Source organism: Mustela lutreola, chromosome 9 (genome assembly GCF_030435805.1).
Source record: "Mustela lutreola isolate mMusLut2 chromosome 9, mMusLut2.pri, whole genome shotgun sequence".
Taxonomy (NCBI): Eukaryota; Metazoa; Chordata; class Mammalia; order Carnivora; family Mustelidae; genus Mustela; species Mustela lutreola.
The window spans coordinates 42,683,756-42,752,154 of record NC_081298.1 but is presented as its reverse complement, the minus strand read 5'-3'; the positions used below and the strand labels follow the sequence as shown (position 1 = coordinate 42,752,154).

Below are 68,399 nucleotides of genomic sequence, written 5' to 3'. Positions count from 1 at the left end.
TGGGACCTGCTATTGACAGAAACTGTTTATTTATTTTTTTCTTTTTAAAGATTTTATTTATGTGGGGCAGCTGGGTGGCTCAGTGGGTTAAAGCTCTGCCTTCGGCTCAGGTCATGATCCCAGTGTCCTGGGATCGAGCCCCGCATCAGGCTCTCTGCTCAGTGGGGAGCCTGCTTCCTCCTCTTTCTCTGCCTGCCTCTCTGCCTACTTATGATCTGTCTGTCAAATAAATAAATAAAAATCTTTAAAAAGAAAAAAAATATTTTATTTATTTATTTGATAGACAAAGTTTGAGGCCCACATCAGGTGTAGAGATTACTTAAAAATAGAATCTTTAAAAAAAATGGCTTTAACAGAAAAGAGAATGTATTGGCTGACAAATCTAGGGTTGTTTCAGCTTCAGGGATGGCTGGATCTAGGTGCTTAAATCATGGTATCACTCATCTTTCTCTCTGTTTTACATCTGGTTTTCCCACAGGTGACTTCTTTCTCAGACAGGTTCAGGTGGGGGCCTCATGGCCACCACTGCTGGACTCCTGTCCCATAGTACAGCAGCTCTGCAGAAAAAGGGTCTGATTTGGGGCTGATGCTTCTTGTCTCTGAGTGGCCTGATTTGGCTCTTGGGTCCATCCCTGATCCCATCGCTGTGCTCTGAGAGATAAGGGGTATAGGCTTTGTTGGCCAGGCCTGAGCTGTATGCTCCTGCCTCCCCTGAAGCCAGGGTGGTGTGAACAGGTCACTGGCCTGGGAGTAGGAAAGTGGTTCCCAGCAGAAAAGTAGGTGCCATGACCAGAGAGGAAATGGGTGTTGGTGAGCTTTCCTGACTAGGACAAGGCACAGCTGTTCCAAAAAAATTCCCTCCAAATTCTGTGGGTTAAAGAAGAGAGAAGATAATTTCTTGCCAACAGTTCTGGATTGGTGGTGGCTGTCCTTATGTCATCACTCAGAGACCTGGACTACTTATTTTTTTTTTTTCTTAGAGACTTATTTATTGGCATGCCTGGGCAGCTCAGTTGGTTAACTGTCTGCCTTCAGCTCAGATCATGGTCGCAGCATCCTGAGAGTCCCGCATTGGGCTTGTCCCTTTCTCTCTGCCCCTCCCCCTTGCACACTCTCTCTGTCTCTCAAATAAATAAATAAAATCTTTTTATTTTTATTTTTTTAAATGATTATTTATTTATTTATTTGACAGAGAGAGAGATCTATGAGCATATTTTTTTTAAATATTTTATTTATTTATTTGACAGACAAGTAGGTCACAAGTAGACAGAGAGGTAGGTGGGGGGGGGGGAGCAGGCCCCCTGCTGAGCAGAGAGCCCGATGTAGAGCTTGATCCCAGGACCCTAAGATCATGACCTGAGCCAAAGGCAGAGGCCTAATCCACTGAGCCACCCAGGCGCCCCAAATAAACTCTTTTTTTTTTTTTTTTAAGATTTTATTTATTTATTTGACAGACAGAGGTCACAAGTAGGCAGAGAGGTAGGTAGAGAGAAGGGGGGGGAAGCAGGCTCCCTGCTGAGCAGAGAGCCCGATGCGGGGCTCGATCCCAGGACCTTGGGATCATGACCTGAGCCGAAGGCAGAGGCTTTAACCCACTGAGCCACCCAGGCGCCCCCCAAATAAAATCTTGTTAAAAAGCATTATTTATTTACTTATTTCAGAGAGAGAAAGAGTAAGCTGGATGGGGATGCAGAAGGAGAGAATCTCAAATGGACTCCAGGCTCAGTGCAGAGACCGATGTGGGGCTCAATCCCATGACCCTGAGATCACAACCCAAGCAGAAATCAAGAGGCAGATGTTCAACCAACTGAACCCCCCAGGTCCCCGAGGGACCTGGACTTATTTTCTTTGTTGCTCTACCATGCCCTAGGACACTTCTAACATACGCATGGTTGAAACTGGGTCTGTGTGGATTTTGGCTGACCTTGCTCTGGGTTTCTCCACAGGTTCTGAGGCAAGGGTTCAAGCTGAAGTCAGGAACCATCTGTAGTGGGAGTGGGGAAATGTGGTAGGAGAGAGCACACAGCCAATAAAGGGAATATAACCAAGGAAGTTCCTACTGTGGCAACTGAAGCTTGATCCTAGTGGGGATTTCTAGCAAATAGTATAGATGTGCCTCATTGTAACCCCCCTCGAGAGGGTAGGAAACCATTTGCCCACTAACTCCCCATCCCTGGGGATTTAGTTGAGGGTGCTGGCACTGGGGGCCTTCCAACTGCCCTGCCAAGCATGCTTCCTGTGCCAGGAAAAGCTCTCAGGTAGAGTTAAGGGGTTGGCCAAGGGCTAAGACCTGAGCAGGGTGGTGCGGGGTCTGGTACCAATGTGGAAGGGTCACATCCACTATCTGAAGCTGCCGCCCTGGACACTGCACACAGCCCTTCCACTCCCATTCCAGGGTGAGGATTTTGCCAGATTACCGCAGTGGCAGGAAAATGCAGCCTTCTCAGTCATAACACTCTTGTATGCCTGGACCAAGGAACGGATCGTGGCGGACGTCTCGAATCTCTGCTACAGCAGGCAAAGCCAGCTGACATTCACATGGGCCTTTGGCCCTCTCCTCCCAACCCTGTTTGCCTGTCTTCTCTCAGCCAATTGTCAGAATCCAGTGAAAGTGTCTGGGATCATGACTTCAGGGGAACTAGTTCTCAGGCTGGGAGTCTCGGGACCTTAAGTTCATGGGTGGTGGGCATAGAAATGAATGCATGCGTGAGCTATTGTCGATATTTTTTATCCCTCATTGGAAACCATGTATGAACTTGTACAAAGGCCAGCCAGCAGTATTTTTGCTTTTGGTTGGTATTAGGTCAGCACAGTGTGGAAACTCACACATGTGCTGGTCAGGGGACACCTGTGTGGCTCGGTCGATTAAGCCGCCTGGGATCAAGTCCTGCATCAGGCTTCTTGCCCAGCGGGGAGCCTGCCTCTCCCTCTACCTGCCGCTCCCCCTGCTTGTGCTCTCTCGCTCTGACAAATAAATAAAAATTTTTTTTTTTTTTAAAGATTTTATTTATCTGACAGAGCGAGACAGCACAGGCAGGGGGAGTAGCAGAGGGAGAAGCAGGCTCCCCACTGAGCAGGGAGCCCAATGCGGGGTTGATCCCAGAATCCCGGGATCATGACCTGAGCTGAACGGAGATGCTTAACTGACTGAGCCACCTAGGCAGCCCTAAATAAAATCATAAAATAAATAAATAAAAGTGCCTACCAGTGGTGCAGTTTGGAGAAAGGGATCTGTTAACAGTTCAGGTGGTTTATTTGGTTGATATATTAGGTTGAGTTTCTTTTTTTTGAAAGATTTTATTTATTTATTTGTCAGAGGGATGGAACACAAGCGGGGGAGCGGCTGGCAGAGGGAGAAGCAGGCTCTCCACTCGGACCCGATCCCAGGATGCTGGGATCATGACCTGAGCTGAAGGCAGTCACTAAACTGACTGAGCCACCCAGGTGTCCCTTAGGTTGAGTTTCTAGAAGCAGAGCTCAAGACAGGGATTCTGGGCAAAGTGATTTCTTGAGAGAGGCTCTCAGGAAAAACCAGTAAGGAGGAGATGGAAACAAGTTAGAACAGGAAGAAGCCAGGCAAAGATGTGGGCTCAGCTAGAGTCTAACCTCAGCTTGATCCCAGGGGAACTCTGGAGAGCGAATGGTACTATAGAGACTATCTTTCTTTGAGGCCTGGGAACCAGTCATTGGCTTTGGGTTATCCTGGTGAGGAGAGGGTAAAGGACATGATCACTGGGCTGTTGAGCTGCCAGTGCTCTAAGCAGCTAGGGGTTTAATCACAGGAATGGACTATTAGAGGTGAAAAAGCTTGAGGTCTGTAAGCTCCGGCTATTTCTCCATGGATTATTTACTTTTGGATAAGGGACCTCTTTCAGAGCTAAAGGAGTAAATCACTCACTGCAAAATTATGTCGTGTTTGGGGAGAAATAAAAAAAAATATATATTAAAATGCATGTCTTCCCTCCAAATCTGTTCCTCATCTGCCACGCATCTCTACCATTGTAGTCATCCACTGTTAGCTTCTTGTGTAACTTTCTTTTTTCGTTGTTGTTTTTATTTATTTTAGTAACTCTAACCCCAACTTGCGGCTTGAACTCACAACCCTCCAGATCAAGAGTCTTCCCCCTGAACCACCCAGGTGCCCCTTGTGTAACTTTCTTGAGTCTCTTTACTCATGTCTAAGCGAACAGGAATAGAAGTATTGTTGTTCTCCAGGTCGTTTTAAATTAGCAGATAGCATTATGCATACTGTTTGGAACCTTGCGTCTTCCTTTTTATAATGCATCTGTTAGCTCTTTCTATAATAGGACAACAAAGTTCTCTTTCTTCTTTAGCTCTCTAGTATTGTGTCACACGCAAGTACCATAATCTAGGGTATCGATCTGTACTGATGGATATTTATGCTGTTTCCCGTGTTTGGGCACTCTGAAACACGCTCAGTGGGTGATTTCATATATACGTTATTTCACATATATGCCAACCGATCTGTGGGATAAATTCCCCCAAATTCCCAATAAATGTCACTGTTAGGGCTAAGGGTACTTGGCTGTCCCACCAGCGACTCGTGAGAACAGCCCTCTCCCCGCTGCCCTGCCAATGTCGTTTACCATGGTTTGGGATTTGGGCCAATCTGATAGGCGAGAAGTAGTTTCTCAGTGTAATTTTACTTTACACTTCTCTCATCACGTGTGAGAGAAAGATGCTGAGCATTTTCTCAGGTGACGAAGGGCCCTTTCTGCGAATTGCCTTGAATGGCCACGTTTCTACTGAGTTGTTGGCCTCTTTTTCTGTCCAACTTCTAGGAGTCTGTTTGTTTGTTTAAAGATACCAGGAAGTTTAACTCTTTGTGGTAGGAGCTACTGGATTTCCTCCCAGGTTGTCATTTATCTTTCGATTTTGCTCATACTGCTTTTTCTCGGTCAAACAGAAGTTTTGTGATTTTTATGTGGTTTGAATTGATCCATCTTCTCTTATGGCTGTGAGAGATTGAGTCGTCGTTAGAAAGGCCTTCCCACTCCAAGGTTATATCGGAATTCTGTCGTGCCTTTTTCTAGGATTTTAATGGTTTCGTTTTATCACGTATAAATCTTTGATCCGTTTGGACTGTTTCCTGGCGTATAGTGGGAGGTATAGATCCAACTTTATCATTTTCCAGATGGCTGACAAGAGATATTTTTTAACAGGGAGCTGGTCCAAAACACACCAGAGAACGCTTTCTTCAGGAAAAGGTCGCGTGCCTCAGCAGAAGGTGTTGCAATTATAGTACGGAGCAGTTTTCTTTAATTAGCAAAGACTCGTTTGTTCAACAAGTATTTACCAAGTGCCCACTGGGTGCCAAGTACTTATCTAGATACTGAGGCTCGGGGGAGAATAGATACAAGTCCCTGCCCTCCAGGTGTTCCCATTCTTTTTCCGGGAGACACAAGAAATAAGCAAAACTGTATACGGTGGTAGCTCATAGAAAAATGAAGTTTGATATTTCAGTTACTATGACCACGTAGCCAACAGTGCCAAAACTTAGGAGTTCTGTGGGTTGGGGCTTTGGACAGGGCACAGAACAGGGCAAGAAGGGGGCTTTTCTCTGCTTTCTGATGTCCAGAACCTGAGCTAGAAGAATTGAAGCCCAGGGCCCAAGAACCCCCAGAATGTTTACTCACTCCTGGTTAATGGTGGTTAATGGTGGCTGTGCGGCCTTGGTTCCTCCCCATCTGGTCTCTCTGGGCGGGCTGGTTTGGGCTTCTTCTGGTGCAGTGGGTTTCCAGGAAGGAGGTCCTGAGAGACAGAGTCAGGAGGACATATGGTGTAAGAAGAGGCCACCTCCGGAGCCCTGTAGTGTCACTTTGCCACATCTTATCTGTTAAAAGTGAGTTCCTAAGGCGGGTCCATATTGAGGGGGAGGGGGAATTAAACTCCCTTTTGATGGGAGGAGTGGTTCTAGAAGAGTCTGTGGGACCATACAAATTGCTCTGGCCATTTTTAGAAAATGCAATCTCTTGCATCAGGTGAGGAAGGCTGGGGTGGGGCTGCACAGGTGATGGTGGTGGAGATTATTGGTGTTTTATGTTGGGACCGGGATGCGTGCCTGGAAGAAGTGTGGGAGCATGCGCTGGGGTTCCCCAGCGATGTTCCGGGCACAGGGAACAGCAAAGGCAAAGCTCTGGGAAAGACTGAGGGTTTTCCTCTGAATGAACTGGGAAACCATTGAGAACTTTGAGCAGAGGAGTAACGTGATCTCACTTAGATTTTAGTGGGCTTGCTGTGGCTGCTGTGAGAACAGATTTGGAGGTGGGAGGCACGGATGGAAGTGGGGAGCCCAGTTAGAAGGCCACTGCAAAAATCAAGATGGGACAGGATGAGTGCTTGGGGCAGGGCTGTAGTGCAGGAGATGGGAAGAACTTAAAGATAGAGCCAGCTGGATTTCCTGATGAACCGGATGTGGGTTAATGGCCAGCCCACACATCCTGGCTTGTCTCGGACACTTCTAGTTTGTGTCATGAAAGGCATGCACTGTAGTTATGAGAAGAAAGTGCAGAGTCAGGAACGGCTTTCAAGTTTTTGGCCCGAGTGTCTGGAAACATCGTGGTGCCATTTACTGAGATGGAGTGACTGCGCATCGCTTGCTGGTGGGGAGGAATCAGAGATGGCCTCAGGTCTCGTGGGCACGAGGACAAGGTGAGTAGATTGATGGTGGGGTATCTGGGGTGGAGGTGGAATGTGAGTGTTGCTTGACCAGAGCAAGATGAGTAAAGGTGAATCCAGGAGGTTGGCCACGATCATCTGTGGCCGTGAGAAGAGCCCTGGGCAAGCAAGCCAGTGCAGAAGCTGGGGCATGAAGAAGAAACGCCCCCGCCCAGTGAAGAAGAAAAAGGAGTTGCTTAGGAAAGGGGGATGCGGCGAGAGGTGGTGGAGGTGCTTGGAATAGAAATCTTTCTCAGGTGACCTCCTCACCTTAAGCAGAGCCCAGAGTGAGCACAGTCTGACCTTTTGGAAGTGACTTAGCTGTCATTCCACAGGTGGCCTGTCATCAGACCACATTGGGGGGCGTGGCCTCCGTGGGCCACGGGCCCACATTGGGGCTGCTGGGCTCCACACCTGCTCGGTGCATTTGGAGTTTTCTGCCTCCCCTTGCTGGCAGGTGTCGCTTTCCCTCTTGCCCTGGCAGAGGCCCTCTCTCTTCAAACCGGATCTTTCCGGGCCACACTTGCTCAATAACCGGCTTATCAAGCTCACTAGAATCGTAAAATGAGGGGCTGTCCTGTGACCTTTAGTCGCTACTGAAGCTGCTCTGAAGGCTTTTTCCCTTTCTTCTTCTTTTTCCCTGGATAACTGCTTACTGGAAGGTAACTTCTAGATAAGCGCAGTCCAGCTCTAAAAGTTAGTTGGTCGCCAAATCAATCCAGTTGCTCAGTATTTATCAGATTAACGGTCTCCCCAGGGGGCAGGGGGTAGATTCACTGATTATCCTTCCTGTAGCAAATATGAGCAGCCGGCCCGCAGATAGAATGGACAAAAACCCCAGCGTGTTTCGAGTGTACGTGCTAGGAGGGAGAGGGGGACAGTAGCTAAGAGAAATGAGTCTAAGTCCCGGGTGAAGATGTGCTGAGTGCAGGGAGACAATCACCGGGACAGAGAAGTGGCAGGGAAGGGGGCCACAGTTCAATAGTGTGATCCCAGAAGGCCAAAGTGAGAAGCTGGGGGGAAGCCTTGACCCAGTCAGGACCGCCGTGGCCTCACATCGCGCACTTTCCGTCATACTACAGCTGCTCCCAAGTCCCCTTGTAGGGCCTGTGCCATGGAGGTGGTCTGGCCTCCAGTTGCCTGTGGGCCCCACAGTTCACTGCCCTGCTTCTCACATGGTGGACTCTACTCTCCTCACACACCCCAAGCCCGCTCCTGACTCAGGGCCTTTGTGTGGCGGCAGATCGCTGACTGTCTCACTCGTCCCCTCTGTTCTGGGGTCTGCTCCCGTGTGCCCCGGCCACCGAGCCCTGCCTCCCAGTGCCCACCGCCCCTGTGCAGCCCCCTGCACATACACACTGAATTTATGTCAGCGTGTGGCCCACTGTAACCTACAGAATGTGCAAGAAGGGAGGCCGTGCCAACTTGGGGCCTGAGCCTTAAGATGGCCTGGCACCTGCTTTTGAATTTGGAGAGCCCTGGGATGCTGTGGGAGAAGTCTGGCTACTCTGCTGGCAAGGCCAGGTGGAAGGGCCATCTGGACAGGCCACCCAGGCAGGGAAAGGCCTGAGACTACCTGGAGACAGGGGCCCGGCTGTGCTGACATCCTAGCGGGGCCCACCCTTCTTGCCATCCCTGCGGAGACACCAGACATGTGAGTGAGTCGTCTTGGACGTTCCCACTGGGAGAGACCTCAGAAGACAACACCCCCAGCAAAAATCTGTGGTGAACAGAGGAACCACCCAGCTGGACCCAGTTAGTCAACAGCATCTCAGGAGATGAGGCAAAGATTGTTGTTTGAAGCACTTCGATTTGAGGTGGTTTGTCCTGCAGCAGTAGACACCCGGAACATTCCCTGACCGCCCAGCTCAAGCCCTGATCTCTGTCCCTTCCCTGCCTCTGCTTTTTTTTACTCCCCTTCCCAGTTCCTGACGTTAGTATGGGCATTCTTTACTGCCGGCTCTCCCTCCCCTCCACCATGATCTCCACGGGGTGGGACATCTTCTTCCTTAGGCTCCCGGCTTTATTCCTGGAGCTCAAGATGGTGCCTCGCTAGTCTCAGGCGCTCCATGAATGAATAACTCGTGAATGAACAAATAACAATGAATGAACGTGTTGAATGAACCGTAATAAGTATCCACTTTTCTGAGATCAGAACAGTCTTGGTTTCAGAAGGGCCCTTTTCCTTTGAGGAAGAGCAGCCCCTCCCCAGCACAGGGGGGCACAAACTGTCCCACGAGGTACCTCCTGCCATTGACCCGGCATGAAATCAACACATTTTTGTTGAACTCTTTTGACAGGAAACGCCGATTGGAAGACTAAAATGAACATTTAAAAATAAGCAGCAACTTTCAACAACTCCAGTTCTGTGTTTGGGGACCCCCCCTCCCCATGTCCCCAGAGAGGGGGCAAGAAGCAGGAGCTGACACAAAGCCAGGCTTAGGAAGGGGCGAAGAGCACCCAGGGGCCAGGTGGGAGGGTTGAGGGGAGGGCCCCGCCCCTGCTCCTCATGACTCCCAGGGCCCACCCTCCCCACCCCACCACGCTCCCTCCACTGGGTGCCAATCTCCCGGGAGGGGCCTCTGGGCTCGGGGACTCCTTCCTCCCAGGCGAAGGGGCAGATTGGTGTGGTCCCCACAGTCCGTACAGTTGCTATTTCAATTCTCTCCTCTGTTCCATCGGCCTGACATTTTCTCAACTGATTCCAAGCCCAGTGCACCATTTTAGCTGACGTGGGTGAGCATTTCGTGGGGACAGCAGATGGATGGGATGACAAATAGCAGGATGGTGGGGACAGCTGCGAAGGGCTTTTTCCTGTGCCAGAGCTGTTGGCTGTGCACGTGCTCCAGCGTAGTCTAGACACTGCGGAAGCCGCAGCATGTGCTCAGGGACAGCGGGTGAGCTGGATTCCATTTCTTTCTTTGCGGCTGAGCGTCCCCCTCTACCTAGTCAGCCAGCTCCCCCACTGTCCCAGAAGCAGACCCCAAGACTGTGGTTCATTTGACCCCAGGGGGTGTGACCAGGTGGCACAGAAGTGAACCAGGGGAGAGGAGAAAGTCTACACAGGGTGTGGTGTGGCCACCAGAGCAGGTGACCGCTGTGGGCATCTGGGCACGGTGCGCCCGAGAGCTGTCTCATCCGAGGGGCGAGGAACCTGGGTGGTTCATCCACCAACTCCTGTTTCTCCTGTTGGCTAAGGGGTTTGCCTAGAGGCCCTCAGTCCACAGAACTTAGGCCTGCCCTGCAGCTAGACCAAACTTTCAGGCAGTTCTCAGGTTTCCAGAAGCCCTCTGAGTCTGGGCTGCTGGAACAATGCACTATAGACCAGGGAGCTTGTAAACAGTGGGAATTTCTGTGTCACCGTTCTGGGGGCTGGAGGGCTGAGATCAGGGTGCTTCCATGGTTGGATTCTAGCGAGCACCCACTTCTGGGTTGCAGGCTACTGTCAACTTCTCATATTCTGGTGGAAAGAGGGCAAGCCAGCTCTCTGGCTTCTTCCGGGAAGGGCAGTAATAATTCTACTCACGGGGCTCCACCCTCGTGACCTAACACCTCCAAAGTCCCCCTGCTTCTCAATCCCATCACATTGGGATTAAGGGTTCTACACATGAATTTGTGGGCAGGGGACACCAACATCCAGCTCATGGCGCTGATCACATACAGTAAGCACTGAGGTGGCACAGGCAGGACCAGATGGCGTTTGCTGTCCCCCAAGCAGCACTGCCTATCGCCTGCCCCAGTCAGGTGTTGTGCATATGAAACTGGACCCTTGCTCATAGGCTAGTGGGGAACATGGTTACAAAGTGGATTGATGAACACAGATGCAAAGGCTTGTGCTGAAAGCTGTGGGGGGCAGGTCACCACTGAGGATACTGGAACATTTGCTGAGCAGGGAACAGCAGTGGAGTCTTGAGAACCAGATATGAATTTGGGGTTACATATTGTACTACCGCACTCGTATGATGGTGACTGCTTCTGGAGGTGTTGGACGGCTGGAATTCCACGCCATGAACTGTGCCGGGTCTTCAGCACAGAAGGCTACACTGGAAGAGGGCTGAGGCTGCTCAGTCAATGCTGCGGTTACTCCTGAGGTGCCAGGCTAGAAGGGAGAACTGGCTGATGGCCTTGGTGACATCAGAAAATCCCGGAGTTGGAAAGTGGTTGGGAGGCCCCTGGCCCCCTCTCCCCACCTGGGCTCTGCGACTGGTTGGTTCCTTGATTTTCAGACCACATGGGAGGGCAGTGTGACAACACTTCATCATCTGCCCTGTGCCCAGTGGCTGACAAGCCTCCTCTCCCTTCCTCCACGGCCCAGGGGCCCATCTCCTCGTGCCCACCTCTTCATGCCTAGTCTCAGCTAATTATCTGCTCTGTTTAGATAGTACTTTATAGATGGAGAAGCACTGTGACAAACAGGCTCATGATTGTCTTTACAGCAACTCTGTGAGGTAGGTAGGATGTTCCTGACTACAGCTGAGGAAACCATGGTCCCCCGAATGTCAATGAGTTGGGCCAAGGTTAAATGGCTGGAAAGTGGCAGGTCCATGAGGCACCCCTGGGTCTTTGCCCCAGGTCCTGTGTGTCTCCCTTGTCTTCCTACCCTTCGGAGGCCCACTGGGCCTTCATGAGGGTGGGAAGCAGGTCTCTCCTTGTCTCTGTCTGCCCTGGTGTTTCCTAAATGACTTCAGACCCATTTCTGTACCGCACATTTTATGTGCCGCCCTGGAGAGAACAGCAGAAGAATCATCCATCCTGCTGGTTGTACGGGAAGGAAACCTCTGCAGATTTTCTTTGGCACCTTTTTCCTTGGAAACCCCCCACCCTTTTTTTTTCTTAAGTAGTGAGGACAGAGGGAGAGAGGGAAAGAGAGAATCCCAAGTAGACACCACTAAGCCCAGACCCTGACAAGGGGCCTGATCCCACAACCCTGTAACCCTGACCTGAGCCGAAATCAGAGAATCGGCTTCTTAACTAACCAAGCTACGCAGGTGTCCCTTGAACATGATCTTTAACAAAGAGATAGCAGGCCTCAGATTTGGCCTTTGGAAAGCAAGAGAACTGCTGAGTTAGGGTTAATAGCACTGCTTCATTTTCACTGTATTTATTTTGCAGTTGCCTTCAATTTATGGCAAGCACAGCCTGCTTTTATTGTGGTTTGCCTTTGAAATACAATTCTTTTTTAAAGATTTTATTTGAGAGAGAAAGACAGCGAGAGAGAGAGAGCATGGAAGGGTGTAGAGAGGGAAAGGCAGACTCCCCGCTGAGCAGGAGCCCGATGCAGGACTTGATCCCAGAACTCTGGGATCACGACTTGAGCTGAAGGCAGATGCTTAACCAACTAGGCCACCCAGGTGCCCCCGAAATAAAATTCTTTAAATAAAAGGAGTGAACTTGTTTAAAGAAAAATATTGTGTAAATAAGAGTCTAAGTGGTCCTCAAAGACAGCAAAAATCCTGGTAGTGGCTGCAAGGGACTTAAGTTTAGGAAATATTAGTACCCAATAGGAATTAAACTTGATCATTGTTCATTATCACAATAAAATAGCTACTATCGGGGTATCTATTCTATGCCAGGGCTTCAAATTTGTTACTTCTAAAGATTTTATTTATTTATTTGACACAGAGAGAGAGATCACAAGTAAGCAGAGAGGCAGGCAGAGGGGGAGGGGGAAGCAGGGTCCCTGCTGAGCAGAGAGCCTGATGCCGGGCTCAATTTCCCAGGACCCTGAGATCATGACCTGAGCTGAAGGCAGAGGCTTAACCCACTGAGCCACCCAGGCGCCCCTAAATTTGTTATTTCTAATCCCTATAACAATTCTATGAAGTTGTTGTTGTGTTGTCCATTTACTGATGAGAAAACCAAAGCTCAAAGACTTCCTGTAACTTGCCTGAGTCACCCGGTCAGCTTGGTGGATTGTAAAAATGCACCCAGGTCTTCCCTTCTTTCATGGATCCACACCCTCTTTGCAATGTGACTTTTTGGCTTCTCTCATGGAGAGGTGATAAGGGTAATTAACAGCTCCCCTGCTCATCACTCCACGCCCCTCTTGGCTTGGTCACATGACTTGCTTTGGGCATTGGGGGATCGGGGAACACAGCCCAGACAGGCTTGGAAAGTACAGTGCACTGGAGCATAATCTTTTGCGGCTACTGGGAACCCTTCTACCACTGCCTTCTGAGTGAGCCAGGCTGCTGGAGGACAGGAGATTCAGGGCCAGGCATCTCCATGGCCCCAGCTGGTCCTGAGCTAACCATGGGCCATCCTAGCTGGTCCTGCCCCCAGGGGAGTCCCTATACCAGATCCTGTCCTTGACTCATGAGAAATAAGTTTTAAGCCACTAATGTCAGGGTGATTCTTAACACAGCAGAGCTAGCTCATGGTGCTGGCAATGGGGGAAGAGCTAGGATTTCACCTGGTTTGTTCTCTCACTCTCATCTTTCCCATTCCAGCAAATAACACCCACCTGCTCCAGCCCCGAAGCAAGGAGCTACCTTTATACCTCCTCCTCAACCCTACTCATCCCAGGGGCCAGGCAAGCCTCCCAAAGTACATCTCAAATCTGGCCGTTAGCCAGCATCTCTCGCCACCTCTCTTGCCCCAGCCACCATCAGTTCTCGTCCAGACCAGGAGTCAGCCAACTTCTGTACAGGTCCAGATCGCAAACATTTTAGGCTTTGCGGGTCATACAGCCTTCTCTGCACATACTTAACTCTGCAGCCCTAGACAACATGTAAATAAGTGGGGGTCGCTGTGTTCCAAAAATGCTTTATTTTTAGACACTGAAATTAGAATTTTTATCATTTTCTTGTGTCATTGAGTCCACTTTTGATTTTTTTTCAACCGTTTCAAAATGTGAGCAACAATTGTTAGCTCACAGCCTGCACAGAAACAGGCAGCAGGCCAGTTTCGATGTCTGCCTGATTCTGAGACTTGTGCTTTCTATACTACTTTGTCTCCTCCCCTGTAGCGTTAGTGAGACTTAAGGGGAGAGAGGGGGTCAGGCCCAAGCACTTTGAAGATGAAGATCTGGCTGAACAGAGGAAGGGAAGTTATTTCAGGCAAAGGTATCCACACGAATAACAGCTTAGAAATGGGCAGGAGCCTGGTGCTGAGGGACAGTCTAGATCAGCCCAAGTGGGTGTTTCTAATCACAACTGACCTTTGTTGTTGTCGAGACTGTTTTCTTTCTTCAACTTGTAATATCCCATTATTTTAGTAACGGTACTTAATTAAATACATGTTGCATAAATTTTTCAGTGACATTGCTTTATTTATACCTTTATCTTTCATGGAACATTTTTGTACAGAGTTTTAAAAATGTACCTATGTGGGATGCCTGGCTGCTTCAGTCAATTAAGCCAGCTCAGGTCTGGGATCAAGCCCCGCATAGGGCTCTCTGCTCAGTGGGGAGCCTGCTTCTCCCTTTTCCTCTGCCTTTCCCCCAACTTGTACTCTCTCTCAAATATATAAAATCTTTAAAAAAATAAATAAGAAGTGTCTATGTCTTTGATGATTAACCTCTAACATTGCCATGCACTTTTAAATCTTTGTAGACGATGATTTGAAAAGCCTTCACAGCAGACAGTCCAAGTCCTGGGTTTGGAAGGATGGTCACTGGGACCCTGCTCAGCCCCCTGAGGGAATGAGGCTGATGCAGGCACTTGACCACCTCTCCATTGGGGAGTCAGGATCGCTCAAGGAAAGCCCGCCCTGCTAGGAGCCACAGTCTCCTGCCAGTTTGTAAATAGTCTCGTTCCTAATTTATCTCGTTCCTCTTTTCTGAGCCAGTGACCCAGATTCCTTGGGCTGTGAGGCCGCATGCACAGGGTTGTGCAGACGGGTCTCCATGTTGCTGTACTGGAAAAAATGAGGAGAAAATCACGAGCTCCTTAAAAAACTAGGGGAAGATAATAGAACCCTCACACAGTGGAATTAAAGCAGCTAGACCCGCCGTAGTGACAAAGTACCCCAAGCTACAGTAGGTCCACCCGGATTTGGCTTGTGCCATATAAGTGCAGTTTACCTTTCCCACCACTAGATGGCAGTCCCGTTTTAAAGCAGGTTTTTTTTCACGCAATCCTGCTCAAGATAAAAAGTAACCGTTTTCACCCCATGATGTTGGCAAAAAAAGAGGGATAAAAAGTCTTAAAATTCTTGTTAGTGACTATGTGGGAAAGTGATGAATGTCAGCAAGCGCTGGTTGAAGCATAAGTGGATAGTACTATGCTGGAGGAATTTGAGAGTCACTTTCATGCTGCACACACCATGTGACCCAACCCCGACACGTCTGGATTTGATCATAGATTTGATCTGGATTTGAGGATGATGATGGCTAATGTTTATTTTGACCTGACTGTGTGCCCTGCAGGACCTGTCTTAAGCGCTTACATCATCCAGTCCTCCCAACTCCATGTGGGCAGACACGGTTATTTCCCTCTCCCTTTGCACAGGGGACATCCAGGCACCCAAAGTTCAGGCACCTTGACTCAGGTTAGAGAGCTAGTAAGTGGCAGAGCTCCAAAGCTCGCCCTGTTTCCAGTACAGGGCATGTGGCTCGTGTACACCAGGAAACACACACACACGCACATGCTAGGGTGTTCACTGCCGCAATGTCTGCTAGCCTAACCCTGTTGATGAGACAAGAAAGCCCGAGGGAATACTGGAGAGCAGGTAACACCACACACTAGACCTACAAGTGGTCAACCTGGCAAAAACAAATGTGGAGATAAAGCAAGCAACTATCAAAAAGACAGAAGCAAATCTGCATATTATGGGGACCAGCATGGAGATTCAAACTGTTAAAGGATACACTGGAAAGATGCATACCAAATTTATAATGGTGTGTCAGGGTTGAGGAGGGAAACAAAAGACAAGGACTTCTAAGCTTATCTGTAATGTGTTAGTATTTTCTCTTTCCTTTTGTATCCTGAGCAAAAAGGGTGAAGCTCAAACCCTACTCTAATCCAGAGTATCTTTTTTTTTTTTTTAAGGTTTTGTTTATTGGGCACCTGGGTGGCTCAGCTGTCAAGCATCTGCCTTCAGCTCAGGTTATGATCCCAGGGTCCTGGGTTCGAGCCCCACATCAGGCTCCCTGCCCTCTGGGAGGCCTGCTTCTTCCTCTCCCACTACCTCTGCTTGTGTTCCTGGTGTGTCTATCTCTCTGTCAAATAAATAAATAAAATCTTTAAAAAAAAAAAGATTTTATTTATTTATTTATTTATTTATTTTTTTTTTAAGATTTTATTTATTTATTTGACAGAGAGAAATCACAAGTAGGTAGAGAGGCAGGCAGAGAGAGAGAGGAGGAAGCAGGCTCCCTGCCGAGCAGAGAGCCCGATGCGGGACTCGATCCCAGGACCCTGAGATCATGACCTGAGCCGAAGGCAGCGGCTTAACCACTGAGCCACCCAGGCGCCCCTAGATTTTATTTATTTATTTGACACAGAGAGAGACAAAGAGATCACAAGTAGGCAGAAAGGCAGGAAGAGAGAGTGGGGGGGAAGCAGGCTCCCCGCTGAGATCACGACCCAAGCTGAAGGCAGAGGCCTAATCCACTGAGCCACCCAGGCACCCAGAACATCATTTTATGATTGGATCCTCACAAATGCGTTCCTCAAACCTGACAACTGTTATTGTCAAGCAACCATACAAACCTTTTGCTCCATCAGGGGCATCTCTGATGGATGGAAGGCCTCTGAGGTTGGAAAGAAGGGAAGGAGGAGGGGGCAGGGAGCGTTCTGTCTTGTGCTTAGTGACTGATTTAAGACAGTGGTTCTCTTTAGGGCACCAGCTCCAAACCACTGAAGTGTTTCTTTTTTTTTTTAGATTTTATTTTTATTTATTTGACAGAGAGAGATCACAAGTAGGCAGAGAGGCAGGCAGAGAGAGAGGAGGAAGCAGCCTCCCCGCCGAGCAGAGAGCACGATGCGGGACTCGATCCCAGGACCCTGAGATCATGACCCGAGCCGAAGGCAGTGGCCCAACCCACTGAGCCACCCAGGCTCCCCTGAAGTGTTTCTTTTTAAGTAAAGTTGCAACTTTACTTGTGGTGTGTGTGTTCGTGTGTGGCGGGGGGGCCGGGGGGTGGTGGTGGAGAGGAAGGCATGTTATAATCAAGTATTTAATTGCTCAGGTGGAAAGACACAGTGACTCAAACAAATTACCCCTCTCTAACTACATTTAAAGCCGGTAGGCAAATTGGTTACCTAGAAACACAATGACTTACAACTAACCCTCTTCCTGTATTTACCAGAGTCAACACATAAGAAATCACAGGTCATATGGTGACAAGTTTTCCTAGAACTGTAATAGGTTTACAGAGGTTAATGCTCTCCAATTAAAAGGGAATAATGACTCTGAGCAAGAGATCAGGTCTGGGGGGTGGAGGGTGGACGGGAAGAGGGAAGATAAAACTTTTTTGTATAAAATTGAAAATTGGTTTTTAGTGCCAGCCAGCATGGAGCTTTTGTCAGTGGCTGAATGCACTAAGAATGTGTAGAACTGCAGAGGAAAAGGGTATGTGGATAGCTCTGAACCAAATGGATTGTCTCAAAGCCCCAGACTGTAATACTATATCCTATGCTATGAGGAAGCCTCTTCACAAAAAATATTTTAGGGGCACCTGGGTGGCTCAGTCTGCCTGGGCTCAGGTCTTGATCCCTGGGGTCCTGGGATCAAGCCCCACACTGGGCTCCCTGCTCACTTGAGGAATATTCTCCCTCTCCGTCTGGCCTCCCCGCCCTCCTCCCTTGTGTTCTTGCTCTTTTTAAAGGTTTTTATTTGTCAGAGAGACAGATGTGTGTTGCGCGCACACAACAGGGAGAGTGGCACGCAAAAGCAGCAGGCTCTTGCTGAGCCAGGAGCCTGACGGATGCAGGACTCATCCCAGGACTTGGATCATGACCTGAGCGGAAGGCAGATGTTTATCTGACTAAGCCACCCAGGCGGCCCTTGAATATATAAACATTTTTAAAAAATATATTTTTAATTATCCTCATTTAGAGAATCCCTCATCACAAATCGTGTTTCATTTCACTAGATTTTATTTTATTTTAAGATTTTATTTATCCATTTGACAGAGATCACAAGGAGGCAGAGAGGCAGGCAGAGGGGGAAGCAGGCTCCCTGACGAGCAGGGAGCAGATGTAGGGCTCAATCCCAGGATCCCGGGATCATGACATGAGCCACCCAGTGGGTTATCTGCCCCTTCACTGGATTTTAATATGCCACATCACTTAGGGGAACAGGTGGTATCCACAACTTAGTGATATACCCGGTAATTCTTAAGAAGTTGTCTCATTTAGAAACTCAGATTTGGCTTTCTCCTCCTATGACTTAGCCGGGAAAATAATTTTTCATTGACATTTCCCTCTCAAGAGGATTGAGACTTCTTAAATGGGTGAGATCTGAGGACTACCAGGATTGTAGTGAGACACTGGTTTCTTAGGTCTTTCTGGGAAGTCTGCCCAGGGATTAACTTTGGTTGTTCTCATACAACCTTGTCTGCCTGGTCAGACTCTGAGGGTCTTCCATGGGACTCTTAATGCCATTAGCTTGGGAGATTTGGTGTAAAGCGCCAGGTCCAAGGTGCATTTCTGTGAACCCTAGGAAACAAGTAAAATGCTGTCTTGGGTGCCTGGGTAGCTCAGTGGGTTAAAGCCTCTGCCTCTGGCTCAGGTCATGATCTCAGGGTCCTGGGATCAAGCCCTGCATTGGGCTCTCTGCTCAGCAGGGAGCCTGCTTCCCCTTGCCTCTCTGCCTACTTGTGATCTCTCCCTGTGCCAAATAAAATCTTAAAAAAAAAAAAAAGGCTGTCTTGCTGAGCCTAATCTCCTCAATTCTGGAGGGAGGCTTATTAAAGCAGTGTAGGAAAAATCTGCTCTTACAACTTTTATTTTTTTGACAGACACAGATCATAAGTGGTCAGGGAGGCAGGCAGAGAGAGAGAGGAGGAAGCTGACTCCCTGCTGAGCAGAGAGCCCCACATGGGGCTCCATCCCAGGATCCTGGGATCATGACCCGAGCCGAAGGTAGAGGCTTTTAACCCACTGAGCCACCCAGGCGCCCCATGCTCTTACAACTTTTAATGATCTCACTTGACTTTTGACTTTGGAAATGACAGGCTACGTGAATGTCTGCTGCTTGAAGAGAATGCAGAGATGTGTATGAGTGAAAGTTCCCCTGCAATCCTCCTTCCTCGTATCTGAAGCTTACTTTCCTTGCCAGGTGGCCATCGCAGAGGATGCCTCCTTCCTGTATGTACTTACACAGAATTCACACCAAAGCTACTAGGCCCGTGGCAAAGCTGAATTCTGAACTTCTAAATACAAAATCTAAACAATTTCCAGGTTTATGAAATTACTCTATAAACACACTAATCTAAGTAAACAGAAACTGAAACAAGAGCCTCATTACTTTACTCGTTATATTTTATTTCTTATAATTAATGGCCAATTAAAGAAAAAACTATAGCACCCTACTATTTTAAGACCACAAATATAACTTAAATGCTATCCCATTCCATAAAACAGGGACCCTTCCCCCAAAGCTATAGTGGGCATTTATTTATTAAGTTTCCCGATCCCAGTGACAACTAATACTTTTTATTACTTATCAAACACACAAAAATTACTGTTCTCCATAGCTGAAGAATCTCACAAATGATACTTTTTCTTTATGTACATGGTTCATCGACTCAAACCAGAACAGAGCTACTAAAATATCCATAATTACAAAGCTCAGACTGGGGTCTGGCTACTCCTAAGGGTTATTCACTGGTATGTTAAGTGGGATTGTCAACCATGTGAAAAATGCTCCATCTTTCCAGAGAGCAATGTTTTACCTGAGGCTAAGGAATCACATTTATATGAAAAAAAATAAATTTTTTTGAAAAATGTTAAATGGAAGTTTTTTTCCCCCAAGTGAAATATACAGAAAACCTCAATATATAAAACTAGTTTTAGGAACTCACATTAGCAGTAGGAGTGGGCCGATGCGATTTCTCCCTCCACACATAGCTGGGCGCTTGTGACCCTTTTCCTCCTGGGGTACCTGGGGAACTTCTTGCATGCCAAGCCTCAAGCCCTCCAATCTCAATTCAAGGACTGGACATCCTTCTCAGGAACAGGTTATAGAGAGGAGTCCAAGAGCCACCAACATGGTGAGAATCCTGCTTTGCTTTTCTAGGTAAATGATAGACCATGCTTACTTGTGCTTCTTTTATGTGCTCAAGTCCAACCCTTAACATCTAAATTTCTCTGTTTTTTTGATCTTTTTGGTTGTTATAGATTTCAACAAATACTTCCACTTTCAGATCCTGTGGCATCTCTACCTTAAGCGGCAATAGATCTTCCCAGATTGTGAGGAACCACTGAATGTTCCCAGACATCATTCTGTCCCTTAATCTGGTTTCTGAACATTCTGGTTCTTTTCCTTCTTTGTATATTCTTCTAGTCGAAGAAGCCACTTGGCCCAGTACTGCGAACAGAGCTCAGTGTCCATGAAATGTGGATGAGCAGGGGATCCATCTTTGTAGGCCACCACGATTAAGCCACACTGAACCTAGGAAGAAACACAGGGCAGTTCCAACATTTATACAGTAGGACCAGAGTTGAGGTTCATTTCCTTTTTGCTCTAGGGCAAACTCAGAATAAAACAATCTACAGTAATAACTCCTGTTTCTAAGAGGGTTTGGTGAAAGATTATGCCAGGATACATAAGAACACAAAGATGACAAGTAAGATATTGAGGAATGGACTGTAAGCACTAAAGCACTATTAACAATGACAGAAAGCTCAGAACAGGGGACGTGCTTTTTAAGGTGGTAGAAGGACAAGGAACAAAGTGAACAATGGGACACAAACAGAATAAAAATCACGAGGAGTTAAGTAGCCATGGGTAAGCATCGAGCAAGGCTTCATGTAAGTACAGGCTCAGTGTCCCAACCTGAAAGCTATAGTTGGCATCATTATTTATGGCACCAACATAGGCCACAACCTGCAGCGGGTTGTCAAATGTATTTCGAATGTAAGGTTTCGGTTTCTCCGATGTCTTCCAATCAATCACACACAGCTTGCCCCTAAAGAGAAAGAAAAGGAAGTCTTCGTAAGTAATAGTTCAAACTGAGAAACCTTATGCCTCTTCTTAGGTATGGTTTACTAATTACCACTCAATGACTCTTGCTTCTATTCTCCACTTTCCAAAAAGACAGCTAGCTCCTCTGAGCTTTACTCCTGAGGATTAGAGAAGTGTGATGTTCTCTTTCCTGAGTCCTATATTCAGGTCAGTAATGGGCCTGTCAGGGATATGATGGGAAATGCTTCCGGAAGCACACCAGCAAGAATTATAGGTGCAGATCCATGCAGGAGTGCTGGGGAACTTTCCCATAGTTCCAGTTTCTAAACTGTCTCAAAAGTCCTTTGGACCTCCATGGCCTTGTTTAACAGTTGACATGGGAACTGAAACTATGTCTATCACTATCTTAGTTGGATCTTAATTCAAGTATTTATCAGGATGAACCACAAGAGATCAGTAGCAATCCCCATCATAAAGGACAAAAGCATCATGGTGCTTCAGAAATTCTCTTGCTAGGAACCAAAGCTGGAGTTCAAATCCATAAGCATTTAATAGGCACTGATTATATGTGGAAATACAAATAAGAAAACTTGGTCCCTGCCTTGAAAGTTTACATATAGGGTAGGGTGTCTTACTATTAGGGGTATTGGGAAAGATAAAAAAATTCTTGCCACTTTAAAATAAAGTCAAATAACCAGTATATTCCTCCCCATTACCCCTCTCCCAGTGGGGTTTATATTTGCCTAGTGCGGATATCAGAAGGATCACAGGGTGAGCAGACTGATAACTGGTGACTATCTGTTCATTCTATCTTTCATGAACTTCAGTTTCAAAACCAGCAGTTTAGAGGGAGTTTTTGTACAAAGTATGCATGTTACCCACCTGCCACCATAGTTCTAGAACTTATGCAAGGTATTTATAAAGTCAGCCTAGAGTAGCACTGTCTAAAAGATATAAAATGCAAGCTATATATGTTATTTCAAATTTTCTAGTAACCACATCAAAAAAGAAAACAGGTGAAATGTTAATATTTTATTTAACCCAACATACTCAAAATATTATCATTTCATTATGTAATGTTAAGAAGTTATTAATGGGATACATCACATTCTTTTCTGTAGTATATCACTGAAGTTTATTTTATATATTCACAGCATACCTCATTTTAGATTGGCCACACTCAAGTATCTAATTGTTGTATGTGCCAGTGGGTAGTCTTTTGGACAGTGCAGGGCTAGAGGTAGCTTTACTGTCTCTGCAATATTACAAAACCAATATAATCTATGAAAATGAAGAGAGGGCCCCAGTATCCCCAGGGGGCTTCACAGCTCTCAACCTGGAATAAATCAAAATACCTAAAATAAAGATTTTTGATATGGACCACCATTTCTTGCAACATACTATAATTTACAGAACTAAATAATGTGTAAAAGGGATTTTTAGTAGTATAAACCCAAATTAAAATTGCACTAAGACAGTTACAGTTCACAACAAATGAAAAGATGCTCAGCCTAAGTTAAGTGAAATACTGACTGAAACCACGAGAGACAATGTTGATAAACAGCACCTAATATGGTGTCATTGAAGGTGTATACAGATAAGCACACTCACACCTGGGACAACTGAAAATGCTTGTTCCCTTTAATCCAGCAACTGTCCTTTTCAGTATGCACTGGAGAGCAATAGGTTGATATCCCAGGTGCAAGTGACAAGAGTCTGGAAAATATAAGTATTCATATCCAGGCCTACTTCAGATCAACTGAATTTATCCAAACTGTACATAAGATCCACCGAACCAACAAGTGAACCTCACAGCCATATACAAGGAGATATGTACACTGCTGCAGTTTGTAATTGTGGAAAACCAGAAATAACCTGAATGTTCCCCAGAGGGAAATAGATATGGTTCATTAATACAAAGGAATACCAAATAACAGTTAAAGAGAGAAGATCAAAATCACCAGACTAACATCTATCCAGTAGTTTGCATTTTAAGTACTATACAGAGAATATCTCATTTAATCTCTTTAAGAACTCTATGAGGTAAGTCCTTTTATTTGTCTTATTTTAGAGATGAACAAACAGTACAGAAAGGCTAACTAGCTTAAGGTTAAGATGAAAAGCTAGAAACCAGACTTAGCCAGCCTGGCTCCAGAGCCAAATATCTTCCCAGCTTTGTGATACTATGCATGTAGAAATTTCTATATACTGTGACTCTTATAGACATGTAGGTAACAATACATGGTATTCTGTATATGTATCCTATACAGTGCTGTGTATGTATGTGGAAAGTAGACTGGCAGTGTCTTACACATGCATTAAACGGTGTTAGTCTTGTGGGTGTGTTAAGTAGTATAGGAAGTAGCCTAGGACATAGTGATTGTCTTTGGCAAGGGGACTGTGAGAGGAGGGAAGATGTGGTTATAGGTGATGTGAGCTTAGTTTATGGTATATTAAAAAAAATCGGAAGCAGATGTGACTATGTTAAATTAATTTTGAGTGGTGGAAAATTATTAAAAGAGAAAAGGATGTTGCAGATCTACATAAACTAATAAGGAAAGATCTCTAAAATAGTTTCAAAATGAAATAAAGCAGGGTTTGGCACTTTGTGTTAATAAGTGGGAGTGGAGACAAATGATTGTAACATATAGTCATAAAGTACTTCAAGACCATAAGAACTTTATTTTTAGGGAAGGAGGGAGGGAGGGAGTGGAAAGGAAGAGAGAGAGAGGGAGAGAACCGAACAGGCTTGATCTCACTACCCTGAGATGAAGACCTGAGCCAAAATCAAGAGTTCAGTGCCTAACAGACTGAGCCATCCAGGTGCCCCAAGATCACAAGAACTTAAAATCAGAGTAGGGGTGGAGGATTCTGGGAAAATGGAAGAGTAGGAAGCACCTGAAATATGTAGGCCCACCTAGACAACAACTGCAATGGCAGAATCTGCTTGATATAATTATTGGAAATCTAGAGTCTACTGAAGCCTTGGATGGTAAACTCTGGTTAATTTTGGTCAATTTCAGCTCTTAACAACTACCCATTCCTCCCACCCCTTCTCAAGGGGCAGGCAGCTGTGCACATGATCCTGGAGGAGCACATACACAGCTTGTGGGAATAAGAGCAGACAAAAAGGGCCTCATCCTCCAAATGTCAGGGATCTGTGCTCTCATCACTGACTGCTGCTCCAGTTCAGAGGTATAGATGAACAGGATGGCCATTGTTACTGCACCTCCCCCCACTGCTACAAGCCCCTCTTCCTCTAGCCAAATTACTTACAGAGGACTTAAAGGGCCAACGCCCACTTTTCCCAACCTTTCATTTTTCTCTTTTTCCCTTATTTGGGAATTAAGATACTAAAGACTACAGCACTGACAAGAAAAAGAAAGTGACTGTGTATGTCCAGGGAAGGGCACAGGCCCAGAAAGGCTTGAGAAGACCTTGAGTTTATACTTCCGGCTGATCTTAACACAGAGATAGCCTATGAGAACAATAACAAAACCCCAAACAAAAACAATGAATATGGGTGTCTGGGTGGCTCAGTCAGTTAAGTGTCTGCCTAGGGCTCAGGTCATGATCTCAGGGTCCTGGGATCGAGTGCCACATCCGGCTTCCTGGTTCTCAGGGAGTTTGCTTCTTCCTCTGCCTGCTGCTCCCCCTGCTCGCTCCTCCTGTTTGTTCTCTGTCAAATAAATAAAAACTTAAAAAAGAAAAAAAGTAAGCACTCTTGTAACAATGATTTGTAACTCCACTTTTTGTTTTTTTGTTTTCTACAGTTTTTTTTAAACCTTGAAACAAGCAGAAAAAAATATTGCTCTTAGGTTGATTGATCATACAAATCTTGATCAATGTTTTGTGAAACATCAGATAGCACTGGTTCATCATGTTCTTTCACTCTGCTCAAGTGAGCTGCCCTATACAGAGCACTGATTTCAACTAGTGTTTTGCCTAAGACTGCTGCTGTATCCTCCTGATGGGAATTATCTTACTGTTATTTTCTTTCTCTTTTTTTTTTTAAGATTTTATTTATTTATTTGACAGATAGAGATGACAAGTAGGCAGAGAGGCAGGCAGAGAGAGAGGAGGAAGCAGGCTCCCTGAAGAGCAGAGAGCCCGATGCGGGTCTGGATCCCAGGACCCTGGGATCATGACCTGAGCCAAAGGCAGAGGCTTTAACCCACCAAGCCACCCAGGTGCCCCTTCACTGTTATTTTCTACTCATTCTCATCTCCTTTCTTTCTTTCTTTTTTTCTAAAAGATTTTATTTATTTGAGACAGAGAGAGCGTGAGCATGAGCATGGGGGGGTGGGACAGAGGGAGAGGGAGCAGCAGACTCCCCTGAGAAGCAGGGAGGTTGATGTGGGGCTCAATCCTAGGACCCTGATATCATGACCTGAGTTGAATGTGGATACTTAACAAACTGATCCATCTAGGCGCTCCACTCATCTCCTTCTCTAGTTGTTCTTGAGCTCTCTGCAGTTCTCCTAATCTCCTGTCTTTTTCTTGCATTTCCAACTCCAGCTAGAATATTAGCTGTTGCTGCTGAAACATGAGCTCCTCTGACTTGAGTCTCTCCATCATTTCTTGCCCCATCAGAGCTGGTTTTTATTCATGCTCCACGTTGGCCATTTCCTTTTGTCTCAGTTACTCCAGCCACATCTCCTTATACTTGTAAATCCACAATACTACCCACTCTATTGGATTCAGTAAATTCTTGCTATTTCTGTAAAACCCTGAGTTAGACATAGTCCAAGATACTTTTGAAACTATGCTGACTGCCTTTCTAACCCTTACCCTTAACCTGTCAGTAGTATCAGTAGTATCCTGTTGCTGCCAATGAGCCATGCACCTCAGGTGCCAGAGACTGCATGCAGCAAAGAGGGAGAGCCCCATGGATAGGTGAGTGGGTTTTTTTCTACATAATTAAAGAGATGAATAAACCTAAAAAAATTATTAGTTTATGTTTTGGGGCACATAATATATAAAGACAATTTTATGACAACAACTAAAAGGGAAAAGTAGGGACAGAGTTGTTTAAAGGAATAGTTTCTATATGTCATTGAGGACGGTACAAATTTAAATTAGAGTGTTATAACTGGGATGTTAAAGGCAATCCCCATGGTAAGCACAAGGACAATAGCTATAGATATACACAAAAGGGAATAAAAAAAGAATTGAAATGTTTCACTACAAAAAAGAAACCAGAGGGGCGCCTGGGTGGCTCAGTTGGTTAAGCAACTGCCTTCGGCTCAGTTCATGGTCCCAGAGCCCTAGGATCGAATCCCACATCGGGCTCCCAGCTCCATGGGGAGTCTGCTTCTCCCTCTGACCTTCTCTCTCACTCTGTCTCTCTCTCAAAATAAACTAAAAAAAAAAAAAAAAAAAAAAAAAAGAACACAAAAGACAGAAACATACAGGAAATGAGACAAAAAAGATATCATGCCTATAGAAAATAGGTAACAAAATGACAAAAGTCTCTCCTTATCAGTAACTAGTTTAAATGTAAATGGATTAAATTCTCTAATCAAAAGACAGAGATTGGCAGGATGGCTGAAACACAGGATTCAACTATATGCTATCTACAAGAGACTCACTATAGACCCCAAGACACAAATAGGCTGAATGTGAAAAGACAGAGAAGATATTCCATGCAAATAAAAACCAAAAGAGAGCAAAGGTGGCTCTAACAGAAGAAATAATCTTTAAATTGAAAAAAATGAGACAAAGAAAGACATTATATATTAATAAAAGGTTCAATACATCAAGAAGTATAACAATTATATACATTTACACACCTAGTAACAGGTTAGCAAAATAACATAAAGCAAAACCTGACAAAATTGAAGGGAGAAATACAGTTCTTTTTTAACTTTTATTTATTTACGTAATCCCTATACCCAATATGAGGGTCTGACCCAGAGATAAAAAGTCACATGCTCTTCCAAGAAAGCCAGCCAGGTGCCCCAGAAATTCACTTCAATAATAATAGTAGGAGAACTTCGATACCAATTTTCAATAATGGATAGAACCAGACAGTAGGAAGTAAGAAAATAAAGGACTTATAACAACACAATAAACCAACTAGATCTAACAGATATACAGTAGTCTCTACCCAACAACAGAATACACACCTTTTCAACCACAATCCATATACTAGGCCATAAATTAAGTCTCAACATATTTAAACAGATAGATGTCACACAAAGCATCTTCTCCAATTACAAGATGAAGTTAGAAATCAGTAAAAGAAGTAGAACTTGAGTAAAAAATCATAAATTTGTGGAAATTAACATAACCAACCAAAGAAGTCACAGGGGAAATCAGAAGATACTTAGAGGTGAATATAAATGAGAACACAGCATACCAAAACTTATTGGACACAGTGAAAACAGTGTTAGGGAAGCTATACAACAATAAGTACTTATATTAATAAACAATGAGGGGCGCCTGGGTGGCTCAATGGATTAAAGCCTCTGCCTTCAGCTCAGATCATGGTCTCAAGGTCCTGAGTTGGGCTCTCTGCTTCCTCCTCTCTCTGCCTGCCCCTCTGCCTACTTGTGATCTCTGTCAAATAAATAAATAAAATTTAAAAAATCTAAGAAAAAAAAGAAACAACGAAGAATCAAATCAACATCCTAACCTTACAACTTAAGGAACCAAAAAAACAAAGTAAACCCAAAACTTATAGAAGAAAATAAAAGAGATTAAAGACAAATGAATTTCAGAATAGAAAATCAATAGGAAAAAAAATCAGTGAAAATAAACACAAAACCTATGAGGACTATATCATGAAGAAATAGAATAAATGAACAGCTCTATAATTAGAAAGGAGATTTTATCAGTAATCAAAAATCTCCTGGCAACTAACAGCTCTAGACCTGATGATTTCATATGGATGAATCCCATCAAACATTTACATAACTAATACCAACGCTAAAACTTTCCCAAATAAATTGTAAAGTAGGGAACTTTGTAATTCACTCTATGAATACAGTATTACCCTGATACCAAAGCCAGACAAAGGCACTACAAGAAAACTACAGAATAATCCTTACGAACAAAGTTGTAAAAATCCTCTACAAAATAGTAGCAAATAAAATTCAGCACTTATTAAAAGAATCATACAGCATCACAAAGTGGGCTTTATTCCTGGAATGCAAGAATGGTTAAACACAAAAATCCACCAATGTTATATGCCTTATTAATAGAATGAAGGAAACCATTTGATCATCTTAACTGATGAAGAAAAACCATCTGACAAAATGAAATACCCTTTATGAAAAAAATACTCAAAATGCTAGGGATAGAAAAAAACTACCTCAATATAATAAAAGCCATATACATATGAAAAGCCCACAGCATACTCAATGGTGAAAGACTGTAAGGTTTTCCTCTAAGATCAGGAACAAGGCAAGGCTGCCTGCTTTCATCACTTCTATTTAACAGATCTGGATGTTCTAGCCAGGGCAATTAGGTAAAACAAAGAAATAAAAAAGCAACCAAGCTGGAAAGGAAGAAGTAAAATTATCCCTGTTTACAGATGAATGATCTTTTATGTTAAAAATTCTAAAGAATAGGGGCGCCTGGGTGGCTCAGTGGGTTAAAGCCTCTGCCTTCAGCTCAGGTCATGATCCCAGAGTCCTGGGATCGAGCCCCACATTCGGCTCTCTGCCCCACATCAGGGAGCCTGCTTCCTCCTCTCTCTCTGCCTGCCTCTCTGCCTACTTGTGATCTCTGTCAAATAAATAAATAAAAAATCTTAAAAAAAAAATTCTAAAGAATACACACAAAAACTGGTAGGACTATATAAATAAATTCACCAAAGTAGCAGGATACAAAGTCAACACACAAGTCCAGTGCATTTCTATACATAAACAATGAACAATATGGAAAGGAAATTACAAAAACAATTCCATATAACATCAAAATGAACAAAATACTTGGGGATTAACCAAGGAGACTTTAGACTTGCACAATGAAAACTGCAAATCACTGTTGAAAAAAATGAAAAATTTAAAAAAACTTAAAAGACCTAAATGAAAACATGCCCCATATTCACAGATTAGATGTAATATTTTTAAGATGTTCATATTACCCCAAGTGATCTGCGTATTTAATACAATCTATAAAAATCTCAATGATGATTTTGCACAAATTGAAACCAATCTTAAAATCCACATGGAATCTAAAAGGGACTCTGAAAAGCCAAAATAACCCTGAAAAAACAAAAACAAAAAAACAAAAAAAACAAAAAACCAAGCAAACCTGGAGGACTCTCACTTGTTAATTTCAAAGCTTACTACAAAGCTATAGTAATTAAAATAGTATGGTACTTGTATAAAGACAGATGCATAGACTGATGGAAATGAATAGAAAGCCCAGAAACCCTCACATACACCATCACAAGATTTTTGACAAAGGCACCACATCTATTCAATGAGGAAAGGACCGTCTTTTTAACAAATGGTACTGGGGAAACTGGACATCCACACACAAAAGAATAAAGTTGGACTCTTACCTAACACCATATAAAAATTTTAACTCAAAATGGATCCCTGACTTAAAGGGAATACTTAAAACTACATAAAACTCAGAAGAAAACATAGGACCCAAGCTTAATGACACTGGATTTGGTGGTGATTTTACTGAATGTGATACCAAAGGCACAGGCAACAACAACAAAATACACCAATTGGCTTACAGGAAAAGCTCTAAAAATTGTGCATCAAAGCACAAGGATAAAGATTAGTCAGTCAAAGAAAGACAAATACTTTGATTTTACTCACATGAGGTACCAAAGAGTAGTTAAATTTACAGAGACCGAAAGTAGAATGGTGGTTGCCAGGGGCTGAAAGCAGGGGAGAGTATAGTAATCACTGTTTAATGGGCACAGAATTTCAGTTTTATAAGATGACATGTCCTGGAGATGGATGGTATTGACGGTTGTACAACATCTTGCATGTATTTAATGGTAATAAATATTTTACCACATTAAAACCTTTTTAAAAGAAAAAGTGGAAATGGGAGACTTACTTTTAGTAGCGTGGGTTAACTACATATATTACCTATTAAAAATGTTTTAAAAATTTTTGAAACCTTAATTTCCAAAAATATTCAATGGACATATTCTCAATGTTGATCCTTTCCACTTGAAGAGCAGAAAACAATCATCAGTACTGTGGACAGCACTGTGAAGTGTCTGGTGTTAGGAACTTCTTTTTTTTATTTTGTTGTGGGTTTTTTTTGGTTTTTGTTTTAAAGATTTTATTTATCTAAGAGAGAGAGAGAGAAAGCACAAGTGAGGGGATGGTCAGAGGGAGAAGCAGATTCCCTGCTAAGCAGGGAGCCCAACTCAGGACTTGATCAGGGGCTCTGGGATCATGACCTGAGCTGAAGGCAGACACCCAAGCAACTGAGCCACCCAGGCTCCCTCAGTGTCAGGAACTTCTTGAAAGCCTTAGGTAGAACTGCCTATGGCTACCTTGGTTAATCTAAAAGGCAACAAAAAATAGCCTATTAAATTTCTAGGCACACAGGGTTCTTCTCAGATACAAGGCAGTTATGGCATAAAACTGTTAGGTGCCCTGAACAATTTCCAGACTAATGAATATTCTGTCAATTTTTTTAAAATTTAAATTTTGACTAGAGTTCCAAGAGTTACACTCACAGATTTTTACCTATCCTGGTGTATAGCCCATATATATATATTTTTTTTTGGAATAGGGTATCTGCAGGTTACATCTCCCCTTGGAATCTGGAATTAGTGGGAAAAACAGTAATATAGCAACAATGTAAAAACCACAGAAAGCTTTAGTAAGTTCAGAGTCCCTACCCATGTCAACTACCACCTGGAAGCCAGGAAAAGAAATGATTTTCAGGGCTAACAGATCAAGGTGCTATTTTTAGGGAAAAGGGAAAGAAAATGCAGGAATCAAACTGGATCTTTTTTTTTAAGCTATTTATTTTAGAGAGAGAGAAAGAGTAAGAGAGCATGTGCATGAGTTGCAGGGGGATGGGTGGGAGCAGAGAGAGAGGAAGAAAAGTCTTAAGCTGACTCCACACTCAGCACACACCCAACCCAGTGCTCAATCTCATGACCCTGAGATAAGAGTCAAAATCAAGAGTTGGACGCTTAATAGACTGAGCCCACCACTTGGGTGCCCCATCAAATTGGATCTAGTGGTCAGCAGCTTGCTTGGGGGTAGGGAAGGAGGAACATGCTGGATATGGAAAAATTTTACCTTTTTTCTACCAAACACTGATTCTGGAACACAAATTTACAAGAATTATGAGGCTCTTCCCCATGTGTCTCTTATCTCCTGCCCCATTCCCAATTCTTTTATGTATCATAGAGGTTTTTAACTTCACAGGGCTGTACCTTGAAACAGGAGTTCAAAGGAAAAAATAGTGTTTGACAGGCATCATCTGTTCCACCCTGCATTACTTTATCTCCACACTTTGATAGAAAAAAAATCTAATACTTACTGATATTCAGCCACACAGTCCAGTAGACCTACATACTTTAGGGTCTCATGTTGAACAGCGCTTTCAAGAGCTCGCACTCCACTGACATCTTTCAAGATATGCTGGACACTTTCAATATATCCAGATTTGAGATTTTCTTCTCTTTCCTTCAAGTCCCCCTCAGGTGCAAGTATGCTTTCCAAGGCTTTATGGAACCGTTTCCCTTGTAAAAATATGTCTGAAAAGAAAATTGGGGGAAAAAACAAACAAGAACAAAGTCTAAAAAACAAATACTTAAAAACCTCTGAACAATAAAATTAGAAATTATATGAATTACCTTTAAGTGACAACTGCTAAGATACCACATTTTAGCCTCTTCTGAAATCTAAGAATGTACTTTGAAAAGTAAAGGGACTTAAGAGGCGTCTGGGTGGCTCAGTGGGTTGGGTCTCTGGCTTCAGCTCAGGTCCTGATCTCAGGGTCCTGGGATCAAGCCCCACATCAGGCTCTCTGCTCGGCGGGGAGCCTGCTTCCCCCTCTCTCTCTGCCTGCCTGTCTGCCTACTTGTGATCTCTGTCAAATAAATAAATAAAATCTTAAAAAAAGAGTAAAGGGACTTAAAATAGTTTGAACAATAAAGAGAATCAAAATAATTCCTAGTAGAATTAGGCCAAAGCTACAGTTGAAGATCTAGGGCAACATCTAGTTTATCATATTATGAATTTAAGCATCCGTTTTAGTAACTTAACTGATTATGAGAAATAATTATTAGAAAGTTAAGGAACTGTGCTTCTGTTCACAGTTCTTTTTACAACCAACACCAAATTAATGAACATAGTGGGGGAATCCTTTCACTAACAGGCCTAATGAATGGCAAGGAATAAAAATCAAGTCACATACAAATTAAAAACAAACTGCACGTTTTGGGGCTTGGGGGTAAGAGGATATATGTAACACTCTTCTGCACTTTTTGGGGGGACTAAAACAGGTTAAGACAGTTGCTCTATCCTGAAATTTTTCCTCATATGCTTAAGAAAAATTAGATATGTAATTGACATATAAGGCTGTATTCATTTCAGGCATTCAACATAATGATTTGGTATCTGTATATCCTCATACATTTTTAAGTTAAGAAAATACAAATAAATCCAAGAAATTGTACATATTCACTTCATCCTTGACAAGAGAAGGAAACAAAGGGAAGGCATTGTGCTAAGAAGTGACCCTGGTGCTTTAAAAATATTATTTAACTTTCAAACACAACAACCCAGCAAGGTAACAATCATGACTCCCAGTTTAATGAATGAGGCTTACACAATGCTTTGCCCCAAAGCAAAAAGGCAGACTAGCAGCCTGGCACCAGAGTCCATGTTCAATTCCAGTCCATCATACAACAGAATAAGGAAGGCAAAATTAGGGATTAGAGTAGGAAATATATATGCATGGAGACAGACCCATAGAAAATTAGGAAAATCTGATCTAGTAAGGTAATTTCAATGCAGGGGGGAAAGAATTTACCAATACCGTGTTTTAAAAAACTCCTTCTCCTGACCCATTAATCAATTTAGTGGGCTATGACATGCTTTTTCTTTCTTTTCTTCCCTTCTTTATAGGTAGGGGGGAGCATGGCCCTAATCCTCATGTGATTGCCCCTTATGAAAAAAAAGTGATTCTGCCTGTTTCTTAAAATTGATCCTGAGAAACTCGTCAGAGTAATAGATCAACAAAGTGAATTATATGGAAAACAACCATTGTTTTACTTCTGCTTGGGATAGTGAAGCACCTTCACATTCCCAACAGAAATTCCTTTCCTTTATCAAGGCCTCCAGAGTACTTTTTTACTTTGTGCCAAGGGCTACAAAGTCCTAGGTTCCCAAACTCCTAGCAGCTTTCTGCCTTTACTTATCTGTGATTTCAGCATCCCCACAAACTATGATATTCCAGGTTCAAGGAAAATCAAAAACAACTTCCCATGAGGAAACAATGTCAAGTCTAAATCCTAGTAGTACAAAATATGAAAATTAAGATGACATTAGATTTCATTTTATGCTGCTTGCTTAGAAAGCAAAAAATAGATAGTGATTGTTACTTATTACCTAAAGGCAGTTAGCTCCTGCATATATTCCTCCCCCACCAGAGCTGAGGAATGTTCTAAAGGATGAGGACCTTGACCATTTTTTGACATATGCAGGTGCTGTCTATATACTTAACGTATGCGGCATATTTAATGTGTTACCCACACAGTTTTTTCTAAGGTGCCACAAAATTAGTGCATTACTCTCGAAATTAAAAGTGCTCTCTACCAGCCACAAGGGGTATACGTACTGCTTTCAGGGAAGCATGGGCTAAGGAATGATCAACCAAAAAAACCTAGCTTTAATAAAAGACAACTATATCACTCTGATGGGACCAGCTAATTCACCTGTGCCAATGGGCTTTCACCTTTCTTTCGAATGAAACCTGTTTTAAGGAAGCTATTCTCCTCACCCAAGAAGTTAGTATTAGGAGCTGAAAGCTTAAGTTTATTTGTTCTCAGTTACTAAACAAGAGCATCAGATTATTTCAGTTTACCAAAATCTAAACACAAATCGTGTGCTCCGGTTTCCTCCCTGTCTTTAAATTTACACGTCAATGAGGATAAGTAGAGCCAGGGGCAGTCACCGCATTCTGAAGAGACTGCCTAGCAAACAAGTAGAATTCCATTATCAGGTGACTGTTTTCCTTAATCAAAGAAAACAGGCAACTTTAATACTTAAGTTCGTAGCTTATAAAAGAATTTTCTAAATCATTTAGTCAAACTACTTGCTCTCTGTGCTTCAGTTTCATTTCATCTGAAATGAGAATAATAGTATATATTCTGCATAGGGTTGTTAATGATTGAGTTAATTCAGATTAAGTGCTATTTAATGCTACTTATCATTTGAAAGCAGCACCTCACTAGTTCAGGTCAAAAACACCCTCACTCTTTCGACACTGGTGCTCTATAGTCTAGAAAACACAGTAACCATACAGAACCAGGATTGAGAAAATTACTTGAAGAATATTCTGCAAAGCCATCCTCTCCCAGTTCCAGAATCATCCGCTGTTTCCACCTCTCCAAGTAGAAAAGTTGTTCTGATGTCATGGTCTGCTGAAGGATCTTGGTCACACTACGTGCTGTATTTCTTTGCAAAGGGATTTTCAAAGGAACTGTAGAAGTACTTGTTGCATTTGGTTTTATGCTTTTCTCTGGATTGAAGAGAGGACACCAGTTTCGTGGAACTCTTGCTTCTTCATCTTGCTTAGGGGGCTTACACTTACTCACAGGTCCATAAAGTAAATTATCTTCCTCAAACAATGATTCTGGAGTCTGAGCAAGGCCTCTGGATGACAAGACAGATTGTACTAAATCAGAGTACTTTCCTTGGTCCACTTCTTTATAAGGGTTCACTTTTTTCTTCCGGCTGCATGAGTAAGAGGAAGTGGAGAAATCCACATGGGCGGTTGGTTCTAGAGAAAACCTCTTTGAACTTCTAAGCTGCCTGCAGATGGTTTGAAACGCCTTCATCTTTAGATGCTTTCTCACTTCCCTCTAGTCTACTGGCAATGTTGAGGGCCTTTTATCTTTGCACTCCTATTAAAGAGAAAAGTGGAGTTAGATATCACATGCATTAAATATTTGAACGGCTAAAATGGAAACTGCATCAGTACGGTAAGGCACGTTAACCTGCATTCCATTAAGCTTTTCCGACATGTCTGGACAATGCTATTTCCAAAGAAAGACTCTCGTTAATAGGCAGAACGACCAGTACTTGTTACATGTGAAATAGTACAGCTTGGGGGCAAGACGTCGCTAATATTCAATCCGAAGAATCGGGACACCTAAGAAGGGAGGCCTGTGAGACATAGAGAAAAAGAGAATGCTACAGCCCGTCCGTCCCATAGCGGCCACGACGGTCAAGGTGAACCGCTGATCCCTAGATACCAGGCTCCCTGCTTGCTAAGTATTCCAGGAGAAGACTTCTCACTAAACTCTCGCACGCTTTAAGGTGGTTACTTCTGCGACACGGTTTTACAGACTCGGAAATTGAGCTTCTGAACGGTCCCACCAGGAAAGCGCGGGTAAGCAGTGGTCAGCGGGGCCCATCATCGTGATCCCAAGACTGGGGCCTTCCGCTCCGCCCTACATTTGGAACCACGCCCTGCATGTGGAACCAGGGTCCTACATGTGGACCGGACGGCTGGGGCCTCTGCTGTGGGAATCAGGATTAGGGAAAAAACAGCTTAAACAGTAACCAGCTCTCGGCCAGGAAAGGTACCTCAGAAGCACCAGACTTCACTCAACTTCCAACGCGCCCACAACCTCTCCAGACCCGTACTTTCCCCGGTCCCGCGCTCAGAGATCGAGTTAGGCCCCGCCTAAGGGGCGGCGGTCCCCGCCTGCCCCGCGGCGCTGACGCCTTGCCGCTAGCCTCTCCTTCACCGCCGTAGACACTCCCGCGATCCTTGAGGAGTCCCTCCCCTCCGGAGTTAGCGCGCGTTCTGTCAAATCGCGCCTTACGCTCTCACGATATCTTGTGTACGTCACAGCCCGTCGCCATCTTGAACTCTGGCTGAGTAATAAATTGCCCCGCGCGAGAGCGCGGGCTTTCTTGAGACGCGCATTGCTGAGAGCGTTCACGTTGCTCCGAGTCCTTGTCGCGGCCCTGCGGTTGGCGGTTTCCGCGTGGCCCGGAGCGAGGGTAGGCCACGCGTAGCTTTTTTGCCCGGCTCCAAGATGGACGGCAGCGGGGACGGGGGAGGCCGCCCTGGGGGAGCACGTGTCGCGCTGCTGGCCTTCCCCGGGGCTGCTGGGATGGTGGCGGAATCTGGAGGCCTCCAGCCGCCGTCGGGCAGGGAGGCTGGCGGAGGCGGGGCCGCGGCCGCCCCTGAGAGGCGCCCCGGAGGCGGCGGCGGCCCAGCTTCTTCTTTCCTCGCACAGCCAGGCGGCCCCCGCTCGAGGCCCGCGTCGCCATGGCCGCGGTTCCCGAGTTGCTGCAGCAGCAGGAGGAGGACCGCAGCAAGGTGAGGCCCTCCTCGCCCTCATGCTCCAGGACGGGAGGCCACGCCGACCTCCTGGAGCCCTACATTCCTTCCCTTACCCCTTGAGGGCTGCTCATGCAGCCCTTTTTCTCCACGAAGGCCACCCCCTACCGCCACTCGGAGGCCCGTGCCGCACCCCGCGATGCCCTTGGCTCCTTCCTCTTTGAGGACTGCGGACCCGAGGCGAGAGCCGGGGTCGCGGGACCGGTCCCTGCTAGCACACGCCCGGGTGTCGGGTACGGAAGGCGCGTGGCGGGTCTTTGGAGCTCCTCTCTGGAGACACGAGAAAGTACTCTCACGTAAAAAGTTAGGGAAGCTTCTGGCTTTGTACGGATTCGACGGTGAACGTGAAATGCACTTGACGTGCAGTAAATGGCATATTTTGGTTCGGTTGCCTTCGAACTGCCAGTCTCTCCCCGACCCCGCTCCCTTCCCCCTCTGTGGGAAAGCTTTTTGGCCCAATTACTGGGGAAATTCCATCAAATTAAATCTGAAGCGTGTTCTTTAGAACGCCAGATGCGTCACTGCGGGAATTTCGTCATTTTTAGTAGGTACTGAAATACTTGTTAAACTTAGTTTTCCTTTTAAAAACTTGAGTTTGTGTAAGCTAGCCCCATGCCCCTTAAATCTTGAGTCCTAAAAGATAATGCAATAAGTTCGGGTTACTATGGCCAATTAAAGATTGAGAGAGGTCTCTCATTACACTTGCTAATTTCGTAATTAATAAAGGTGGGTACGAGACGCATTACGTGCGGAATCATGAAAGTTTTTATGACAGAAAATGGGGGGAAAAAACCCCTAAGAATACAAGGTATTGTCAAGTGTAAGTAACCTGGAAGGCATTTTAATAGCGTTACATCTACTCAGAAGTCCGAGGCAACCTTTGATCGACGCAGCACGTGGGGAGAGACTGTTTTCCAACTAGGAAGTAGCCAGGTGAAACACAGCTAGCTGGGTTCTTCCGGCAGGGGTGTCATTGCCGCGTTAGTTACTGAAATGCAACTTGGTGTGTGAGGGTAGGGTCTTGATGGGGGTACTTTTTTATTTCTGAGAGTTGAAGCAAAGTGTTCTTGTTTAACCGAAAGTGGGAGCTTGAGATTATGATTCTTTCTAGAATACTATAGCCGTAGTTTTCTTTATAGGAGTTCAGATGCTTGAATAGGAATGTTGACAGTAGTTTTTGCCCCCCCCCCCCAATCTGGTACCTCATCTCTTGATCCAGAATCTGTTTTATACAGCTATTTAAAAGGACTTAACTCCTTCAACTGACCTCCCTGTGTTTATATTGTAGCTGGATTTTAAAGTAATTTTCCCACCACTCATGCTCCGACAGAACTGGGGGTTATAAAGGCAATTTCCTGCCTGTTTTAGTGGATACAGGAAAGGATTATACAGCATTATTATTAAGTTACAGAAATCAGGAAATAAAAAAGCCTAATAATACCACTCTAACTCTTGGCTTCGTCTTGCTTCTTTTCTTTTTTTTCTTTTTCTTTTTCTTTTTTTAAGATTTTATTTATTTGAAATACAGCCACACATAGTGGAGAGGGGCGGAGGGAAAAGGTGAAGGGACTTCTCCTGAGCAGTGAGCTGGACCCTGGGATCAGGACTTGAGCTGGAGGCAGATGCTTAACCAACTGAGCCTCAAAAGGAGGCTCCCTTATTTTGCTTGCTTAATCTGTGATCCACAGCCAGCCCTGTGCTGCAGATCAAGTATAAGTGTTTTTCACTATTCAGGAAAAGGGAGTTTGGGAAAAATGAGAACAGGAAGTCAGATCTTGGGCAAACTGTTTTCTTGCCATAATACAGTTTTGTTAGCCAAGTGAAGTATTTTACGTTTTTACAGCAAATGTCTTAAATGTGAACTTCTCACTTTGGAATTTACATGAGGATAAGGATGGGGTTTAGATCACTAGTAAAGTAGGGAACATAATTGACTTGAGGATTTTGAATGCTCATGCAGTTAAGTACTCTTTTCAGCTTGTTCAGCAAAACCAAAAGGGGTATTGGTTTGTATCTGGTAGCCTTCTGCTTAGTTACATCCGTTAGTTGGGGGTGTTAGGATTTGTCTCCTTTCCCAGAAAGCAGTTGAGGAAAAGAGATACATGATAAATTTTGTTTTTTTAAACTCATCCTCTACTGATAGGAAAGATTGTATTTTGATTTTTAGAAAAGTAAGGTTTTACCAGGTCGCTTTTTTTTTTTTTAAGATTTTATTTATTTATTGACCCAGAGATCACAAGTATGTAGAGAGACAGGCAGAGAGAGAGGGAAGCAGGCTCCCTGCCGAGCAGAGAGCCCCATGCGGGCCTCGATCCCAGGACCCTGAGATCATGACCCGAGCGGAAGGCAGAGGCTAAACCCACTGAGCCGCCCAGGCGCCCACTAAGTCGCTCTTGAAAAGGTTAAAGCGTTGACAGCATTTTAGGCGTTATCATCATGATAAACTAGTACTGAGATACCCCATTCTTCCAGAGTTCTGTAGTGTCTTGTAGTGTCTTGGAGTTTTTTGTGGGTAGGAGAAAAAAATTGGAGTTTTATGCAGAACCTTGTTCCTGCAAAAATAGTTATCCTGGTCTTCGGTCATTCTGTATTTTTTTAGGCTTTCTGGGCCTTCCCTTTGTAAAAAAGTCATTAAAATAGGTGGGCAGTATGTGTGAGTTTCTGCTTAGTGAGTCAGTGTCTATCTTTTTAAGTTGATGAGTCTCATTCCTGTAGTCTAGCAAACCTATGGTAAGTTGAATGTGGATCCTGATTGCCTGTTGGACTTTTTTTTTTTTTTTTTTAAGAATTTACTTTTATTTATTTGACAGATCACGAGTAGGCAGAGAGAGGAGGAAGCAGGCTCTCCGCAGAGAGCCTGATTGCTGTGGGGCTCGATCCTAGGACCCCGGGATCATGACCTGAGCCAAAGGCAGAGGCTTTAACCCACTGAGCCACCCATGCGCCCCTGGACCTTTTTTTAAATAATAAATTGCTACCAGAGTCCAGTTAAGTTTTAACACATAAGGAAAGCTGTGAGGTGATACTCTTCTCTGTGTACAGCTATTACAGCTTGGCCCTTCAGTAGTTGGTTTTGTGAATTTTGGTTGAGTGGTGTCTCCTCCGCCCGTCATTAATGTTTATAGTGCTACTCAGGTTTGCAGCTAGTTGTTTTTATTTTATTTAAAGTTTTATTTATTTATCTGAGAGACATCATGAATAGGAGGGGCAGAGCGGGAGGAGAGAGAGAATTGTTAAGTGAGCTTGGAGCCTGACTGCAGGGTGCAATCCCGGGACCCTGAGATCATGACCTGAGCTGAAACCGAGTCAGATGCTTAACAGACTGCTACCCAGGTGTCCTATGCATAAAGATTTTATTTGACAAAAAAACACAAGCAGGGGAAGCAGCAGGGAGAGGAAGAAACAGACTCCCCTCTGAGCAGAGAGCCCTATGTGGGGCTCAATCCCAGATGCTTAATCCTGCCCTGTGTCTTTTTAAACTGGTGTGGAAGTTGTAGGGACACTGTTCTCTTCAGCTTGGGTGAGGAGTGACCTACAGTTTGTTATAGGAACAATACTGAACTTTTAAAAATACTATAGCAAGTCCAAATTTACTAATTTTTGTGGACTGAAGTTTATACCAAATGCCTGACTTCATTTTTCTCTTAGTTTACTGCACGCCAGAAGTATGACTTAATTGGAGCTGCCCACACCTTAGTTCTGGATCAGTAACTTGTACAGTGTGTCTTGGGATCCTTATTTGTGACTACTACTTTAGAAGTCATAATCTCTCCTTTTTTTGGCTGTGAGGAGAAATGGTCAAGGGAGAATTTTCTGTATCGAGATTCTCCTTTGATGAAACCTAAACATCTAATACAGAGTTTTTTTTTTTTTAAATTCATTTTGAGACAGAGGGAGGGAGCATAAGTAGGGGAGAGGGAGAAGCAGACTCCTCACTGAGCCAGGAGCCTGATGTGGCACTGAGTCCCAGGACCCTGGGATCATGACCTAAGTCAGATGCTTAACCAAGTGCCCCAGACCTTTGGTTTAAAGCAGGACTTCTCAGCCTAAATACTGTGCACCTTTTTTGCTTGATAATTTTTTGTTGTGGTAAACTGTACTGTGCATTGTAGGGGTTCAGTATCCCTGGCCTCTATTGGGTGATGATTCCCTTCCCTCCAGTAGTGAGAGTAAAATTATGAATTGTCAAATGTCCCTTTAGAATCACTTTCTCCCTAAGATGGTATGAGATGTGTGGGTCAGGTTGTGTTAAGACCAATACTTAGTAAGTCCATTTCAAATTTTGTTAGATCTAGGATTGATAAATTCTAAGAAAATAATAATGCTGTATAAAAATGTAAGCATTGTTGACCAACTTTGGAAATAGCTTTCTCACCAGTATTGAGGAATCTATCAAAAGATGGAAAAAGGGGCGCCTGGGTGGCTCAGTGGGTTAAAGCCTCTGCCTTTGGCTCGGGTCATGATCTCAGGGTCCTGGGATTGAGCCCCACATCGGGCTCTCTGCTTGCCTTTCTGCCTCCTTGTGATCTCTGTCTGTCAAATAAGTAAAATCTTAAAAAAAAAAAAATGGAAAAAGGTGGATTTCTTCAGCAGGTTCAGGGCAGTTGAAGGTTTCAGGGGCAGCTGTGTTTACCATGGTGGAGTTCAGTGCCACTGTGGAAACCTGAGGATGCTGGGGGCTCTTGACACCGCACTCGCAGAGCGTTGAGGGCCATGTACGCTCACTGAGAAGTGTGCTGTGTTTAGAACTGGTGCAATATACCCTGCTTTTTGAACATCTTGGTTTGTTTGTCAGGGCCTGAATGCTTGAAGAAATTAGGCAAGAGTAGTTCTGTAGGTTAGTACTCCGAATTCTTCAAATAACCAATGTGAAAGGCTCATGCAGTGAAGTTAGATAGTATTTTAAGGAAACAGCCTAACTTCTAATGAACCCAGTTCTTTTGAGGAAAGTATTTCAGAGCTTTGTAAAATTCTGCCTTTACTTTTTGAAACGGCAGGAAGACCGCTGCAGGACATCTTGTCTCACATGAATGTGGCAAACTTCTCACAAGTATAAATTGAAGTTTCTCTGCATGATTTAGCTTTCCAAAAAGCTATTTCTTTACCTCTTAACACCTATTTATAATTGGCCAATGAGTTAACTCTTAAAAGAGATCTTCACCCTAAAAGAGGAATGTAGAAATCATCAGCTGTTTCACACCCCAAATGCAAACCATAAATACACAGCAGGGAGTGTGTTAAGTTGTAGTTGGAGGAGCAGAGAAATGACTGAACTTCTTCGCTTCAGAAATTGGGTCCTTGGCTTGATTCCCTCCTGCTTGTCTTTTTGCAAATATGGTGTAACTTTAAGGTACTACTATGGTCTGGAGAGAAAGGGTAATTTTCTCAAGATAGTTGCTGCAGTGTGCATTTTCTTTTTTTTTTTTTTAAAGATTTTATTTATTTATTTGACAGAGACCACAAGTAGGCAGAGAGGCAGGCAGAGAGAGAGAGGAGGAAGCAGGCTCCCTGCTGAGCAGAGAGCCCGATGCGGGACTCGATCCCAGGAACCTGAGATCATGACCTGAGCCGAAGGCAGCGGCGTAACCCACTGAGCCACCCAGGCGCCCCGCAGTGTGCATTTTCTGCCTGAAGAGTTTATGGTTTACAACTTTTGTTGGGGTCCGTGTAAATTGTGAAGAGTACAAATGCAGATGTCACCAATTTCCAAGGCTTTCACTTAACCTTTCATGGAGAGCACTACAAAGCTTGAACATTGTGCTAATGGATACAGGGAGCTGTTAAATGATAAAATTTTGAAAAGCTGGTGTTGCAGTCTTTGTATCTGAATGATCTGGGAAATGTGCCTTACCTCTGACTCAAAGCAGAAGAAATACCACCCTGAGCCTTCTCTTTTTGTATGCTATGATTTGTGTCTCAAATATAGATGACACAGCTTAACCTCAGATAGTTCTCTGCCCATGTTGCTGAACCACATCATTGGTGGTAAGGTAAATTCTTTTTATTCTCAAATCTGTGTCTTTTTCATCTTGGGTTGATCATAAAGTAAGTTCATGAGGATCAGGCAGTGAATGTTTGCAGTATATGTGCTACCTAAGCCCCCATGGTGGTTAATATTTCTAAACACCCTCATCAAGGTGACTAATGTGTAAAATGTCAGGTTTGTTTCAGAGGGCCCTGGACTTGGTAGACCAAGAAACTGCTGGGAGCAGCCTTTCCTTGGTGGAGAGGCAGAGGACTTGGAGTTCTGAATGGATTTGTTGGAACTACTTCCTCTGTAGTGTTGGTTTATTGCTTCCTAGTAGAACTTCTGTGCTGCAAGATCATTAGAGATCATACAGTTTAACCCATTTGTTTTGTGAATTCATTTGAAAATAATTTAGGCATCTGGCACATAGATGGATTTCTTGAATTAAGGTATTTAAGCCAGTAATTGAACTTAACCTCTTTCTGGTTATTGTTGGAATTTGACTAGTTCATAGATAGGCTTGCAGCTTTGTGAAGTGATGATTCAGTTTATCCATTCGCTGAGTGCGCTGCACTGACCTTCTTCCAAGTCTCAGTTCCTGTTCTAGGAACTTGGGGCTATGTAGCCTCCAAATGCCCTGCAGTCTGTGGTGTTCTACCGTGGGCAGCTTGTGTGTTGGTAGACTACCGGTTAGAATGGTATGGTGTCAGCAGGGATGGGTCCCTCTGGGTCCCATCTCACCAAGATGAGTGGTAGAAATCTGATCACTTGGCTGCAGCCCTTTATCTAGTTTTAAAAGTGTATGACTTCATAACTATTACCTGTGTTTGTAGACTGAAGTTTTCCAGAAGCCTTTGGTTCTGTTATCTTTGAGGACTAAGATGATAACGGCAGGACTGAATTGCAGAAGGGGAGACCCAGTTGGTGTGGGGGGAAGGAGGCAGGAGATGTGACAAATACCTGTAAAAGCAGAGCTCATATATTGCTTAGAGTTGATTGAATTGCTTTTCATGCACCAGTGCTATGATGAAAAGCTGGAATTGAATGCAGATAACAAATAGGTTTTGGTTACTTTTCAGGATGGAGGAACACTGTAACAAACGCTTGGAGTAAGCAATTACTTGAACCATGAAGAGGGCTTTGGAGGGGAGGATATGGTATTAGAGCACTTCTTATGAATTGAAATAGTAGCAGAGTGTGTTTCACAAGTATGATCATGTGAGTCTTGTTTTCAGAACTACAAATGTACAGTAAGTCTGCAGCTGAGCATTTTTTAAAATTTATTTCCGCACTAATGAACATTGGGCTAGGCAAGGTGTGCATGCCTTTCTAGCTGAAATAGCCTGTTTCTTGGTTCTTGTGATCAGAACGAAAATCTGGTTTACAGAGCAGGCTTCATGGCCGCTGTTTTGGCTCCATGCTGTTAACACACCATTAGTGGATAATGTGTCATGTTGCCTCCCTCCCTGATAGTGGTCTTAGTTCCTAGGCAGTGGGAGGGATTACAAAGCAAAAGCCTTAGGAGAAAGAAACAGTTTGAAGGGAAGACACATTGTTGTTGCATGTGCTAGCATATCCAGCTTCCTCCTGTGTACCAAACTGGTTTTATTTTATTTTATCTTAATTCTAAAGAGAGAGCACAAGTAGGCAGAGAGGCAAGGGGGGGGCGGCGGGGACAGGCTCTCCGCTGAGCAGAGAGCCCGATCCAGGGCTCGATCCCAGGATCCTGAGATCATGACATGAGCTGAAGGCAGAGGCTTAACCCACTGAGCCACCCAGGTGTCCCAAAACTGGTTTTGTTTTTTATTTTCAAATTTTTATTTAAGTTGCAGTTAGTTAACCTACAGTGTAACATTGGTTTCAGGAACAGAGTCTAGTGATTCATCACTTAGTATAATACCCAGTGCTCAATAATAGTGCCCTCCTTAATACCCATCATTTCATCCACCCCCTCATCCAAAGTAGTTAGTGTAAATGGCTCTTCAGCTAGCCCTCATTTTAGCAGAACAGAATTGCTGTGAGATAATTTCTTCTCACTGTGTTATCTTGTCATTTTGGTTGTATGTTGCTAGTGTAAACTGGAGTCTTTTGTCACCATAACGTTTACTACTTCCGATGTATTTTTTATGTTCTTCAGTCACATAGGTGGGTACCCTTTGCCACTGTAAGCCATTAAACCATTTGTAAAGGGAGCTTTGCAGATGGTGGTATCTTGTACCAGGGTGAGTTATAAGTAAGATTTGGATCAGAATTGGTCCTTAGAAGCTCAGAGGTCTGCAGAATTGTTGTGTAGTAGTATTAGGTACCCCAGCTGTAAAGGTGATGAATAGGTAAGGAAGTGGACAGGGATTCTGTATCAGTTTTTCTCTTTTTCAGGTTCTTTTAGCAAGCATTCAGATTTTTTGAAAAGGATTTTTATTTGAGAGAGCACGAGCGTAGGGAAGAAGCAGAGAGAGGGTGAAGCAGTCTCCCTACTGAGCATGGGGCTCTATCCCAGGACCCCAGGACCAGATCCAAGCTGACTCTAGCTGAAGGCAGATGCCTAACCAACTGAGCCACCCAGGCCCCATAGCATTCAGGTTTTTTTTCAAACAGTTAAAAATTTGCATTTTAAATGGAACAGTGCTTGTTTCCTACCCCTCCTCTCTTTTTAAAGATTATTGTAATCTTCGTAAGAATTAATCTGGTAGGGAAGTACTTTGGGTCTGAAACACTATCTGAAACTTTGGGTATGTGATGCAGTGGTTTCTATAGAAATCTACGAAAGAAAGTTTTAAAACTTCCATTGTTTGAGAATAGGTAACGTTTTAAATTGGATACTGAGGAGGTACCTAAGGAACTGGGAAACAAAAATTAATATGCCTAAGGTCAGATAGTTCTGAAGTCTGCCTCCTTCTAGGCATTTTGGCATCTGTGGCCCAAGTCAAAGACGGACAGTGTTGGCCTGCAGTGCTAAGCAGTACTCTGAATACTCCTTTTAGGAAAGGGGATGGAGGTGGGTGAATGGGGAATGTTTATGGAGGGGTGCCAATCCTTATACTCCATCCTGGTGATTTATTTAGCAAGCATTGTGGCATGGGGCAGTCGGGTTTTTGTTGACTAAGCAGGAGGAATGCTGACCTTTTAATCACACTTGTGCTTCTGTAACTCAGGATACAGTGCTGACTTCGAAGCTTTGAACATTTCACAACTTTTTACTCCTTGATGATCTATCTGCTTCATTATCTGGAGGGGTATATGCTTTTTCAGAACAAGAAGGTTCATTTAGCTTGTGAATGAGGACTCTCAGTTGGTGATGGCCTGAATGTGTGGAATTTTGTTAGTATCTTCTTTTTCAGACAATTCTTTAAGCCTCAAATGCAGACTTACTGTGTTATCTGGGGTTTTTTTTTTTTTGGAGGATAAGACTATCATGTCAGGTGGTCGGATTTTTGTTTGAATTCTAAGGTGATGTGTCCCAGCAAAAATGATTATATGTTGGAGAACCTTGGATGCTTGGTATCCTATGATGGAAAGTCTTTTGAAGCCTCCAGTGGTTTTTGTGATTTCTTTGTGCCCTTGTTGTAAAAAAACCCCCCACAAAACCCGATACTTCTGTGCTGACGAGAAAAGAAGGTAGTAATATAGTAAATAGTCTGGGGGTTTTACCTCTGTATGGTTGAACCTATGGGAAGAGAGGAAACCAGAATAATTTGTTGCGTGGAACAAAAAGCAGTTGGGAAAGTCGATTGTAGCTTTGACTGAGGTGCTTAAATGAACCCCATTTACTAGATTAAGTTTCCTTTGGGTCCTTCAACCTTAATTCAAAATGTAGTCCATGTGGAGTTGGTAGGCTCATGGAGTTTGCTTCACTTGCAGTGGGCTAAAATTGAATCTTTGGTGTTCAGAAATTGAGAGCTGACTAGGAACCAGGATTTGTGACTTCTTGGGAGCTGGAATCTTAGGAAAGAGCAGCTGCTTGAATGTACATTAGACCTGTCCTATGGGCTACCCTGTCTTTCCAGCAGTATCTCTTGCCTCTTTTTTACACCTGGCCTACTTTATTTCCTGGACTACCAGAAATATACGATAGGTGGGATGGCCAGTATTCTCTGCAATCAGATTTTGTGTGTCTTTCGAGGTCTTTTCCAACACTGTATTTGTCCAGTGACAAATGAACAGAAGGAAGGAAGCTTTTATCAGAACTATGTCAGCTCCAGTCAAGTTGTGATAAAAGGAAGTATTCCTGACCTTGAAGCCTTATCTCTTGTTTGCAGAGATCTCATAAATGGACATGTGAAAATTAAGCCAAACAAGCAAATATTTCTAGGTGTAATTAAGAATCCATTTGGGAGAAATATTGAGGTTGAGATGTCAGGGACTATTAAGTATACTGTGTTCTTATTAATACTGAAACCTTTGAGTAGGAACTATTTATTCTTTATTATTTGAAGCTTCTTTTTCTTAGAGGAGAGCCATTGTTCAAGGGCTGACTGGTTTTTGCAGCTTAAAATTTTTTAGTTTGCAGTGCTCATAAGGAAAAGAGGGTACTGATGATCTCTTCTAAGATAGAGAGGAGAGAGAAATAATCATTTTTGGTATGTGAATATATTTAATCTTTATAGAACTGATTGAACCAGATTTCCTAGTTTCTGAAGTTAAACTTCACTTGGTGTTAAACTTCAAATTTTGAAGGGAAAAATTCCAAAGGGAAATTCAGAGGGAAGTAACTTCGTATTCCCTGCTCTGCTATTCTCTTAATGCCAGTCTTCACTTGGCATTCCCCGGATTCAGTAATCTAGAGTGTGATGCTTTGGCACTAGTTTCCTAGTTGGGTGAGAGGGGGATGAGTTGCTTACTCTTTTTTTTTTTAAAGGTTTTATTTATTTATTTGACACAGAGAGAGAGACAAGATCACAAGCAGGCAGAGGGGCAGGCAGAGGCAGAGAGAAGCAGGCTCCCCGCTGAGCAAGGAGCCAGATGCAATCCCAGGACCCTGAGATCATGACCTGAGCTGAAGGCAGCGGCTTAACCCACTGAGCCACCCAGGCGTCTCTGAGCTGCTTATTCTGCATACAATGTCATGCTGTGTTTGTATCACATCTTCAGATTGACCCTCAGCTTGTCTGCTTTCAGAATTAGGACATTTATCATGTTTTAGATTTAGTGGGAAAGCTATTTTAACCACATTCCCCCAACAGTCTAGTTCTTCCAAAATTCTTCTTAAACTGGGAAAAGAAATTGGGTATTTCTTTCCTCTGAATTTCTAGATAACAAAATCCGTTACTTTGCTTCCGGGGCAGTGTTCACACTTGTTCTCATGTGTCAAGAATGTGGTATTTTGGGGGCCTGGGTGGCTCAGTGAGTTAAAGCCTCTGCCTTCAGTTCCCGGTAAGGATCAGATCAGTAAGGATCAGATTGAGCCCTGCATTGGCTTTCTGCTCAGCAGGAAGCCTGCTTCCCTCTGCCTGCCTGCTGCCTCTGTACCTACTTAATGATCTCTGTCAACTAAATAAATAAAATCTTTAAAAAGGGGGGGGGGTTTCCTAATTGAGGCCTTTGTTTTTGTAATCTACATCTTGTGTCTAGATTTTTCATCATTTTGAAACAATCTCTGACTATTAATTGGTTCTCTTGAGCTAATTTTTCTTTTATACTTAGGAATCCCATACCACATGGCCGTTTTGTGTGGTTGTGGGTTTTTTTTGTTTTGTTTTGTTTTGTTTCTAAGTTACTTCAGTTCTGTGTACTATCTGGTAATGCCTCTTGAATGTTCTTTGTAGTTGGGGCATTTATTCTGTCTAGTTCCAAGTCACTATAGTTGAAGTATTTGGTTAAGTGTATTTTTCACATAGGTATAAAATCATCTTGTTCCTTTATTCAGAAATACAGGAATATTTTCGACCTACCTATTCATTTAAAGAGCAGGTTTCCCTACAATTTCAAATAAATGTAAGAGCTCTTGTTATAAATGATCTTGTATAGAATACTTTTTAATTCCTAGCTTGCATTTTTGGAGGGATACTTTTAACACTACAGTGAAGTTGAGACTAATAGCCAAAAACTGTCTTTCAGCTGAGATCTGTATCTGTGGACCTGAATGTTGATCCCTCACTTCAGATTGACATACCTGATGCACTCAGTGAGAGAGAGAAGGTCAAATTTACCGTGCACACCAAGGTAAGTGACAGTAATGCTGTGTTGTAGCTTTGTGATTCACAGTGGGCAAGAAGAGATGTCCTGAACTGAAAGGATTGTTGGTTTGCTGTGTAACACTACTGCTGAGGGAGAACATACCTCATCTTGCTTGTAGTGAGCATCAGATAAGTGTTCTCGCTTCAGCATTTTCCACTGTTGGGGAGCCCCAATGCTGTGGGTATTGCTGATGTTGGGTGGCTTGTACTCTGCTTCATGAGGAAGCAGACCAGGCAGTGATGTGTGGAGCCACTATCTGCACAGCTTAGATCTTCCCCCTTTGTTTTTCTTTGCATGAGGGAGAAGTGCTTGCTTTTTCTGGTATTTAATAAGTTACTGGTCTTTGCCTCTTCTGTTTACTGTGATTCAGAACACTTTTTTCCTCATCCACTTTTTAAAAGATTTTATTTATTTATTTGACAGAGATTACAAGTAAGCATAGAGGCAGGCAGGGGGCAGGGAATAGGCCCCCTGCAAAGCAGAGAGCCTGATGCAGGACTTGATTCCAGGACCCTGAGATCATGACCTGAGTGGAAGGCAGCGGCTTAAGCCACTGAGCCACCCAAGTGCCCCTCATCCAGTTTTTTAGAAAGATTTTATTTTAAAGAAAGAGAGCACAATGCGGGGGTGGTGGGGGGTGGGCCGAGAGAGAGGGAAAGATAATTTGTAGCAGACTCCCCATGGAGCCTGAAGCCCAATGCAGGGCTCTATCTCCAACCCTTGAGAACATGATCTGAGCTGAAAATCAAGAGTCCATCTGAGCTATCCAAGCGCCTTATATACAGATTTTTAATTTGACAAAGGCAATATGCCAGTCTAAAAAATGTGGAGAGTAAATAAAATGTTTCAGAATCCATCCTTTCAGGAACATTTTCAGTGTGCTTTCTCCTTCCATACTAGTTAAAATGCACTGAATGCTTGTCTTATGCCAGGCATTGTTGTAAAGAGTTGACATGTATTTAATTTTCTCTTTATAATAACCTTATGGTATTATTGTATTATCACAGGTGAGGCAACTGCCACAGGTTTAAGTAAAATAGCTAAGGCACAATTTGACTTGGGCAAACTGCACTCCCCCCTTTGCTACCATGCGACAAAACTTTTATTAACATTTTGAAGAGCTGTTGAGAAAACCAGTGACTCAACTATTATTGAAATTGATTAATTTCTAAACTTAAATTGGGGCAAAATAGCTGTATAGTGCAAAGCAGTGCCATCGTTGGGCACTATGAATTCAAGACTGAAGATGATAGAGCTTTTGGGTTATAGCACATCTCTAGCATAGAGACATGCTATGCTTATGGTCCTTCCCCGTGTGGATTTCTCTTAGTACCTTGGTGGCTTGATTAGCATACCTCACTCAGGAGGCAGTGTGACAACTATATGATTATATCTGCCTGACTTGACCTGAGAGGTAGTTTTGTGAAAAGAATTCCTTAAAGAACATGTTGAATCTTTAGGGGTGACTTTTTTTTTTTTTTTAAGATTTTATTTATTTGACAGATCGCAAGTAGGCAGAGAGGCGGGTGGGGGTGGGCAGGGGGGGGATGTAGGCTTCCCGCTGAGCAGAGAGATGGGGTGGATCCCAGGACCCTAGGATCATGACCTGAGCTGAAGACACAGTCTTTAACCCACTGAACCCCCCCAGGCGCCCCTTCAGGGGTGACTTTTATTATAGTAAGGAGATCACATGTTGCTGCTTTTGTTCTTAGTGTTTCTGCTTTTGTTCTTGACTGGGTCTCACTGAGATGTTTTGTCATGCAGAATTTTCCCATAGCACCAGCCCAGGAAACCCGAAACACTCTATCAAAAAGTGGTGGTTACAGTTAATTTCTTACTGTTTTTCACAGACCACGCTGTCCACGTTTCAGAATCCGGAGTTCTCTGTTACAAGGCAACATGAAGACTTTGTGTGGTTACATGACACTCTTATTGAAACTGCAGACTATGCTGGGCTTATCGTAAGTGCATTTTGGAAAAGCAGATAATTTCTGAAGCCAGTTTCTTCTACCTTCTCGTATTTGTTTAAAGAGACTTTTACCCATTTTTTTATAATGGGTTGTGAAAACTGTCTGATTTCATCTATCAAGTAGAGCATGTGCTATTGGTAATGGCTAAACTACAGAAGAGTTGTGTTATAGCTATGAGGTGAAGCATACAGTCTTAATGATGAGGGAGCAGGAGGCTGGCTGAGGACAAAGCAAAAGCTGGCGCCTTGCACCCCCTCTTCATCCGGAGAGGAGATATGTGTAGCATTCCTCAGGCACCCATGACTGCCATAAAACGATAAATAGTTAACTTGCAGGGATCGCAGTCCTGCAGAACAGGAATCTCCCTTGCTCTGCAGATGTCCTAGAGACCTAAACAGGGAGGTTACCTTATCAATAGCACAAATTTCCAGAGGCAAATAACTCTCAGTTCCTGAAGCCCTAATGTCTCCCTCTCACCATAAACTGGAGGAGGCTGAGGTAGAAGGGAATGTAAATGATAGCAGGATCATAATACCCCACCAAGAATCTCCCAATTATCTTGATGTTAATGCCTGACCTAAATACAACATTGATCAAGCCACAAGGGCAATGCCTCCCCCCCCCCCCCCCCGGCACCTTGTAGGCCCTCCTTAATATGTGAAAACTCTGTTGAAACCTCCCTTCCCTTCCCCTCACCTTCCCCCAACCGCAAGGTATATAACATGCCGACCCTCACAACCCGGGGCAGCAGCTCTTCCTGCCCACGGGTCCTGTCCCCGTGCTTTAATAAACCACCATTTTGCACCAAAGATGTCTCAAGAATTCTATCTCGGTCATCGGCTCCGGACCCCAGCCCACCGAACCTCACCTAGGTTCTAGAACTTCATCATTAAGACCTGTATAATAGGCTAATTAGTTCATGGCTTGAATCTTCTCTACCTTTTGGGTTTGGTATTTTCTCTAGTACTTTTGGGCATCAAGTAGAATTGATTTCTAGGTAAACCTCAGTAGTGATGTGATGATGGTGTATAGTAGATTTCTCAAAAGTGTTGTGGTCCACTCAAGAAGTAGGAGAAGCAGTTGTCTTTGTGCTAATAAAAGTAGTATTGAAGCTTGTGCCTGAGAATATTCTGTTCACCTAAAATTGGAATCTTTTTATTATCCACTGGAATTAAAAAATTGCCTTTAATGTTAGAGCCTAATTTTATTTTTAAAGATTTTTTTTTTAAAGATTTTATTTATTTATTTGACAGAGATCCCAAGTAGGTGGAGAGGCAGGTGGTTGGGGTGGGGGGAGTATGCAGGCTCCCGGATGTGGGGCTCAATCCCAGGACCCTGGGATCATGAACAGAACCAAAGGCAGAGGCTTTAACCCACTGAGCCACCCAGGCGCCCCTAGAGTCTAATCTTGATGGTGCTTCATTGACTTCATTTTAGCACTGGTTGTAATATATACACTTTAAACGGACATTGAAGCAGGCTAAACACTATTATCCCCTATAAATCATCCGTACTGGGTAACCTGAAAAAATGACAGTCTGAGTGTCCAGTTGTGGGGAGGAGACTTCTTTTATATGGCCAAGAGGAATAATAAGGTTAAGAGAAGAACAGGCTGACCTGTTAGCCCCACTGGGCTGGCTGCCTCCTTGTGCGTAGGCACTGAGTAGAATATCACTGCCACTGCTGGGATAAGACTGCTCTTGAGTTAACCTGCTTTTCCTACAGATTCCACCTGCTCCTACGAAGCCTGACTTTGATGGCCCTCGAGAAAAAATGCAGAAATTGGGAGAGGGTGAAGGGTCTATGACCAAAGAAGAATTTGCTAAGATGAAGCAAGAGCTGGAAGCGTAAGTGGGGTTTTTTGATAGGACTCTGTTCTTTTATTTTGTATTTTATTTATTTATTTGACAGAGATCACAAGTAGGCAGAGGGGGGGAAGCAGTCTCCGTGCTGAGCAGAGAACCTGATGTGGGGCTTGATCCCAGGACCCTGGGATCATGACCTGAGCTGAAGGCAGAGGCTTAACCCACTGAGCCACCCAGGCACCCCCAGGACTCTGTTCTTTTGAAAAGGACCAAAGTGATGATGTATATAGAAATCAGAAGAAGCTGGCAGTTCTCTTTAAGTATGGAGTTAATTAATTCTCTAATGCGTGGTCTTGTAGAACTGCATTTTGCAGTTGATTCCCTATGGACACTGGATAGTGATTGTTTTCCCCCAGGTGGACTGCTTGTTTTGGAATGCTGGTCTGGCAAGGTGAAGAAGAAAGCCTTTGTCTGTATAGATAAAGAACTCCTCAGGCTGCTGATAATGAACTAAGTTTCATTTCCTGAAGTTCGGTGACTAGGGTATAGCTGAAACTAGATTGCAATGATGTGGTTACGAGAAGCACTCTGAATAACAATCACATGGATGGTTTGAAAGAAGTCCTAGTTCACAGAAAGCATCTTTTAACTTGCTTATAAGTATTTCAAACAAAAATGTATCACAGTTGGGGATTTATATTAAAGTTAATCATGAAATTATCCTTGCACTTCTTTCTCTTGACCCTCTCTCCCCGCTCACACTATCAGTGTGGCTCCCATTTCAGCAGTTGTCCTCCATGCTCTGCCCAGTGTCCATATTCTCTGGGGCTGGTGATCACATGGCTCCAGGTACTAAGTCCTTCCACACATGCTGGAGTACCTGTCATGGCCTGTTCTGAGGATAAGGTACTGAGCACAATAGACTAAAGTCCTACCACTAAGAAGTTTAGAGTGATCTGTAATGCCTAGGTTGAGATAACTTTATAACGTGTGATAATTCCAAGCCTTATTAGACTTGAGTGCTCTCTATGTGGCTGCAGGACTAAGGCATTTTGATTGTTTGACCAAAGCTAGTGTTCGGTGGCTGCTAAATACTAGCAGTCATTGCATGTAGATTGGGGCTTTGTAGGCTTGCTCTCTCAGCTCCTGTTGTAGTATTACTTTCTCCTTCCTTTTTTATTTCCCCACAGGTTCCCAAAGGGCAAATGCCTAATTATTAACTACATAAAAGGTTGTACCAGAATGTTTTGGTCTAGTTTGAGTGTTTTCCTTAAGTGGTATGAGCAGAACAGTGGTGATAACTGGGACCAATACTGGTTATTTAGTCAAGTGGTCCCAGCCTAATGCCTTGTGTGTTTCTCTTCCAGTGAGTATCTCGCGGTCTTTAAGAAGACTGTATCCTCTCATGAGGTTTTTCTACAGCGGCTTTCTTCTCACCCTGTTCTCAGTAAGGATCGCAACTTCCATGTGTTCCTGGAATATGATCAGGATGTAAGGCATTTTTGTTCCATTTCCATGATCCAGTGAAAATGCACATGACAATTTTTTTTTTCTATTCTCTCTTCTCTCCCCTACCCCCTTAGGAAAGGAAGAAGAGGGAGAGTGAGAGAATCCAGAATAGGCTTTATACCCAGCACAGAACCCCGATGTGGAGCTTGTTCCGTAGCCCTGAGATCATGACCTGAGCTGAAATCAAGAGCTGGATGTGGATGCTTAAGTGACTGAGCCACCCAGCACCCCCAATTGATTTTTTTTTTTAAATGTTTGAGGGGCACCATGCTGCCTATCAGAAGAGCATGCACCTCTTGATCCTTGGGGTGATGAGTTTGAGCCCCACAGTGGGTATAGAGATTGCTTTAAAAAAATAAAAATTAATAGAAATATACTTGATGTCCTGATAAATTTTCTGGAAAATTGACTTTTAAAGTACTGAGTTTTTTGTTGTTGTTGTTTTGTTTTGTTTTTTAATAAAGTACTGAGTTTTTTAATGGCACAGTGAAATCCTTTTTTAGATACTCTCTCCACCTCCCCATTTCAAGATACTTTTATAAAATGGTGCTTGAAGATTACTTTTACCCCTTTTTAATGAAGGACTGGTTTTTGCCCTCTGTTAATTTTGGGATTGTTATTTGTTTTGAAAGGTTTTATTTGAGAGAGAATTAGCGGCTGGGGGGCAGAGACTGCTCCCACAGACTTCCCACAGACTGCTCACTGTGCAGGGAGCCTGATGTGGGAAGTCAGACACCCAACTTACTGAGCCACACAGGCTCCCCAATTTGGGGATTGAGAGGAATTTTCAGTTCACGTTTGCTTTTGGTTACCTGTTTGTTGGAAGGAATTATATGTTTTGCACCCCTCCCCCCTTTTTGAAAGATTTTTATTTGAGAGTGGGTGTGTGTACACACAAGCTGGGGGAGAAGGAGGGGGAGAAGCAGACTCCCTGCTGAGCTGGGAGTTGGACCTGGGGCTCCATCCCAGGACCTGGAGATGATGACCTGAGCTGAAGGCAGACACTTCACCATCTCTGCCATCCAGGAGCTCCCGTTGACCTTTTTTGTTTTCTCCCTCCTTTAATTTTTTTTTTTTAATTACTTCTTGATATGTGTGAGGTAGGCCCTTACTTAAAATTTCTTCAGCATCTTCAAACCAGTAAAGTTCAGTCAGCAGCATAGGACATTACAATAATTCAAGGAAAGATTTCTAAAGGCCACTATCTCATGCCTGGCTGGGTTCGTTGGAAGAGCATGCAACTCTTGATCTTGGGTGCATGAGTTCAGACCCCATGTTGGGTGTAAAACCTTCTTAATAAATAAATAAATACAACATAAAATAAAAGCCATTGAGACTTAGTGCCATGTATTTTTCCAGAATATCTTGGGTTATACATTTTTTAGAACTATGACCAGTGTTTAAATTTTGCTATTTATTCCTATTTAGACCTGGTGGCTAAGATGGAATGAAAGATATTGTATGTGTGTTCCTGTACTAGGACACAGTATCACTTGGAAGATATTTAAAGCCAAAAGCACTTAGAAAAACATGTATACCATAAACTATTACATAATTTTCTTCTTTTTCTTTTTTTTTTTTCTTTCTTTTTTTTTCCCCCCCAGCTAAGTGTTCGGCGGAAAAATACCAAAGAGGTGTTTGGTGGCTTTTTCAAAAGTGTGGTGAAAAGTGCTGATGAGGTCCTTTTTTCTGGAGTTAAGGTAAGGGCTTTTTTAGCTGTTGCAGAAAACTCTTGTGAATAGCTGACTTTTTATTTCTTCACAAGAGATATTTGTGAAACAAATGTATTAACTTCACAGAAATGTAAGTAATTTAAAAATCTTGGGTAAAGATTTTATTTATTTGACAGACAGAGATCACAAGTAGGCAGAGAGGCAGTCAGAGAGAGACAGAGAAACAGGCTCCCTGCTGAGCAGGGAGCCCGATGTGGGACTTGATCCCAGGACCCTGGGACCATGACCTGAGCCGAAGGCAGAGGCTTAACCCACTGAGCCACCCAGGAACCCCAGTTACTATTTTTTAAAAAGAAAATAAGCAACAAGATTATAGTATTTCATGACATGCTGCAGAACTACACTGTCCACTTCGGTAGTCCCAGCCTCACCAAATTTTTAATTTTGTGTGATGTGAAGAAAAGACTGTAAAAGACTGTAAATTTTTTTTTTTTTTTTAAAGATTTTATTTATTTATTTGAGGGAGAATGAGTGAGAAAGAGCATGAGAGAGAAGGTCAGAGGGAGAAGCAGACTCCCCAAGGAGCTGGGAGCCCGATGCGGGACTCGATCCTGGAAGTCTGGGATCATGACCTGAGCCACCCAGGCGCCCAAGACTGTAAAATATTAAAAGTAGTTTCACCTGTTTTTTTGTTTTATTTTATAATGTGGCTACTAGAAAATTTTTAAATAGTGTATGTCATTCACATATTTCTGTTGGACAAAAGTGTCTTAAAAGACTAAATTGATATTTAGCTCTTCTCAGCCCCTTCTACTTTTTAACTGAGTTACCAGCTTGTGTCTAACATTGCCACCTGTTGAGGGCATGAGCAACAAGCCCAGGGTATAGGTGCTGAGTAGAGGGCATTGTCAGGAATTTGGAAGCTCTAGGAAATTCTCCTTGGTGCATTTTAAGGTGAATGGGGCTGTCCTGTCCTCATATAACATGGAATGTTTGGCATCCCTGATAGGTGCCCACCAAATATACACCCCCTCGCTCCCCCCGCCCATACAAATATGTAGGTATCTACTGCTAGGTTGCAACCTGCCAGGCAGAACCACTTCTCTTGCAGGATTGTTGGATGTTAGAAAGGATACCACATTTTTCCTGGGTGTTGTTGAATGGCTATTGAAAATGGTTTTTTCTGTTGACATTTCCTGCTAGCACTTGAGTTTTGCTAATCTTGGGTATGAAATGCTGTCTTGTTAGTTTGGGTTTTTCTGGTCCATAGAGGTTAAAGTTCTTACGCTTGAGCTTATTTCCTTAATGTTTCTTATGAAAAATACATTCATATTATTCAGAGTTTTGCTTCTTAAATTTCTTTTTTCCCCTTTAGGAGGTAGATGACTTCTTTGAGCAAGAGAAGAATTTCCTCATTAACTATTATAATAGGATCAAGGATTCGTGTGCAAAAGCTGACAAAATGACCCGATCTCATAAAAGTAAATACCATTTACCCACTAGATGCTTAGCTTTGCTGATGTACTAGCTCTCTTCATATAAAAAGGGCTGTCCTTGTTTTTGCAGATGTTGCAGATGACTATATCCACACTGCAGCCTGCCTGCATAGCTTGGCTTTAGAAGAGCCCACGGTCATCAAAAAGTAAGTTTTGTTGGAAAAGCATTTTACCTACTCCCAGTTGACAACTCGTGAGTGGTATAATGAAGAATGACTGTATGGTTTCACTTCTGCTTTTGAGTACCAGCTCATCAAGATAGAGGATAGTGTGGTCTCTAGGACTCAAATCTTGACACACCCTGTGAACATAGACACATTTAAGATATTTGTAGGGTACTCAGCGGGCACTTCTATACCAAATGTGGTAGCTCTTGTCAAAGATTTTATTTTTTGTCAAACTGTCTCCTTTTTATATTGATTTAATTCTGGATTTGTGTCTGAATGAAGTTTGCCTTATATATTCTCTGGCAAATGGTGTTTCACCTGGACGGACTTAAGTCCAGGGCCCTTATAAGTCTTAAGAGATTGGTTTTGGTTAAGGTGGTCTTAAGGCGAGTACAGTGACCCCAGTCTGGTTTTGAGCTTTTTTATATGAATTTTTCAGTTTCTTCATCCTGGGCCTTTCTGGTGTGAGGCTGCATTCTACTTAACACCTAGGGCTTGCTTGGTATAGCAGGTGGTGGTATTTCTGATTTGAAGGTGGAAGTCAGGCTACTGCCACATGAAACCATGGGTTTTTAAAATTTTTATTTATTTATTTAAATAACGTATTTCTGTCTTTGGGATACCCATGGTGGCAGCTCATTAGAACCTGCCCTTGGTTAACTCAGCTTTGACATTGATTAAAGACTATCTTGGAATACAGTTTCTGCATGGCAGGGTGGCCTAGGGGCACTGAGAGGTTGATAGCCACAAGTGTGGCACTGTATATGTGTTTAGTTCTGTAACCCATCTTCTCTGCTAGATTGAGCCAGTTGGTGATGAAAGTACTGCTTTGATAAATTAATTCTAAAGCACCAGTGGCTCAGATTCCTGCATTTACTCATTCATGTCTTAACTGATAAGGTCCTATTTCATACATGATTTAAGACCGTAAGCCAAAATCATGTATATTTTTTCAGGTACCTATTGAAGGTTGCTGAGCTATTTGAAAAACTTAGGGTAAGGATTTCTATGTTGGTCTTCATAATACAGATTTAATCATCTGTAGATTTCTGCTTAGATGATGGTGACCTTTACTTTTTTTTATTAGAAAGTAGAAAGTCGAGTCTCCTCCGATGAAGACTTAAAGCTGACAGAGCTTCTCCGATACTACATGCTCAACATAGAGGCTGCTAAGGTAAGGCAACAGTTATAATACAAGACCACGTTGCATTACCCAGAAGAGGTTTCATGTTAGAGATGTATTTCGTTGTTGAAAATGAAAAGAGATGGGTATTTGTCAGGATTGTTTGTGTAAATAATAAATTCAGTAAACTGAGATAGTTTGGCCAGAAATCGAGCTGATTTGGGAATTGCAGTTCAGGAAACAGATGCTGTAGCAAGCTACAGGCAAGTGCATTAAGGGTTTGGGCTGGGCTTGTGTTTAGTAGGAGTGTGAAGAGAGGGACATCCAAACAGTAAGTTCATTTGGCTGGAGGATATTTCTGCCAAGAAGTGAGTTGATAACTCAGGAGACAAGTATCTTGTGGTCTTCTGTAAATTGGGCATTTGAAATCAGTCTCTTAGTTCTTAGGTTCCATTCTTTTGAGGGCACATGTGAGATTCTCCATTTCATAGCTTCTGGTTCCATTTTAGATTGAAATTTTTCTGCAGTATCATACCTTTTTGTGGCATTGTATCCTTAGTTTGTATCAGGAGCAGTTGGGGTGGTGCCAAGTGAACAGATAGAAATTTGGGGGATTATAGGCTATTGGATGTGGTAAAACTGAACACAAGTGTTTCTGAGGGAGAAAAGGTTTGGGGATTTTGTGAGTTTTTATTGAATTGCAGTTTTGAGTCTATAAACCAATAATTACTTACTAAAAACAAGACGAAGTGGTAAGCAAAATGACTTTTGGGAATGAAACATGCGTTCACTGGGCATAACACTGCCGTGAGTGTCATTAGGAAGTAGAAATTCATTATTTTACTCATAGTTTCATATATAGTTAATTTGTCTTTTGACATATTTCCTTAGTTTTATATTTTTATATACATTAGACTATATTTCTTATTTCCTTTTTTAATGGACTTGAAATGATGATAAACCCAGGTTTTTAAAACACATGTATGTTGAACCTCCCATACCTGTTCTGTTTTAAATAAGGAAGTAACTTGTACTTGGCTGGAGATTGCAAATAGTCTTTATTTCAGATGAGAGCCTCTGATGGACTTGAGGCAGGCCTTGTAGTGGGGTGAGGTTAGAACAACTTTCTTCTGCTGCCTCACTGTTTAGTCGTATCACTTGACACGCCCAACAGTGCTTTCTGTTCTGGTAGAAGGTGGTTAATTTTCTGAAACTGCTTTCCATGATTGAATCATGGAAATGATTTGATCCTTTAGTTTTCACTGTTGGGGTTTTTGTTTTGTTGGGGGGGGGTGTTTTTAATCCATACAAAGAATTTCAAAAAGCCCTCAACAGTGCTGCAAGGATTATTGCCCCCAGGCTAATCTTGAAATTAAAAACAAAACACACAATAGAAGGGAGAGGTAGAAGTGGACTAGATTGTTGTCTTTTGACATTTTAGGCCTTGCATTGCCTCTGCCCCCCCCCCCCCACTTTTTTTTTATTTTTTAATTTTAGAGTAGTTTAGATACTTAGTTTTCCCATTTTGGTCTCTAGCAATCTTTCAGGATAAGTTTAACTACCATGTCCTGTCTGTTAATTTTTTTCTCAGGATCTCTTATACAGACGCACCAAAGCCCTCACTGACTATGAGAACTCAAACAAAGCCTTGGATAAGGCCCGGTTGAAAAGCAAAGATGTCAAATTGGCTGAGGCGCACCAGCAGGAATGCTGCCAGAAATTTGAACAGCTTTCTGAATCTGCAAAAGAAGGTTGAACATGCCTACTTTTTACTTCTTGCTTTTTATTTGGAAGTAATTTCAAACTTGTAGAGAAAAGTTGCACAGATAATGCAGAGAACACCTCTGCATTCTTTTCCAGGAGTCCCCTAGTTGTCCAGTTTGCCTCTTCTGCTTCCTTACTTGCACATGCACATGGGGTGGGTTTTTTTGTTTTTTGTTTTTGTTTTCCCTTTTCAGTCATTTGAGATTAAGTTCTGTCTGTTGTCCTTTCATCCCTAAAAAAAAACCTTTTTGTTGTGTATTTCTCTTATATCGCTACAGTATACTTACTGACTTTTGTTAACTTAGATAAAATACACTCCAGCCTGTTGTCTATAGTCTCAGTTTGTTGTTTGTCCCAACAACATATTCCTGTCTAGGGTTGCCATTAGGCTACCATAGCTCTTATGTCTCCTGTAATTTGGAAGGGATCCCTGCCCCCGCCTTTTTTTTTAAAAGGACATTTGCCTTTTTGGGGACCACAGGCTCTGTAAATAGTGAATAGTGTTCCTCATTTTCGGAATATCTGTTCTGTCATGAATAGGTTCTGTTTGTGCATTTCCAGCAGAATACTGAGTTCTGTGTCTTTCAGGTGTCGCATCTGAGGGCACTTTATGTTCCATTTTCTGCTCATTTGTGGTGTTGATTTTGATTATCCAATCAAGGTGTTACCCAGTTTCTTCACTGTATAGTTAATTTTTTTCCCTGTGCTGCTAATCAGCAGTGTGTGGGGAGACAATTTAAGACCTTGCAGATAGCCTGCTCTTCATCATACTTTCTCCCTAAATTTAGTCTGTGTTGATTCTTGTCTGAGCCAGCCTTTACTGTGATGGTTGCAGAAAAGTGATTCCTTTCCCCCAGTTCTAGCATTCTCTTCCTACACCCTTGGCATCATTACCCTTTAAACACAAGCCTTCCCTTTTCCGCAATTCCTTCCTTGTCATTATTAGAGTCATTTTTTTTTTTTTTAAGTTGTTATTTATTTGACAGAGCACATGAGTGAGCACAAGCAGGGAGAGCAGCTGAGGGAGAGGGAGAAGCAGGCTTCCCACAGAGTAGTAGGAAGCCTGATGAGGACCATGGGATCATGACCTGAGCCGAAAGCAGATGCTTAACTGACTGAGCCACTCAGGCACCCAAGAATGTTATTTTCCTGATGTGAATGTAATTGTAGTGATACTCTGTACCTGATTCATCCCAAACTTGGGTTTCTTTGAAAAATCCCTGTCTCATTTTAGGACTTTGTTTTCTGAGAACATTTCTACCCCCCCCAGGACATTATCTGATAATGTCCTGATAACCAGCAGTGAGCAGTAGAGTTCCATTGTCTTGGCTCATTGTTTTCAGTACTGTAATTTCTTAACTGTAAGAGTCAGAGCTGCTCTGTACAAAAATCTTGAAAAGGGCATACAGATATGTGCACATGGCTTTTGGATTATTTTTCAAAGGAACCTCCTTACTAGCATAGTAAAATAAATCTTGCCCTTTGTTTAATTAGCTAATTTAAAAAACTACTGGGTTGAAATCTTACGATATTACATAGGCCAGAGTTTACTAGCTCTGACAGCTTCAGAATAGATTAAAGAAAAACCACAAGTCTTTATAGCGGTGCCAGTTTAGGCCTGTCCTTGCCTAAGGTTTGTTCCTGTATTAAATTTTATCCTCTTTATTCAAAATGTAAGTCTGGTTATACTGTATTTAAAAGTACAGTATTATGTAGAATACTGCAGTGAATGGGTCTTGTCTGCCTCTGGTCCAGGTTCTTCCTGAAATTCATGACTGAACTGATAGTCAGTTGAACGAGCATAGTACAAATGAAGGTGGTGTGAACAGGCATCAACGGGAGATGAGACAGGTTAGCGTTGAGTCCTGGTCCTGGGTGCAGGCCTAGAGGAAAGGTGAGTTTATCTTGGCCTCTGCGAAGACCTATTTAGTATATCCAAGGTAATTAACCCATCATGATAATATGTTTTGCAAGTTTTTACTTTTAAATGTTGGCTGCTTGATCTTTGTTTTGGCCAGTGCTACATTAGACCTGGTACAGGTGGGTAAGTTTGCTCCTGAGGACTGGACCCCCAGCTGAAGCTGGAGAGGATTTTGACCAAAGGAGTGATGGGCAGAACTGGGTTTATGGAAGGAATCCAGGGGAGAAAGTACTTATTGACTTACCCTAATTTCTAATGGGGCATTAATCCCGAATAGTGTTTGGTGATAGGAAACAACAGATGTAAAGGGCACATTGTATAGCTCTGTCTACAGAGAAGCTGTCTGAGCGTAAGCAGTAGTTTCAAAGTTTAAAAATAATTTAAAGAAATGGGTGTAGGTGCAGGTTATGTATGTGTGGCTCACCACCTCCCCAGCCTTCTTTCCATAAGTACTGGTAGCTAGAGGTTTAGGGCAAGACTGCTCATTTCGTAGATTCTCCCAAGTAGTCCGTGGCATTCTCTAAATTTTGATGTTCAGTAATTGGGTGCAGTGCTCATTTTAAAGGCAGTGACAGGGGCTCCTGGCTGGCTCAGTAGGTAAGAGCATGCGACTCGATCTCAGGGTTATAAGTTCGAGCCCCACGTTGGGTGTAGATATAACTTTAAAATCTTAGGGGCGCTTGGGTGGCTCAGTGGGTTAAAGCCTCTGCCTTCGGCTCGGGTCACAATCCCAGAGTCCTGGGATCAAGCCTCACATTGGGCTCTCTGCTCATCAGGGAGCCTGCTTCCTCCTCTCTCTCTGCCTGCTTCTCTGTGATCTGCCTGTCAAATAATAAATAAAAATTTAAAAAATAAATAAATAAAATAAAATCTTAAACAAAGGCAGGCGCCTGGGTAGCTCAGTTGGTAAAGCATCTGCCTTCAGCTCAGGTCATGATCCCAGGGTCCTGGGATCCAGCGGTGAGTTGGGTTCCCTGCTCAGCAGAGGAGTCTGTTTCTCCCTCTCACTCCCTCTCTGCTCATGTTCTCTCTCTCACTCAAATAAATAAAATCTTTGAATACATAAAGACAAAGGCAGGCACATCACTATATTGTCCATAAAATGTCAGGTACGTGTCCCAGTTTGCAGAGATAATAAAAAATAGGAGAAAATGTTGGAGATTATATGTAAGAATGATGTTTGGAAATTAAAGATTAAAATTGTTCAGCTTTTGTTGGTAACTTTTCTTTTCTAGAACTAGTCAATTTCAAACGAAAGAGAGTGGCAGCATTTAGAAAGAATTTAATTGAAATGTCTGAACTGGAAATAAAGCATGCCAGGGTAAGTGTTTTTCCTTTAAATTAAGCCAGCTTTTTAGGCCAGACCCCGCCCCAGTTATTTTCCCAGCTCACCATCCCAGTATCATTGACAGATGAGGTTTGCTTTCTGGTATTAATCTCTTGTGATATAGGCAGGAGTTACTTGTTGGATTATTTTTTCTTCTGCAAACCAAAATTCTGTAAAATATGATGAAATAGTGTTTTTGAGAAGAGCATATTAGTGTCTTAGGATATTTAATTTTTTTTTGTTTAGAAAGGAAGAACTTCCTTGTATATTTAAGGTTTGTAGCTTAATTTGGTACAGAACAGGTGGAGAAAAATGGTTCTCAGTGTTGGGTATGCTTTAGAATCTCCTTAAGGAGCCTTTAAAGTGTTGCCCGGAGCAGTTGGCTGTTTCTGGGCATGGCTTTTCACGCAGCTCCTGGGTGCAGCTGCATGTGAGTCCGGCAGTGCTGTCTGGCCCAGGGCTACAGGATCAGCAGGGAGCCACAGTAGGAGGGAACTGCCGCTGGCCAGTCAGCATTGGTTAAGCAGGAAGACTTTGAACATACGTGTGTATTTTGAGTTTCTTTATTTTGACCACACTGTTTATTTACTTTTTGATTAAGTTCAAGTCTTGTGTATGACCTTTTAAATTGGGGTTTTAGAGTGTCCTGTATATGTAAATCATACCCATGGTGTTCAGGGTGTTCGGAGTTTTCTCAATTCCTTTTAAGTGAGAACTTTGTAAAGGAATTTGTGCTAGACCTTTATGAGTATTCATAATTTATAATCTCACTCATAATTAATTTTTACACCTTTTTATCTGGTCTTTCCAAGGCCTTCAGTTTCAAGAATAACTCTTCTGTAGTTTTTAGTTTAGTTCACAGCGAAATTGGCAGGATTGAATTGAGAGCAGACCTGGAGTGGCAGCTGTGAGCCTCTCCAGGTGGCGGCCCCAGACTCTCAGAGGGTGACGAACTCACCAACATGAAATTGGGGTGCACGTTGTAGCATGAGGTGCAGTTGTGATTTAATGAAGAAAAAGATAACCCAGTTTGGTTGGCTTTAAATCTCTTATGAAAAGCTTTAAGTTGGTGGGTTTGAGTCAAATTCTTACAGATACGTAGGAGGTCTGGACTCTAGAGAGATGCATTGGTCTACCTTGATTTTTGTCTTCCAGAACAATGTCTCCCTCCTGCAGAGCTGCATTGACTTGTTCAAGAACAACTGATCTGCCTTTTCTCTGAATGAAGGAGGCGAATGTGAAAGAAAGCCAGCATCACTTGCACTTAAATCATTACCACAGAAGATTTAGTACCTTTGACTTCAGTTTAAAATTATGTGAATAAATATTTTGATTTCTAAAAATCTTAACACTTAACCATGTTGGTTTAAAAATATTTCTATTGCATGCTACTTGGACATAACTAATCTTTTCCTTATGTATTTAATACCTCAGAATGGTCAGAATCTACATACTGGGTCTTCCTGTAATTTGCCTTTAGTTATTAAAGAGTGCAGGAAACGTGCCTTCTGGAACCAAGTATAAGCAATGGCCTGGTGCATGTTTTCTCATGGTTTCATGTGCCCATATCCCTACAAACCAGTTAATTTAGAGTAGGTGCCACTGATGACAGAGAAGTCAGCTGCTTGTTGCAGGTAGTATACACATTCCATTCCTTACTGTGATCCCCCTCCCCTACACTCATGGTTCTTTAGTCACCTTAAGTGATTTTATTATAACAAGAACAAAAAAATTTCATTTGTCTTTATATACCCTTTGCAGCTCCATATTTTGTAGTTGGGGTATATTTGAGGGGCAAGAAATAACTTAGGGTGTAAGAAGTAATACGGCCTGCTTATGTTAAGATGTGAGCCCTCTTCCTGACCATAGGGGGAGGGGTGTGTGTGTGTGTGTGTGTGTGTGGACTTTTTATAAAGTGTATAATAAAATAATAAATCATGTTACCATACGGAGTGTTTTTGTGGAAAAGAAAGCTCAAGTGTGCCCTAGGGCTTCAAGGTCTCTGCCCACCGTCCTAGTCTCTGTTCTTGAGGCTACTGGTGGCCAGTGTTTTAGAAGGTCCCTATCATGACTAAAGGTCCCTATCTGGATTTGTCTGGCTTGCTCATGGGTTCAATTTGGGTTTGCACTTATAGGCTTAGCGTAAGTGATACAGTGTTCTCAGGCCACATAGCTCATGTTGTTGGTGATAACTCAGCATTTAAGGTAGTACCTGTTAGGAGTTTCCCTATATATAAAGTTGGTGATTTTTTGTTTCTTGTTTTTTTGTTTTTAAAGATTTTTCAATTCATTTATTTGGCAGAAAGAGGGAGCACAAGCAGAGGGAGTAGGAGTGGGAGAAGTAGGCTTCCCACTGAGGGAGCTCAGTGTGGGGCTCAAAATCAGAACCCTGGGATCACAACCTGAGCCAAAGGAGACACTTAACGACTGAGCTACCCAGGTGCTCTACCCTGTTCTTCGATTAGCTGTAACTGGTACAAAGGTTGCAGAATATTGATGTCTGAACATCACTGGGAGCTGTTTTTCTTCTATTAAACCGTGACTGAAGTCTAGCTTGCACACCCAGCCAGTTAAATGAACCTGGTACCTAAATTTATAAATGGGTCAGACACAGAAGCTTGCTTCTCCATGTCAGATATTTAGGAAGCATAGTGCACAAAATGAATTTAAGCAGTTTTAACTCCAGTCTGGTTTCTGACCATATTTATCTTCTGCTTAACCTGACAAGCCCCACACTATACTGTTCATAGCACAAATGTTAAGTGTTGTTGGGGTAGGTGACTTAGTATCCCTGGGTCACAACTGGTCTAAGGAACTCCAGCTGCTGGCACAGCATGCTTCAAGGCTTAACTGTCTTTTAGTCATGACTGGGCCTGTTGGTCATTTCCAGGAAACCATGGGGATCTGTGTGGGTGAGGAGTGTTTCCAGCCCTTTCCCACCGGTGTCCATCAACAGAGCCATGGCTGTCTTTGGGCTATCTTACACTCAGTATTCCCGAGGAACCAGGTGGACCGTAGAGAGGTAGCCAACGTCCTGGAACATGAAGGTGAGTCATTGTGCTAGATGCTGGTATGTCTGTCCTACACGCTGCAGAACCTGTGTGGGTGGGGGAGCAGAGCAAAGGTGACCTATATGTGTACCTCTGCAGGGGAAAGGCAAGCTGCAAACTAGCTGCTAAGGAACCTTCTGAGTGTGGAGGTGGACTTAGAACTTTCTGAAGTGTTTTAAGGCCTTTGGTTGAATTGGGGTCACTTTGGAATGATTTGTAGGGGTGTCAGTAAAGTGAGCGAGCCCTGGTGATCCTAGGGATGTTGCATTGTAGCTTGCACAGCCATGGTTGCCAGGTGACGGACAAGGGAAGACCACCGTGGTATGTAAAACCAGAGCAAGCTATGGGTCAGCTACCTCCCCACTTGGCCCGCCCTCATCTTTTGGGGTGTCACCGTTTGCCTTGCCCACCTTTTGAGGTTCACTGAAAGCATGCTAGACTCAGCCCTTTAAGGGGTGGATTTTACTTCGAAGCTTTTTCCTGCAGATAGGAGAGTGCATTGCAGCATCAGCTTTCTGCCTATAGGCGGCAGAGTCTCCCAGGGCAGCCACACGCCCCCTTGTGGGCCCTCTCCGGGTGCAACCAAGCAGGGAAGCCTGGTAGTCCTGCAGTTGCTCCAAGGATCATTTTTTTTTTTTTTTAAGATTTTATTTATTTATTTGACAGAGATCACAAGCAGAGAGGCAGGCAGAGAGAGGGAAGCAGGCTCCCCGCTGAGCAGAGAGCCCGATGTGGGACTCGATCCCAGGACCCTGAGATCATGACCTGAGCCGAAGGCAGCGGCTTAACCCACTGAGCCACCAAGGCGCCCCTTTTTTTTTTTTTTTTAATTTGTTTTTTAAAAATACTTATAGGGGAGAGGAAGAAGCAGGCTTCCTTCTGAGCTGGGAGCCCAACATGAGGCTCAATTCCAGGACCCTGGGATCATGACCTGAGCCAAAGGCTAGCACTCAACTGGCTGAGCCACTCCTTTGAAGAAGCAGGGAGAGAGAGGCAGGCTCCCTGCTGAGTGGGGCTCAGTCCCAGGGTGGGAGGGAGATCTTGACCTGATCATAAAGCAGATGCTTAACTGATCCACCCAGATGCCCCTCAAAGGATCATTTTGAGGCAGGAAGAGAAATGTTATGGGACCTGAGATTTGAAGTTCTGGGTGGGGTGTTCCAGACCAGCAGTCCTCTCCAGGATTCAGGTGGGCGTCTGATCCCTGCTAACCCAAAACACAGTGTCTGTTGCTGAGGCTGCTCCCTCTGGGACTGGTGTCAGACAGCTGTGAGGTAATGGGAAGGGAGCTGGTTCAGAGCTGGGCCAAGTGACAAGCCTGGAAGGATGGCCAGGAGAACCCTTCCCCATCCCATCCCCTGGACACATGGCTCCCCTTGCCTGGATGGGCAGAGCAAAGGTTCCCTATTAGAAGTTGGTTTTGTTGCCATTTAAAGGGCATTTACTTATTTCTTTAATCTTCATTTTTTTTTTTTTAAGATTTTATTTATTTATTTGACAGAGGTCACAAGTAGGCAGAGAGAGGAGGAAGCAGGCTCCCTGCTGAGCAGAGAGCCTGATGCACGGCTGATCCCAGGACTCTGCCTTCGGCTCAGGTCATGATCTCGGGGTCCTGGGATCGAGCCCCGCATTGGGCTCTCTGCTCAGCAGGGAGCCTGCTTTCTCCTGCCTCTCTGCCTACTTGTGATCTCTGTCAAAAAAAAAAAAAATAAAAGTTACTAACACATTGATTAAAAAAACTTTCAAAAGTTATTAAATAGCCTTCTGATTTTCTTTTCCACCTAGCCATATGTGTAGTGTGGTTTACAGACAGGAATTTTAGGGATGCCAGAGTTGGGGTGGAGTTTGGAAGTTCCTAGCTGTTGGGTATCTCTCTGGAACGGGTCTCCATGGCCCTGTCTCCTGAACATCTCTGGCATCTTGTGCTTCCACTGCCCATCCCCCCACTCCCCAGCCCTCTGTCAGCCAACATCCCCCCTTCCCGCAAGGTTTCATAAAACAAGTCTGTTGTCATTCTAGGAGGGTTTTAATATTAATCGACTCACTTGTTTTTTTTTTTTTAAGATTTTACTTATTTGGCAGATCCCAAGTACGCAGAGAGCAGGCAGAGAGAGGGGGGAAAGCAGGCTCCCTGCTGAGCAGAGAGCCCAATGTAGGGCTCCATCCCAGGATCCTG

At 43.4% G+C, this 68,399-nt stretch overlaps 2 protein-coding genes and 1 non-coding gene across 7 annotated transcripts; 2 read left to right on the top strand and 1 right to left on the bottom strand.

Annotated features, from left to right (window-relative positions):
* Positions 1-19,088: 19,088 nt before the first annotated feature.
* MGME1 (mitochondrial genome maintenance exonuclease 1) lies at positions 19,089-35,886 on the bottom strand. 3 transcript variants are annotated; one of them, XM_059134115.1, is made up of 5 exons: positions 35,753-35,886; positions 34,246-34,825; positions 31,234-31,450; positions 20,623-20,755; positions 19,089-20,238 (listed from the first exon to the last, which is right to left on the bottom strand). In XM_059134115.1, exons 2-5 carry the CDS (start codon positions 34,757-34,759, stop codon positions 20,077-20,079), a joined length of 1,026 nt encoding a protein of 341 aa, XP_058990098.1. In that variant the 5' UTR covers positions 34,760-34,825; positions 35,753-35,886; the 3' UTR covers positions 19,089-20,076. The 3 variants fall into 3 exon arrangements, with proteins under 3 accessions (XP_058990098.1, XP_058990096.1, XP_058990097.1); XM_059134113.1 differs by lacking the exon at positions 35,753-35,886 and adding an exon at positions 35,511-35,728; XM_059134114.1 differs by lacking the exon at positions 35,753-35,886 and adding an exon at positions 34,919-35,354.
* SNX5 (sorting nexin 5) lies at positions 35,793-64,522 on the top strand. 3 transcript variants are annotated; one of them, XM_059134110.1, is made up of 14 exons: positions 35,793-35,933; positions 36,173-36,255; positions 48,299-48,403; positions 50,269-50,379; positions 52,114-52,235; positions 53,561-53,684; positions 55,307-55,402; positions 56,751-56,856; positions 56,942-57,017; positions 57,995-58,034; positions 58,126-58,212; positions 59,753-59,912; positions 63,082-63,167; positions 64,329-64,522. In XM_059134110.1, exons 2-14 carry the CDS (start codon positions 36,205-36,207, stop codon positions 64,377-64,379), a joined length of 1,215 nt encoding a protein of 404 aa, XP_058990093.1. In that variant the 5' UTR covers positions 35,793-35,933; positions 36,173-36,204; the 3' UTR covers positions 64,380-64,522. The 3 variants fall into 3 exon arrangements, with proteins under 3 accessions (XP_058990093.1, XP_058990094.1, XP_058990095.1); XM_059134111.1 differs by having other exon boundaries at positions 35,799-35,933; positions 36,177-36,255; XM_059134112.1 differs by lacking the exon at positions 36,173-36,255 and having other exon boundaries at positions 35,809-35,933.
* On the top strand, positions 42,775-43,012 carry LOC131808745 (small nucleolar RNA SNORD17). Its single transcript, XR_009344944.1, has one exon. It is a non-coding gene; the product is annotated as a small nucleolar RNA SNORD17 (small nucleolar RNA).
* Positions 64,523-68,399: the final 3,877 nt, after the last annotated feature.

Excerpts from the sequence above, each read along its gene's own strand:
- SNX5 (XM_059134110.1), top strand. The coding sequence starts at position 36,205 with ATGGCCGCGGTTCCCGAGTTGCTGCAGCAGCAGGAGGAGGACCGCAGC. Across the intron at positions 36,256-48,298 it reads AGGAGGAGGACCGCAGCAAG|CTGAGATCTGTATCTGTGGA; the intron begins GTGAGGCCCTCC and ends ACTGTCTTTCAG. Across the intron at positions 56,857-56,941 it reads AATGACCCGATCTCATAAAA|ATGTTGCAGATGACTATATC; the intron begins GTAAATACCATT and ends TTGTTTTTGCAG.
- MGME1 (XM_059134115.1), bottom strand. The coding sequence starts at position 34,759 with ATGAAGGCGTTTCAAACCATCTGCAGGCAGCTTAGAAGTTCAAAGAGG. Across the intron at positions 31,451-34,245 it reads CTTTGCAGAATATTCTTCAA|ACATATTTTTACAAGGGAAA; the intron begins GTAATTTTCTCA and ends TTTTCTTTTCAG. Across the intron at positions 20,239-20,622 it reads ATGCCAACTATAGCTTTCAG|GTTCAGTGTGGCTTAATCGT; the intron begins GTTGGGACACTG and ends GTTTCTTCCTAG.